The 65655-nt window shown below is 52.4% G+C and overlaps 10 protein-coding genes across 10 annotated transcripts; 2 read left to right on the top strand and 8 right to left on the bottom strand.

The window, feature by feature from the left end:
* Window positions 1-705: 705 nt before the first annotated feature.
* On the top strand, window positions 706-3331 carry LOC34621511. Its single transcript, XM_026337315.1, has 3 exons — window positions 706-878; window positions 1220-1477; window positions 2461-3331. The coding sequence occupies exons 1-3, from the start codon at window positions 706-708 to the stop codon at window positions 3329-3331; spliced, it is 1302 nt and encodes a 433-aa protein (XP_026193100.1).
* A 653-nt stretch (window positions 3332-3984) lies between these two features.
* LOC34621512 lies at window positions 3985-4980 on the bottom strand. Its single transcript, XM_022734721.2, has 2 exons — window positions 4714-4980; window positions 3985-4494 (listed from the first exon to the last, which is right to left on the bottom strand). The coding sequence occupies exons 1-2, from the start codon at window positions 4978-4980 to the stop codon at window positions 3985-3987; spliced, it is 777 nt and encodes a 258-aa protein (XP_022586363.2).
* A 2033-nt stretch (window positions 4981-7013) lies between these two features.
* Window positions 7014-10528, bottom strand: LOC34621513 (putative nucleoside-triphosphatase). The gene is made up of 5 exons (XM_026337314.1): window positions 10374-10528; window positions 10206-10313; window positions 9733-9925; window positions 9314-9608; window positions 7014-8866 (listed from the first exon to the last, which is right to left on the bottom strand). The coding sequence occupies exons 1-5, from the start codon at window positions 10526-10528 to the stop codon at window positions 7014-7016; spliced, it is 2604 nt and encodes an 867-aa protein (XP_026193099.1).
* A 2436-nt stretch (window positions 10529-12964) lies between these two features.
* On the bottom strand, window positions 12965-15513 carry LOC34621514 (CTP synthase 1). The gene is made up of 5 exons (XM_026337313.1): window positions 15444-15513; window positions 14576-15102; window positions 14340-14453; window positions 14160-14243; window positions 12965-13900 (listed from the first exon to the last, which is right to left on the bottom strand). The coding sequence occupies exons 1-5, from the start codon at window positions 15511-15513 to the stop codon at window positions 12965-12967; spliced, it is 1731 nt and encodes a 576-aa protein (XP_026193098.1).
* Window positions 15514-25253: 9740 nt separating this feature from the next.
* Window positions 25254-30978, bottom strand: LOC113147281 (microtubule-associated protein futsch-like). Its single transcript, XM_026337312.1, has 7 exons — window positions 29227-30978; window positions 28719-29133; window positions 28177-28631; window positions 27577-28122; window positions 27337-27444; window positions 25797-27258; window positions 25254-25402 (listed from the first exon to the last, which is right to left on the bottom strand). Exons 1-7 carry the CDS (start codon window positions 30976-30978, stop codon window positions 25254-25256), a joined length of 4887 nt encoding a protein of 1628 aa, XP_026193097.1.
* A 120-nt stretch (window positions 30979-31098) lies between these two features.
* On the bottom strand, window positions 31099-34584 carry LOC34618381. The gene is made up of 6 exons (XM_026337311.1): window positions 34326-34584; window positions 33118-33521; window positions 32228-32440; window positions 31734-31984; window positions 31396-31675; window positions 31099-31254 (listed from the first exon to the last, which is right to left on the bottom strand). The coding sequence occupies exons 1-6, from the start codon at window positions 34582-34584 to the stop codon at window positions 31099-31101; spliced, it is 1563 nt and encodes a 520-aa protein (XP_026193096.1).
* A 3220-nt stretch (window positions 34585-37804) lies between these two features.
* LOC113147280 lies at window positions 37805-40676 on the bottom strand. Its single transcript, XM_026337310.1, has 4 exons — window positions 40491-40676; window positions 38849-39440; window positions 38356-38593; window positions 37805-37970 (listed from the first exon to the last, which is right to left on the bottom strand). Exons 1-4 carry the CDS (start codon window positions 40674-40676, stop codon window positions 37805-37807), a joined length of 1182 nt encoding a protein of 393 aa, XP_026193095.1.
* Window positions 40677-50797, bottom strand: LOC113147279. The gene is made up of 17 exons (XM_026337309.1): window positions 50679-50797; window positions 50309-50427; window positions 50033-50160; window positions 49484-49523; window positions 47713-48815; window positions 47307-47417; window positions 46962-47040; window positions 46181-46318; window positions 45802-45906; window positions 45482-45534; window positions 45074-45332; window positions 44671-44826; window positions 43628-44499; window positions 43286-43411; window positions 42519-42833; window positions 41884-42152; window positions 40677-40917 (listed from the first exon to the last, which is right to left on the bottom strand). The coding sequence occupies exons 1-17, from the start codon at window positions 50795-50797 to the stop codon at window positions 40677-40679; spliced, it is 4233 nt and encodes a 1410-aa protein (XP_026193094.1).
* A 1150-nt stretch (window positions 50798-51947) lies between these two features.
* On the top strand, window positions 51948-55085 carry LOC34620027 (methionine aminopeptidase 2B). Its single transcript, XM_026337307.1, has 8 exons — window positions 51948-52007; window positions 52172-52496; window positions 52617-52729; window positions 53075-53330; window positions 53598-53707; window positions 53927-54104; window positions 54233-54450; window positions 54873-55085. Exons 1-8 carry the CDS (start codon window positions 51948-51950, stop codon window positions 55083-55085), a joined length of 1473 nt encoding a protein of 490 aa, XP_026193092.1.
* Window positions 55086-56174: 1089 nt separating this feature from the next.
* LOC34620028 (serine/threonine-protein phosphatase BSL2 homolog) lies at window positions 56175-63782 on the bottom strand. Its single transcript, XM_026337308.1, has 19 exons — window positions 63589-63782; window positions 62946-63268; window positions 62262-62446; window positions 61547-61686; window positions 61267-61387; window positions 60742-60913; window positions 60479-60542; window positions 60237-60303; window positions 60010-60118; window positions 59639-59733; window positions 59230-59298; window positions 58865-59095; window positions 58641-58698; window positions 58144-58370; window positions 57537-57830; window positions 57154-57323; window positions 56889-56956; window positions 56637-56754; window positions 56175-56259 (listed from the first exon to the last, which is right to left on the bottom strand). Exons 1-19 carry the CDS (start codon window positions 63780-63782, stop codon window positions 56175-56177), a joined length of 2790 nt encoding a protein of 929 aa, XP_026193093.1.
* Window positions 63783-65655: the final 1873 nt, after the last annotated feature.

Genomic DNA, 65655 nt, shown 5'->3' with positions numbered 1-65655 from the left:
TGGGTAAGAATTACAGCTCACTATGCTTCCTTAAAATGAATGTGAACAGTAGTTGCGGGAAGGTACAATATATTTTTGTCATTGAGATCACTACGCACAGCTCTACTTTCCCAAGTATTCAAGCCTGACGGGGAGAGGCCATATCTTCAGGAAAAGATAAGGGCAATATTAAAGACACAGATGCTAGCCATATCACGCCCTCAATAAGCCAGCCCGTGACTACTTACGCAATCTAGTGGCTGATTATCACACAACAGAGAATAGCACTGCGTAAGGATCGCGGGCTGGTGATATTGTTCGAGCTTAGTCGTTTCTTCTTGATGCCCCTCAGGGACAGTTTGGCAGGGTACTACGTATTGCATGCTTTTGCGTTGTTTTCCCGTAACAAATATTTCGCGTTTTGAATCATCGTAGGGCGCAAGTTTTCTTGGTTACAACGTTTACTATTGCTTTTAGTCAATTATGTTCCCAGGATTGAAGCCGCGGATCTCGTCAACGCAATTTCCAGTTGGGGTGTCGATTTTGTCAAGGTGGGCTTTCCAACTCAGTTAGATTTCTCTGCCTCTGGCCTGCCCTCTGGCTTCTTGTCTGCCCGTTTAAAAGTGCTGGCATATGTAATCGTCAATGCGAGCCCACGCTGCCCTCTACTTCTTAGTTAAAGAGCTCCTTGGGTAGTGTCATAAGGTCTTTTTAGTGGAGTGGGCCATGGTTAATGCTTGGGGAGCAACTAAAAAACTAGATACGGTTTGTTATGCAGAGTCAGTGCATTGGACTGCCCGAGCTTCCTACACTAGTGTCTTGTTTCAATCGGCACGTTGCTCTGAAGTCCCACAAGGCTTCTCTCTGTCATTAGATCTTCAAGTTGATTTTGTTTTCGCGCTTTCTGTCTTCGTTTAGCTCAACGCGTGCGGCCATAACACTGCACAGACGGTCGCTGACTTTAGGAGGTGGAGCGAACTGGTCAGAACTTCAAGCAGACCGCTATTACTGCTATGCACGTGGACTCATTCATATCAACACCTATCCGGCGACAATGAGTGAGTCTTTAAAGAGGCTTTTGTACGCCTTAACTTCAGGCTGCTGCGGGCTTGGGATGTTTAAAAGCTGGTGGCAGTGGTGTTTCTGCCAGCTAGCTGCGCATCACCTGCAAGGCAGCGCCGAGCTCAACCGGTCCCTTGAGGTTCCCTTGCCACATTGATTTTCCGCTGTCGCTGTGCAGGTATCAAAAAGCATTGGAGCTTCTCGACTTGTGTGATGAGTGGACATCCCCTGAGCACAGAGTTGCTGGGGGCACCGAGCTTGAGGCAGAGTTAAATGGCTGGCTGCATTCCCAAGGAAGGAGGGCTTTTACTCTCGGTGGTGCGGCTCCCCGATTCCAGGTGCCTCATGCTTCACCCGTCGTCGATGAGGAGATGCAGACCCTACTGGCTCTGGCAGTGAGTCACACGAGCGGGAAAGCGAACGACCAATTCAGAAGGCAACATGATTAATATATGAGCAGACGGGTTGTTGGACTAAATTAGTGCCTTTGCCTAACGCTTCTCATCGTAGTGCAGTTAGGCACTTGAAACAACACCAAACTCACTGTTGTGGGGTCTCAGGCAGTGCTCGGTTCTCAAGTGGCTGTGACCTCATCAACGGCGTCCGACTTCAGCCAGCAGGGTAAGATTTCATGGGTGCATAGGATGTTCTTAGAGTTTGCCACATCGAAACAGCTCACAATAAGTAGAGTAGCTCCCAGTATAGAATCTATGATGCTGCTGGTGCACACGAAGAGCGCTTACCGTCTACGCGACTTTATGTATGATTCGGCGTTCTATTCTGTGTGGCAGCTAAGCTGCTAGAAGACAACGTTCTTTTGACTGCAGCGACGGACCAGGTGAACACAAGTGGTAAGGAGTCTGTGTACACTTCACAACAGCGGGAGCCAGATATCAGAAGATGAGCATGCGAGCAAAGCAACATATGAAATCTGCCACACGATAGTTTCACATTAATGATACGATGCTCAAACAAGAATTCTCCAGCAGGAAACGCGACAGTCAGTGTCTGAGTAGGCTTTCAGCGCGGGCACTGCATGCGCCAATCCGCTATTGACTTACTGAAGTAGCATTCAGTGTGTGGAATACCTGCAGTGAATCGTATCCAAGGCACTGGGCCCGTGGATGTGCTGTACAGACAGCTGGCCGATGGCGACTACATACTGGCTCTATTTAACTGGAGAACTGAGGCTTTATCAGTGGATGTGTCGCACGCTGAAGTGCAGCGATGGTGCGGACTGCATAGGCCCGTACCCCTTCAGATATCCCAGGCTTGGACAAAAAAGAGGTGGCGCCTGAATAGCGGAGACAGGCAGTCTCTGACGTTCAACATAAGTGCCTTAGGAGTAGTTCTGCTGCAGGTGGAACTTTTGGACGACCTGTAAGCATTCGCGGACTCTTGGAAGCAGTCTGTAGGAAGGTGCTACACTCTTCAGAGCCACGACCATGCACAAGTGCATAGTGTTCACGTGAACGGTGCTGTCCTTTGTGCTTGCTGGCATATTTGCTTTGTTTGCTTGAACACTTATGGTTGGCCATTTGCTTGCAGGGCTGAGAGCGACCATGCAATTTTAGCGTCTGAACAGCATACATCTCTTGGGCTCAGCCAAGGCAGTTTTATGGTGCCCGTGGTAGATGTATACCATAGGCCAGGGTCAGCTCCTGTCTTCACTGCGAACAGCCGTGTAGTGCATAGAGGGCGCTCTGGTGAGCTTTCAAGTCCTAAACTGAGGCGTGGCTCTACGCAGGCAGCGCAAGGGGGCGCGTCCCCAGGAAGCCCGGCGGATTCATTCTTTACAGCTATCTTCGGGCTACTGCTACCGGTAATATTGGCGTCTGCGCTCAACGACACCACAAACTCTACCAAGAACGACCACAGCCACAAGCACCACAACAAATACCACAGGCGCCACCACCACCATGAACACCAGAAACACGAGCACCATCATAATGACAAGCGTCGGCGAGAGCAACAGGAGTCAAGCAGCCACACCCACGTTGGCTCAATTCTCCACCGCTCTACCGTTGGGTCGGCCAACACCGCGGCCCCCAACGAGGCGGTTGGAAGAGTCCTGGGCAACAACTTGCTAGCTGGGATCTCTGAAGCAACAGATGAATCCTCCAGCAGCTACAGAAGCGGTGCCGGGTGGGTCATCTTGACAGGCTTGGCAGTGCTTGGGTGCATGGCCACAGTAGCAGCCTGGCGCGCCCTCTTACTTAAAAGGCTGAGGACCAAAAACGCCTGGAAGGCTGAAGACACTCAGCTCATGACAAGACCCCACGCTCAGTGACTATAAATGCTCCTATGGCACTATTCAGCTGCCCACAATCCTCAGTCATTTTCTGACGGAGGCTCTCGGAACACCCATATTTGCCCCTTGCTGAACTCTAAAGTCAAAACTGCATAGGGCGCAGCTGCGTTCTAAAATGTTCAAACCCTAGAAATTGGGGCAGAGGCGTGCTACAGATGCATTGGCTGGGTCGTTCAACAGGGTGTCTGCGACAATTTTTCTCCCCCTCACCTCTTGGCTATCGTATTCACCTAAGTAGACTCCCCAATTAAAGAAGCTGGGCTAACAATGCTCGCTTGGCAAACAATTCAAATTGATATCGAGTCAGACGTCCAAATCATGTCTAACAGCTGCATGTTAGTTCCAAAGGATGCTGATGAAACCTGGGGAGATGCAAGAAGCGCGCGTTTGGAACAACCCAATTTGCGCCACCAGTTGCAGATTAGAGCGTTAGAACGAAAAGAAATATTATTGTGCAGTGCATTGCCACCCCCTAGGATAACTTCCTTTCAGGAGTTTTAAATGTGTGGGGATAATCTGCAGGTCATAGGGGGCAGGGGGCCCTTATTTGACAAGTCACAGACGCTAGACATAACGCCACCTACCCCTTTAAGACTACCATGCACTCCATTCGCGGAATGTGGTCAACAAAATTACAACTTAACAGCGGTTTTACTCTCCAGGATCCTTCTAACCTCTTGGTCAATAGACTTGACAAAGGGCGAATCCATCAAAGTCTTTGCTTTCAGGCCTCCGTACTCAACTGGTAGGAATGACGCGCCAACGTGATCCTGTAGCAAGACCTCCCATTTCTTTCTGCTGCTCACGGACACGAGCTGCACTTTTGGATGTACCAGGCCAGAAAGAAGGCTGATGAGGGGGGAGAGATACGCGGGAGAGTTGAGAAGGAAGACATGGCCTGGCCTCTCACCCACATACTGAACGGTGGACTCGAGGCCTGAAACCAGCGCATCGAGGACCGCCTTGACGCTCCCGTTCAACACTTTGCGTAGTGTAAATCCATTAGTATCCACAACAACTGTGAGGGCACTGTTTGCCCGCTTGTCGACATTGACCCAGAAGAACAACGCCAAGTACTTAACGTAGTCAACAAGGTCATGTGATTTTTTGCTGCTCACCACCTCCCAGTTAATTGATCTGCCCTGCAGAGGCATGAAGGCACTCATGCACACCGAATCGTACTGCAAGCCCCTTCCCGCAGGCATGCGCCTCACAAACTATACATTCCGGTGCAAAATACCCCCGTTGCCTTCATGGCGCCGGCTACTACACGCACTTGTAACTCAGAGCAAGGGCCCACACACCCCTCCTACGAACTACGAAGACAAAGACTATCTGAAGGGCTGCATTTAAGGACTTACTTCGAGGAAAATTACATGGTTTCCGTGTTTGTCTACCCCGTATATGCTGAATGGCACAGCACTTATCAACTCAGGGAAGCATGCCGGCGGGCTGGCAAGAATTTCAGCAACCTCACTCTCCTTGCCCTTTACTATTGGCCCATTGGTATTTGCAGAAGCCAAATCATTAGGCGTGTCATCTTTTACGCCTGTGGAGCAATAGGCTGGGGGGAGTGCCACGAGAGCTAGTGCGAACAACCACAGCAGGCGTCTCCCGCTGTCTTTCATGGCTGCTGGATTCTGAGCCCGATTTTGTGTGGTGCGAGGAAAGATGATTGTACTGCAACCTCTATATCCTAAATGGCCGAGCTGATCATACCAGACGCGCTTGCCAATGGCATCCCAATCCTGAAAAAGCCTTGTGCTGTTCGCCTGTATGCCGCCGTGAAGTTCCGCATAAGAAATAGGTATTTTAAATAATAACAACGCACTGGAACGGAAGTGATCGGAGATGAGGATTACAAACTGAATATTACTTCCCAGTGGGGTTGGCAAGTACCCCGCTACCAAGCGAGAGCTGTCATGGAAACCCTATGCTAAATATGCACAACTTCGTTCACCCAAAGCTATTAAGACTAGAATATCTTTCTCAAATTTCTATGGATGAGGGTTTCATGGAGTGGGTCACATCATGGGCAATCGCATCGCTCATTCGATGGGGGAGCGACTGGAGCACCCAGCCCTCAACCATCCTGAGCTACTTTGTAGTCAATGAGATCCACTGTCTTGCACTGCAGTTTGGAAAAAATTCATCAAAGAAAAAACGCGAATTGCGTGATATCCCAGAATCTCTTTCTTGTGGGTTTATCGATGGTTATTGCAGGCTCTTGCCATTTATTCAAATGGATGAGGCCCTGTGTAGCACCGAAAGAACAAACAACACCAGCCCCAATCAGGTAGCTCTGTGATATTTTGCCAAGGAAAGGATATGACCAAGTTTAATAGTTTGCGAGCTTTCCAGAGAGTTTGGCTACATCGGATGCAAGTAACTGCATGTTTTACTGCACTGGCTGCGTTCGACCAAAACTTATTGAGGCGTTGGCTGCACTCGTCAGCAGTTCTTTTATTCGATTCTTCACACAGCAGCCTTGATCCAACAGGGAAAGGCTGTGGGCCTATGCACCAAGTTGTTGTGTGCAGCTTGGTGCGTGCTCAGTATCCCAAGAGATTTTCAAAGTGCAGCCCACCTACCGTTTCTCCCCCGTGATCTAAGCACTGTGGTATGCGAAAGTCCTTTAAAAGAGGCTTAAGTCTTGGTAATCGACCCCCTTAGGGTCTTGACATAACAATTTTATTCAATGCACGTGGAGAGACACTGAGCTCCAGACTAAATGCAAAGTTGATATCAACCTTGATTCCGAAATGTTTCCCCTCTTCTTCCGCCACTCGTAAATCAGAGTTCCCGACACGATAGAAGAGAGACAGGCAGTATGCGCAGAGCTGCAATGTTTAAACACTCTGAGCAGTCTCAGCTTGTTGCGCATTTCATGCAGCGTACAACATTACGTCTTACTGTAGCGAGCTAGCAGCATTCTATACTATGAGTGATATACAGACCACCCAACCAAATAGAAAATCTTCAACTAATACTTCATTGAATATTTATTGCTTGTATACCGAAAAGTTCCTAGGTGTGGCTCTGCCAGCTACACCAGTGCGGCGAAATGCCCAGGAAAAAGTTGCACCCTAAGGACTCTTGAGCACAAATATTTTCTCAAAAACGGAATTCAAGCCGACGGCTCACCCGATGTACTCATCCCTCGGCCCCCGCCGTTTGAAATGTAGCATACTTTAGTTGTATCTTTATGCTACTTACTTTTACCCGGGCCCACGACCTAGCGCGTTGCTGTGCGGGCTGGATCATAGTACGCCATCCGTAAAAACGCATTGCACGGTGGTATTCCTGGTCTGCATTACCGAGATGCTGGAAGCCGTCTTCAGTGTAACGGCCTTCGGAAGTCTGCCTCCATACCTTGGATAGTGAAGAAGCCAAGTAGACGACGCCAACGTAGGAACCAGGTGGTGACCACGCGCGGACCACACCGCATTGCCGTGGAAGTACATTCCTATCCAATCTAATCGCGCATGAGGTCTTGTTGCTCATTTCTGATACAGCTCCTTGCGTAAGCATAACGAAATATTCGGTGGAATATGTGGTAACTGGTCTTTATTTCACTCGATTTCACGTGCTGCCTGTCTGCGTGATCGAGTGAAGGTACTTCCGCTGGTGTCTAAATTGTTGCCAGCACGAAACGCACTCCTTATGACTTTGTGGGCTCCGTGGCCTGGTCATTGTTTGCATGCAATGCATTCCACCTATCGCGGACTGTGTGGTTTTTGCCAAGTTCATAGGCATAAGTGGCCCAGGTTCGAACGTTGAGAACCTCCCTAAGAATAGCTCCGGGAGGCCACCCGTACTCTCCAACCTTCTGTCCAGTCTTGGGGTCTTCTATGTCTAGGGCGAAGGTGATTTTAGAGGGGTGCACTTTGTTTTTGTTGAGGAGAGTGAGTAATCCATGACTTAATCCGAGCTTGAAGCAGTTTTCTACATTTAAGCTTGTCACGTCCACCTCCTGAATGCTGTCCCCTACTGTCACCTGGCGCACAAGGCTCCCAGAACTCGCCTTAACAACAGGGGCTGCACAGTATTGAACAGCTGCTTTGCTTAATTCGCAGGGATTTCCTTTGAAGTTTTTCCCCAGGAGGCCTACCGCTTGCAAATCTCTCACAGGAAACACCAGAGCCCTCCCGGTAACCACGACTGGTGACTCTGTGGACATAAAATCAAAGATCTGGGCCAAAGTGTCGAACCCTGTGTAAGAAGCCTCTTGATTGGCGGGCAGGGGCAGAGGAGGGTCTAAGAGGATGCTATTGACAGCTGCAGCGCAAGCTTCAAAGTCTCCGGTGCCTTCCATGCGCATGCAATTCTGAATGCTCAGCCGTTCCTCAAGGGGTTGTTCAGGGTCGATACCCGCTGCGAGACACGAGAGGCGGTTAAGAGCCTTCTTGGCTATCTCGTCATTGGATGATGTGCAATAGTACGCTGCTGGTTTGACGCGCTGATTCTGCACGCCTTTCGCTACAGAGACCTCTCCCGTTGAAGAAATGGTAACGTCACCAGTAGAACAATCCTGGATATATCCCTTAGGTAGGCAGGGATTCAGACATACGTTTTCGTTGAGGTTGGCTGGGTTGCTACAAAAGGACTTGTAGAAGACTCCAGTAGCGCTGGTGGCTCCAAGTTGCATATAGGAGGTTGACATAATATCCAGACTGGGGTAATCGTCGCTTAGATAACCAGCTCCAGTGAGGTTTGTGGTATTCACAAAAGAGGGGCTGCTGCCCACAGCGTACACTGGAAAGACAACTTGAGCCGAAGCTCCTCCCACTTCGATGATGCTAGTGAGGCTTTGCCTCATGTCCCTCTCTAGTACCTTCCTTTCGTCGACTGTTTTCGCTTTTTCCATAGCTTGCTTAAGGTCCTTTGCTATGGAAAAATTCCCCAGAAGCTGATTGGTAGCGATAAAGGCCAGCATACCCTCCTCCAGCCCTGGAATGGGACGCGTCCAGTCCTCGTTAGTAAAGAAGACGATCTCGTGCTCCCCGCTAAAACTGTTGATTGCCTCCATGAACGCAGCGAAGAGACCTCGCCTGTACCAGTCGTGAGTGTCTCTAACCCCAGCAGTGCTGAAAAAGAGGACTGGGACCCCAACAGTCTTCGCCTCCTCTTGTTCATAAGGTGTTAGGTGCTTGTGAATTAGGTCTACTGCATTGTTTAGGATCTGATGCACAAGGGTTTTCCCTGCTTCTAGCATGCTGGGGTACTTTGACAGTAAGGCTTTCGCGTCGTAAGGTTTGGAGGCCCAGTCCGGCCCCGCGTTCTCATCCAACCATTTTTCCATAAGCTGACGCAAGCCAATGAATTTAGTTCCTTCTTCTAAAAAGGTAATACTATCAGGCAACACCTTCCTGCCAAGACGAGGACAGCTTTCTGCCTCTACCCTAACCAGGGTCCCCCTCGTGCCGGTGCTGCCCCCATCAATTACAAGAACTGGGTTACGCGAGTTCCGGCACTGACGACCTGCCGTCATCAGTTCCGTTAACTCGGATGGCTCTGCTGGAAACAAACACACGGACACACACCTACTCAGCCACGAAAATGAAGTCGGCAGGACTCGCACTTAGAAAACGGCGCCGAGAAGCTGGGGATGCAACTATGAGCAGATGGCAGAAGTTAGATGCATTAAAACTTTGAGGATATACGGGGGAACAGTAATAAACGGTACTCAAGCATGCCCAAACTAAGATATTGGCGCTGTGTAGAGACACGTCTTTGCACCAGTGGCCTTGGGCCAACTAACTGATCCGCGAAGCTTGGAAAATGGAGAGTTTTGCCAAATAGCCGCCCGAATCTGCTGAACAACACTAGCTAGTAGGTGTGCACCTACTTTCTCTGCTATGCTGGGGATGCCTAATCCGCGCATGAGAGTGAAATACGCGAAGCACCAAAAGAGATGGGGAGGGAATCGAGACTAACGGGTCAAGGTAACGGTATGCTTACCTTCGGATTTGGGGCTATTGCACACCTGCATAGATCTGCTGTGATGGTGGCTGCTGAGTGCCGATGCAAGCGCAAGGACGTTCCGAGTGTCCGCAGATGCATGTGGGTCTTGGGGGTTTAGTGTTAAGGCATTCAACGCCTGAGAACCTTGAAGAGGAGGATTTTGGGCGGAACTTGATATACCCTCGGCATTTGTCTGTTCCTCGTTGGCTTCCGCTGTTGCATGTCTTGGGCTCTTGTTTAACAAGCCAGCATCGGGGGACAGTTGACTCTTTGGTGGGGCATCTTGTGCCCTCTGGAGGGACCCCTCCGTTCCCCACTGGTGCTGCGATGTCAACCGTAGACTCTCAGCCACGTCGGGCCACAAAGATGTCAGTGCAACGAAGAAAACCAAGTTGAAGGCCAGACGATGGGGCCACTTTCTCCTCACACGGGTCCGCATTGTCAGCAGTTTGGGCAGTTGTTAATGATGAGAATAAGCTTAAGCTAATAGGAACCAAAAAGCAGCAAATAAAAAGATACACAAGCTGCAAAATCCCAGGCTTTAAACACGCTACGCGATATGGAGAGGCGCACGAAGGACTAAGAGCCTTGGGTAGTTCAGTTAGAATGCTGAGGAAAAGTAAACACAAAAGAGTAAGGGATACAAGCGGTAAGATAGAGTCACCCAAGTCTGAAGCTTACTGCCTCTGGCAACGGGAGTTCGGTGTAGAAGGGAAGGGCCTTTTAAGCGCATTTAGCTATCATGGTCCAGTGAGCAGGGCAACTGCCTTCCTTCTGCCTTCCCCAACAGATAAGCCCGTACTAATTTTAGGGGCAGAATGACACTATTTATGTTCTCTTCAAAAATAAAATAATACGGTGGGCGGGTTCAACACTGGGTGAGGCGTACTAGGGGACCTTCCCAGCGGTCTGCGCACCTCCATCCGTCAGTCCAACGCCGACGGCGGGCAAACCGACAATAGTGAATATACTGGTCACAGTTTTACGGATACTCCTCCTGCATATATCCGGAATCACATATTTTTCCTGTTATATTTCACTCAATACCTCCCATAGCAGCACTTCGTCTGGTCTGCGTCCACCCGAGGAGACAGCCCTTGCTTGAGATGCTGCATTGCAGTCTCTTACAGTCAAGCAAGATTGATCGATTGTACATGCTTGCATCGCCTCAGAATGTGCCAAAAATTTACGTCTCCCTTGAGTTTTTGGCATGTTCAGCAAATTTCATGTAGATTCGTTTCGTTCTGGGCAAAACATGGAAGAGAACCAGACGGGCCCATGCCGGAATCGAGCCGCTCCCCGTGTCTACCGAAGTAGCACTGGCAGATTCAACCCTATATTTAGAATCTACCTGAATTTTAATCTACCGTCTGTAGGAGTCAGCGGCTCTCAGAGCCCACTTGTTGTTGACTGAGGCCATCAAAGCTAAACGATGAGAATGTATGTGTAGCTATATGCGATGTCTGTGTGTGCGGATGCAAGGTGGAGCTTATATAAGGTACACAAGATGTTCGCAGCTGTGTTCGCCTTTCCTTCATTAGTCTGGATTCCTGTGGAGTGAGGGGCAAAGGTAGAGAGAAGGAGATGACATTATAGTCTGCTCTTGTTTGAATGTTCTTGGGGGCTAGGCGTCTCGTTATAACGCCTGTCGAAAGGCGCTCTCTCTGCTTACTATTTCTCATTTTCCCTTGTATATGACTTCTATTATGCAAGCGAGGTCAAGCTTGTCTAACATATAGCTGCAGGAGCCACGCTGCTAAGACTTGCTAGGACATGCAGCAGATGTAAAGGGCCAAGCTAGAAAAACTTTGCTTCGCTAATGATGCTCAATATATACCCATTAGGGAAGTGAATATGCGGACTGGGTGGTTTTGTTTTTATGTCACAGAAAAGAACGCCGCGTGGCTATGTGCAACGGGGTGTGAAGCTTTGGGAAGCTCAGAGGGGTGAAACGACTATGCAATCTGGCTGTTCCTCACCATCGAGGAAGAAATCGTGCTAATAGAGGGCAGGAGGCAGAAAGCTAGCCACGTTGGAGATACACTAATTAAGAATGGTAGTTTGGATGTATTTTGGGTACAGGGTCTCGATATGGAGTCAACACATTGATCATTCAAGGAGGAACTATTTTTGCGAACAGGTGTAATGTGGAGAATCAGTTTGACACACGGAGCAGCAGGAATAGAAATGAGCATGCTTCTAGCAAGCCGAGATACCGCAAAAGAAAAGTCGGAGTACTGGAATATTGTAGCCCAGTTTTACGGCGTCCGTAATACGGGGCTTCAGCCCAAAACCCACAGCAAAAGCTAGTAGAGGTATCTACAGTACCTTCCAGGAGCGTTCTCCCCTTTCCTTCCCCTGAATCCGAGGCAGTGCCTAATGACAGATAAGCCAGCTGGGGTGCCAGTGGCTGCTTCCTGTGAGCACTCGAGCAATCGCACATACTGTCACGCAGTATAGTGGTACACAGTTACGCAGAGCAACGTATAGAGAATACGAATAGACGAGCTGAAGATCCAGCCCCGAACTAATTCTTCGTTCGATACAGTGCAGCGTAAAGTGCTATAGCGCAGCTTGGCCCTCTGCGGACTTATAAATATACACCCGCACACATTGCAGAAACGCCCAGAAAGGTAGAAAGCTGTAGGGGCTAAACATCTGGCACCTCCACATAGAATTTTACTTTCGCGTGACAGACCAGCAGGCGTAACGTTTGCCCAGACTGACAAGCAGCCACCACAGAGGCTTATAGCGTGCCCTCTAGAGAAGTTCCTTGCATCCGCTACTGGCGCGCCACGCACCAGGTTGCTTCAAGGAAGAAAGCAGTTAAGCGAAGAATGCATTCACTCATTCATGGAACGACTAGTCAAATAGATTTCTTTGCGAAAGAAATGAGGTCTCGGTGAATCTAGCTTAGAGCTGCACGCGCCCTTTGGATAGGGCAAAAGTGCCTATTTCAGCTTAGGGCTCCGCTAGAAGATGTATTGCCTGTTGCTCAGTTGTACGACGACCGGGGCTACACGGAAAAGAGGTGATAGTCCTCTAGGAAGAGCGTTACGAAAGCTTAATTCACAGCGTGAATTACGGCAGGAAATTCATGGCTGCTAAAGTTCCGTCTGAGTGCCTGATCCAGCATCTGCGTCCTGCTAGCTTTATGAGTCCAATAGAAGTGAGAGTCAGGTAGCATGACATGAAGATTTGGAGCGCGTGCACTTGTTACAGTGTCGCGAGCAATACAAATATTGCCAATAGGGTGCTCTCCTCAGAGGGTAGCCGCCAGTGCTGCTGAATCCGTAGTTATATGCGAAAGCAAAAGCAAGACCTGGCTGCGCCAGCCCAAGTTGCACCAGTTCTTGGTTGGAGAGCGATGACTTAAGGGACATCACTCCCTCTCTAACCCGCGCCAGCCTCCCAGTTTTGCTCAAATGAACCCCTGCCACCTAATTATTCCCTATCTACGAGTGCCGCCGAGACAATACAGGGCCTGGCTGGTGCGTGGCACCACAGTCTGTTTGCCATCTTCGCTACAGGGCTGCTGTTCCTGCTGAGTTGAAAGCTACCGCCGTCAGCTCTGGAGGGCGCGTGTTGAGAAAAATGTGGGTTCTATGATCACAATTGGAAGAACCCCATGCGGTTTTCCTGCAATATTTAGCTGTGCATATGCTCGGCATAGGCACTCCCTGGCCTGAGGAATCCCCCGTTCTGCTTGAGGCGATCCTGTAGTGTTCCCGCAGCGGCTAGAATGAGGCCCAGGAATACAGGTGACGGTCTAAGAGGGCGAGAGGTGAATTCCGGGTGGAACTGTGTACATATGAAGAAGGGATGATCCTGGAGCTCGGCAATCTCCATGCGCTGCCCCCTCTCGTCTTGCCCCACAAATTTAAGGCCCTTGGCCTCAATCTGCTGCACATACTGTGGGTTTACCTCATACCTGTGTCGGTGCCGCTCATCTACAACTGGCTCTCCACCATACAACCTGGCAGTGAGCGAGTGTTTGTCCCTGATGATGGTGGCCCGCTTGCCCAGCCTCATGCTGCTCCCCTTGTTACCCGTTGTGTGCTCTGGCATGGAGACGACGACGGGGTGAGGGGTGTTCGGGTTAAACTCCTCTGAGTCCGCCTCGCGCAGCCCCAAGAGTGAGCGCGCTATCTCAATGACCGCCGTTTGCATGCCAAGGCAAATGCCAAGGTACGGCTTGGCAGTTTCTCTGCAATGCTGCGCGCTGAGTGCCTTGCCCCAGATTCCTCGATCTCCGAATCCTCCGGGGCAGACCACTCCGTCTACACTCTTAAGCGCCTTCCAGGCATCGGCGTAGCCCTCCCCCTTCTCGTCCTCCAGACTGCTACTTTCTATCCATTTAAGTGCTAAACCCAAACCCGCCTCCATGGCCGCGTGCTCTAGGGCTTTCAGTACGGACAAATAAGAATCCGTCAGCCCCGTGTACTTGCCCACAATGCCAATGCACACCGACTTGGGGGAACCTGGGGAGGCCATAAGCAGACGTTCGGCCATCATCCTCCACCCGCCAAGGGAAACAGCTGAAGACGAACGGCTTTGCAGCTCCTTGGAGTCGAGGCCCAAGCGCTGCGGCGCGGGAAGCAAGACAAAAAAGAACGTCGAAAATAACGCAGGACACCAAAGCATGCAAAGAGTGGTCTTCCTTCGTGAGAAAATAAGGAGGCAGCAAGGGAATTCGAGACAGAGGCTCTGATGCACAGAGCGGTAGGCGGGAGGGTCAAGGGATGCACGCAGTCACAGATATACAGCGAGACATGCAGCACACCGATAATGAGAGCTATCCACCATATTGATCCCACGGGCTAAGCGGGGGCCTAGCACCCACCTGGATGAGTCGTGTAGAGAGCTCCTGATCTTCCAGGAGGAGTGGCACTTTGTAGATGTTCTCGCAGTTGTGCACCGAGAAAACCTAACACAGACACAGCTCAGCACGCATAGCGGGGGTAAGAAGCGGATATATTATGGGGCGAGTGGCAGATCGTAAAAAGGGGGACCTAAGACTCACGTGCTCTGGCTGCACTTGCGCAAAAAGCGAGATCTTTTGTTTTGCGGCCTCCGTCAGGGGCTGTTCACTCCGGCAGAAAAGAAAGTCGGGGGCAAGCCCTGCGCCGCGTAACTCCTGCAGCATCAGCACCAACAGCATGACGCAACCGCAACATTACCACAGCCCACGACCTCTAAAGGCAGCCTTTTCAGGAATGGCAGTGCAGCTGGAAGGTCGACAGAGGGTCTCAGATTCACCTTGACTCCATGCTGCGTCGGCTTGGTCTTCTGCTCCCCGATGAAAGGAACATAAGAGACGTGCGCCAAACAAAAGTTCTGCAACCCAACTTTGCGGCTTAGCTGCTGGATGGCCTCCAGGTACACTGCGCTCTCAATGTCTCCAACAGTTCCCCCCACTTCTATGAGGCAAACGTCTGGGGGCATCCTGCTGTCATCCACGGGTCGGGAGGCCACCTTGAGAATCCAACGCTGCACCGCGTCTGTCACGTGTGGCACCATCTGCACAGTCTTCCCCAAGTAGACGCCTTCCCTCTCTCCCCCAATAACTTGCTGGTACACCTTGCCGCTCGTTACATTGTGCTCCCCACAGAGAGACACACCCAAGAACCGCTCATAGTTGCCCAAGTCTAAGTCAACTTCTGCTCCATCGTCTAAGACGTAGCACTCCCCATGCTCATACGGGCTCATGGTCCCGGCGTCCACGTTGAGGTATGGGTCAATTTTAATCGCAGAAATACGCACTCCGTGAGCCCGCAGTACGACACCTGAAAAAAGCCACACAAATGCGCGCACTCGGAAGAAAAAAGCTGCTGCTGCTTGACAGCATACTCTCTCTGTATTGTGGAACGAAGGAAAACTTGGTGGGGAGATGCTGATCAATTGCAGGTTCTGTAGGGGGCCCCTCGAAGGCCGTCTGCGTCGCTATTCGTCAGGAGGAGCACGCGCCCATTCTACGGGTAGAAGGGTTTCTCATGTCTCCGCCTTTTATGTTCCCTGCGAGGTCAACTCGGAGGGAGCGTCGGGGGGGGGAGGGGGGAAGGCAATGGGGTGGAAGGGGCAAATAGGGGCTTCACTCTTGTTGATAAGGGTGATACAGACGTCCTACCAATGCTGCTTATTGTAGTACCCTTGCCTAATCCGCTCATAGTTCCCCCTGTAACCACGAGGAACTTCATCCCTAAACTCGCGGCCTCGAAGGGGGTCGAGCCTACGGGCTCTATGGTCGTAGGCGTCCTCTGTCCGGATTGCGACATCAGAGCAGAATATTGGCACAGTGGGCTAAACCCTCAAAGAGGGTGCTCTAAAAGCAAAGGGAAAAGCGGAAGAAGACAAGCACTCCTGCGAGTCCCTTCTATGGAGTGAGGGCCCCCTGGGACGCCTCCGCCAATACTGCAGAAACGACGACAGGGCCTCTTATTCCTAGACCACAAACCCTGAAACTCAGGGAACAATAGACCACTGAGGAGAGAATCACGGCAACATGAAGCATAACAGCTCTCTCCCCTCAGCTGTGGGGCGAACCAACAGAGTGGGAGACTGCCACGGCGGGGCTGGTCGACTCGTAGCACTGCAACCTCAACACAAAGCCCTAAGCTTCAAAGCCTTAACCTTTCCTCCCCCAACGAAGCATTCCCATATCTTCCGCAGTGACCTATTTCGTCCACACGTCCTTTGTAACCATACAACTGTCTTTGCTAGGCATAGCTTTGCTACAACCATTGCATTGCTCAGACAAAGTGTAGCATCCACTTGAGCTTTAGAGGTTCTTCATCATGACTCACGACGGATATGTAAGCTCCAAAGGCTGACACTATGAGGTCCACTTGCCATTGTGAAGCCACCGTCTGAGGGGTGACAGAACAGTTGTAAAACGTGGAAGGGCGGGCAATAGTCTGCGCTCATCCGGCTGGCGCATTCGCGTGACATACCATGCTCAAGCTGTTAAGGCAGCACTAGACATTTGTGGATAACCAATGCTGCCTTAGTCGACTGTTGTGAGTTAGTTCTTGCCTCAAGCCCACTTTGGCGGGCTCAGCTACACTTGACCGCTTTCTACTTCACCGGTTATATTTAGCAGAGACTTAGTAAGCAATTGACCAATCGGCTTGTCTGCTCGTATATCTTGTTTGCTGCAGAGAAGTCTTAGCATGATACGATAAGATGCAATATCGTGTGCCCGTGCGCTGGATGCTACACGCAACAAGCTGCGAACCCCCGGGGAGCTTAAAAACATGGCTACGCGCATTCTCGCCGTCCTTTTTCTCTCACGTCGGGAGCTCTAGGTGGGGAGGGCAGGGTAAGCCGAGAGCTCTTTTGGGAACACACAATAACTTCGAATGAAATTTGTATCGAATCTGGAATTAAATGTCTCCCGGATGTCACGATATCTCGGTGTCTCAAGTGAATGCAAGTTCCACAGGCTCTAATGTATCTTGGTAACGGGTTCCTGCATCAACTAGGTAAGTAGATGGAAGCAAGATAGAAGCCGCAATAAAGAACGAGGGAACGCAACCATGCTTTACTGTAGCCAAAAGCACTTGCTAATTGTTCTTCCATTGGTTGTAGGCGCAGGAGGACATTAGTTCCCCTGAAATGGTTGTCTGATTTCGATTAAAGCATTTCCCGATCCAATAGTTGGTTTTAGCTGGCAACAGGCTCAAAAATTTATAAGGCGATGAGAGCTGCCTGCGCCACGATGCTGGCGGCCGAGTCTGGCCTGCAAGCTGATGTTAATGCAGGAACTCCGCAGCGGGTGGGAAGGCATGATCTCTCAGCCACCCAGATGCTGATGGCTGTGCACATCACGTTATGCCTACCAGATAAGCGTGGTGGTCTTAAAGATGGGCAAAACCTCGAATACTCAAAAATCCGGTTGATATGCACCTCCTGTTGTACCCCCGAGATGAAGGAATGGGTGCTGCTTGCGGCCTGTCAATTGGAGTAAGAAATACTTCAGTCACAAATATGTTCATGTGCACTAGATCGTCTGGTTTCAGATATCACTCCATTTCAAGGCTTGATTCACGCCCTGCTGTGGCTATGCCGAAATAAGCACGCTAGCAAGCTTTGGGCGAAGTGAGAAAGCTAAAACAAGGGGCTTTATCGAGAGATATCTATTTCGCGAAACGGGAAGTTTTGATTTGTCAAAGATACAACGTAGGCAAGAGGTGCGTGGCAGTGGTTTTCTCAGGTCTAGCTGAAGTATCACGTCACGTGGCCGCAGGGTAAGCAGCGACTCATCGATAAAGCAGCCGTCCTGTGGGGCTTCCGGAAACGGTGAGTAAACAAGGGTTCATGAGCAAGAAAGCGAGTTTCCCTTGTCTTCTCTGAAAGGAAAGCAACAAAGAGGTATTTAAAATCTGTGGATGTCGGGGCGGTGTCAATTGGCCATAGGCTATAGTCTAGGGGGTCGCTTAAAAGGAAACCAGCAGGAACCTGCGCTCCTAAGCGGCTCCAGCCAGCCTCCAGAGACAAACTTGTCTCATTATGGGGGACTGGGTAATACAATCCGAGGCTTCAAACGCAAGTAAGAGTCAGAGAGCACGAACAGCGTTACTGGGCGCAGCGGAAGGACGCTGCTGGAATGGCCAGAAACGCACAGCGGAGACGGGAAGCCCCTCACAAGCGCTGCGACAGGGTAAAGGGTGCTGCAGAGGATATAGTAGACACTGGAGACCCATTACGCGTCATTTTTGCGCTCATACTAGTTCACATTAGCAGTCGAGAGGTGCTAGATTTACTTGACAGGGGATGCAGAGTGGATCTGTCATATAAGGAAACGTAGCAGAAGTGCAATCCTTATGTACTGACTGAGGCAGCCCCTTTCACTCGGACTTATTCACGGCTGGCAGGACGCGAATATTGGCAAGCCTGCGCCAGTTAGATGTCACTTTGCCTTGGATTTAGGATCTGTCAGCATGATCCGAGACTTCTGTGCTGTCCCCGTGCTGCAAACGTCAACCTAGGTCTAGCGTAGGTGTCCCAACCAAAGGCGCGCATGCGGCCACTACTGCAGGCTTTGGAGGCTATCGAGCCAGACAGTGCTAGGACGACGGGCCTTGTGATCTCTTCCACAATGCTTCTATCATCTCTGATGAGCGGAGTAGAGTCGGTAGCTCAACAATGTGAGGAAGACTAACCATGCAGCCGGTTCAGCAGCGAAGTAAGAAAAGACGGTTCTGGGAGCGCATCCCGCCTAGACTGTAGCTGGTTTCTGATAAGGGGATAGAGCCTAAACTTCTGCTGAGAAAGGGAAGATGCGATAAAATAATAAGGGGCGTTTCGCGAATATGTTGTCTCATGACGACCTGCCAGCAGACTGGCCAACTGCTGACAGTCCGGCGCTCCGCATTTACCTAATCTTCGGCTCAGCCCCAGGCTATGTTCCGCAATATCAGAGCTATCCATAGCAACAAGACTTGCTTGACTGACAGAAGAATGGTTTGCTGGAAAGGTTGAAGTCCAGGGGGCCACGACCCGGTGTTTGTGCTGAGAAAGGACGGTAGTTGGGGAATGTGCGCTGGCTTTAAGCTTCTGGACAGCAATCCATTGACACTAAAGCTTCAAATGCCGCATTTCCCCAGATAGTTAGACAAAATACACGGATCTACAGTCTACCACTACTACGTGAAGGAGACGTTTCCACAAATCCACATCCATCCTGTTGTTGAGGCGAATGAAACGGCGTTGCCTATTCGTACTCGCAATCGAGTAAACCTGTATGCCATTTGGGTTTGTTAAAGCGCCAGCTGAGCTACATACTTAAATGATATAGGGAGCTTAGTGAGCTTATAGAGGAGGGGTAGATAGTAGTAAACGTGGACGACGTCGCAGTTGTTAGCCAAGTTATTTAAGAGCACCTACGGCGCCTAAGGCATGCGCGTCGGCTGCTGCTAGACACCAAGTGGTAAATGAGGGGAAACAAGTGTTTGATTCAATAATGAGACCAATCGTGCTTCTGGTATTTTGTGTTTTGGTTGCAGCAATTGAGCTCGGTATGGCTGAAATCCAAGCAATCAAAGTGTGGTCTTTACGTTTAAGCACTCCTTACGATGTTGAAAAATCAAAAAATTCTACGGGCTTGCATTCTATAGCCAGAATTTTGTTTTTGGATTTGTTTGGAGTGCTGCTCTTTTGGCTGAACTAAGTAGGAAACGGGAGTATCTGTAATCTGGACAGCGGAGGCTGATACCGCGACAGGACCACTTGTGGGCTACCTTCCAAATCCTCTGTTGTGCTAACCTAGTATGAGCGCCAATTCTTCCTAGCAGCCGATTCTAGTGACGTAACCGGCGGGGAGCTATTTTCTCTCAACAGGTTACAAGGTCTCCAAAAACACCAAATTATTGCTGACTATTCTCGTCGCTTCACTAAAATCGAGCAGGGGTGTCGAATGCAGGAAAATGAGCTATACGCGGTGTACTGGGCAATAAGAACGACGGCACTAGTTATATGGGCGTCGTTTTACTCTACAGATTGACCATCAATTTTTAGAATACCTTACTAAGAGTCTTCAGGGTCCCAAGGTTATATCGCGCTTTGACGCCCCCTGCAGTACGACTTCCGCAGTAAAGCTTGCCAAGGGCATCACCTGGATGGTCACCGACGCTTCTTCGCAACACCCCATCGATTTATTATTGTGCAGCACGATTTCTTTCGAAAAGCGCGTGTGTCTGGTGCTTTTAACACCCACAAATTCGCAAAACCCAAAATCTACTGGCAAAGGCGTGAAACACTATCACCTCTAGAAAAGCGTGCTCTGGCTCAAAGCAAAGCAGAACACTCATTGCTTTTATATATGCTGCTCCGCGCAAAGCACGCATTCATGTTCTTATGAGCCACCGTGGGGTTCCCACTGCAACACACAATCTCTCACGGTCCTTCTGGTGGCCAGGGATGCGTCTCGCTGCAAAGCAGAAAGCACTGTCGTGGCCAAATTGTCGGCAGGCCAAATCGTGAAGGCGTTCTTAAACGAAACTTTGCAAAGCCTTACGGTTTCTGGAATTGGATTGATCTGACTACGAACTTTGCTGTTCGATTTTTGGGGGTCAAGGTGCAGCATATCATCCACGTCTTTGTTGGCAGGCTCAGCATATGTGCATGTGTGACCCCTTGCTGCAGCTCTGCCACAGGGAGAATGCTTCATGAATTGCCCAGGAGTATCATCACGCATAGGGACTTGAGGTTTCGCAGATGCGTTTTGGTGTGCCTTTATCACCCGCCTACACGTTGCCCTCAACCTGACGTTACGAGTCACCCCGAGGCAGATGGGTTGGCGGAGCTCCCCGATCACCCTATCCTGCACAGCCTAAGCCTTTGTGCTAACAAAAATGCTTGTTTGGAGTCTCTTCATTGTGCTGAATGAAAACATAACACGACAATACACTCGCCTACCCGTTGCTCTTTACAATCCCTGTTCTCCGCTGAGAAACTCCTCTCCGATCCGGCCCTGTATCTGCTGGCCTAGGGTTCGCAGCCACCTATAGAAGAGGAGGTATTTGGAAAGCAGCTGGCTGGTGCATGCGAATGACTGAGCGAACGCCAAGATAGGCAATTGAGTAAATGTGATAATTCGTGATCAGCTATATGCTTCGAGTCTGGCGAATTGAGTCTAGTGGCTCGGCAGGCTTCATAAGGTGCACCAGAAAGTGACTGCACGAAGGAGTGTGCTAAAAGAAGGTCAGGGCCATGAGCCATTCTCTCAGAAATCAATGTTCTTTCATACTCTACGAATTCCCCTCATGCTGTATGTGCAACAAAGCTACCATTGTTGATTTCCTATAGCTTTCGACGCTCCCCGACTTTTTTGCAGAATTTTTTTGCGCAGTTAAGCGATCCATGTAAGGGCGTAGCATTCACAGGGAGCCACAGAAATGCTCAAGTTTAGGGACTTTTGAGTGCTGCGAACACACTAGGAGGGAGCTTCTGGTGAAACCGGGGTCGGCAATGCCAAACTGGTCGGTTGAAGGAGCAGCAGTTGCTAGCTTTGTTCCCTGCGAAAGAAGTATCGGTTCCGTTCGAGTATCAATGGCAGTGACCATGAACGGTACTTCGTACATTCCTTGGTAATTTTCTCCTTTCAACGACTGCCCTGCCTGCCGTAGCCTTTTTCATCTATAAACGTTGCTTGAAAAGTTGTCGGTGAGTACTGTTAGGGTTCGTCCGCATTCAGATTTATGCGCAGGCATTTTCAGGTAGCTGTCCCTTTATTTTTACTGATGCCTCTTTCGGGGCCTAGAAGTGCTACATGCACCAACTGTATCGGCATGCAGGAATTACTCTCTAAAGCGCGCAGGAACTGTTGAACTTATGATCATTTCCACTCGCTTTCCACATGTTGCTTATTCTCCGGTTTATCGTAGCAAAAGGATCACACGTGCTAGCACTACAAAGATGGCGAGCCATCGCACTGCCGCCGTGGAGTTGGTTTGGGCTGCAGTTCATTGTTCACCAGTGTATACGTGTGTGCATGTGTGTATGCTTTAATATATGCCTACCTTCCCGAAGATTTCACTGCAGCCGCTGATTCACCTATCTTTTTTCTCATTTGCAATGTTTTGAATTTTTCTTTGAGGGGGAAGTAGCGGAAGGGCAAAGACTCTTTCGCTGTCGTGCATGCCGTTGGTCCCGACGTACAGGTAAGATTTAGGAGGGCGTGTGTCATGAAACAGGGGGTCGAAATGTAATGGGCAACGACACACTAATACACCTATTCCACTCCTCAGAGAACAGAAAGGAATTGACTTTGTGATTTGCCTCTTCGTATATCTTGTTTATTGCAGAGCACTATCAGCTTGATGCAAAAATGATGCAGTTTTACGCGCTGTGTGATACGTGCAATGCGCAACTAGCTTTGAATGGTTGGGGTGCTAAGGGGCTGCGGTATAGCATAATCGAGCTGCCCCTTTTCCCTTTTCTGGGTAGGCTTCCTCCTGGGGGCAGCAGATACAAAGAGACCTATCGAAAAAATGTTCGCCATGACATGCACGTTTGTCTTCGCAGCTGGAATGAAATGAGAAGAGCTCAAGACGTTTAGTAAACTTAGGGCCATAGTTATGCCTTCAAAACAACGCATATGGCTGCACGGGGCCTGAAACCCCAAATTGCAGGCCAAGACAGTGATCTTTTGTCTCAAGTTTGGCTTTCGTTTGGTGCTAAGATCCATGAACACCTCACTGACGAAATTCCTGAGACCCCTGCTACTCGCTTTTCCCGTAAGGAGCTGGTACTTTATGATGCTTTGGAAGAGGTTCCTTTATGAAGAGGTCACAAAGGCAGCCATCTAGTGCGTCCAAAAAGTTCCAGTATGACGACGGACCACACAAACGTCGGATCCAACTTAACACCACTGGAGACTCATGAGCTGAATGGATCGCGAAGGGTAAAGGTACGGGATTCGGCGTTCTTCCGCGTTGCGCCACTATGTTTTGCCATTGCGTCCACGAAGGAAATAGATTCGCAAAGAACAAAATCGGGGCATGCAAGGTGGCAAGTCGTAAAAGCTGGTATGTACAAGATATGCACACTTCGACACCATCGAGAGATTACATTGCTATGGGGCATGATATTGGGACTGAGGTAATGGAGGCTAGTAATGAGTCGAGGATCCATAAAGGTAGGCCCCAGCTTTTGCCTGAGATACCAAAAAAACACCCTATTTTGAATTGAGCCGACTGAAAGATATTAACACCACTCGCTCAGTCCAGCTAGCAACTTTCTCCTGATATTTCGTGGCCTGTGCCGTTTTTGATTCCCCCCTGGTTGCACCAAACGAAAGCCGCAGGTCGATGCTGTGGTGCCACATGAGAGCGGTGCAGATGCCTTTTGCCCCATTGGTTAATGCGGGGCCTTTTGAGTCATGACTCTCTTCGGCTTGCTGAGTTCCCAATTTAGGCATCTAATCAAAGATGCCGAATGATGAATGCCTCTCGAATAATCTCTTAGCTTCAGAACATTCTTCTATAGTTTAACACAGACACACGAGTATTTCGTGTGCCGCGACTGCGTCTGAACAAAACCAGGGCTTTGGGAGACTCGAGCTGAGCGTGGCCCCTAGAGGTGCATTGTGGATATACCAGACCCTGGCTCAGGTTGAACTTCAAATTGTCAACATGTTTCACGTGTACTGTTGAAATGCTCGAGTAACGACTACTGCACCTAAGGCGATTCTTTTGGTTCACGCACCGATTGCCTTCTATTCGTGGTCACGGAAGAAACGCAAATCAGGGACATACGGTACCTAGATGGAGATCCACAGCAGTGGACATCCAGTGAAGGACAGGGGTGCATAGGGTTTGCCAAAAGGCAAGCTCCGCAAGCGCACAATACTGTCAGAGTCTTATTCATTCCCCGGGGGGTAATAAATCGATCTTCTCTTGGAGGCAGGGATCCGGCTGCAGGAATCCTATTGAATGAGGGTCCCCACGGCGGGGTTTCTGTATACGTCATCATCTTTGAGATGCCCCGCGACTTTCAAACTCCAATGGAGGCTTGGGACGAATCAGCGGTACCTTTGGAGGGCACTCACGGGGGGCTGCCAGTGCAGCCAACAACCTGGGGCTCAGGGGGGACAATGAAGGGGAGGGCCTTATGATTCTTATGGCGGATACGGGCCCTTCGCATTGCTCCTGTTGTTTGTGCTCGAAAAGTTGGGGACTCTGGGTTTGGCGAGGCCTTTGAAGCTGCTGCTGGCCAAAGGCAGCCGCTGCAGCCACACCAGCAACTGCTGCTGCTTCTACAGCGGCTGCAACTGCTGCTGTCGCTGCTGCCCTGGCTTGATTCCGTTCTTCTCGAACAGAGGCACTGCAGCTGCTTCTACTAGACTCTCTCCATTGGGATCTCTGACCTGCATCTGGTGCTCTCTTACCGACCGCTGTCGCCGCCGAGGTAAGCTTCCTGTTTGTTTTTTCAGCACTCGTTTCTTCATCATGTTCATCGGGGACAGAATAGGAGTCGGAAGTTGCGTCTCTCTGGCTTTCCTGTGGCGGTGTGGCTGTCACAGCTGCTGCAGCTGTGTGCTTGTGACCCCACACAGCTGGAGTAGGCGTTGCATGTTTCACAGGAAGAGAATGTGCTAAAGAAGATGCTCCTTGTTGCACTTCAGGAGCCTGTTGGTCCCGTCTCTCAGCAGTGTGCAAGGAGATGCGCCCTTCCTCGTTTCCTGCCGCGCCTTCCCCATGACGGTGCTGTGCTGCGGGAGATTTTTCGCTCTCAGAATTCCAGCATGGTCTCGTCATTAGGGCTCGCCTCAGCAGCGGAAGCACCATGGCCATAGAGAGCTCTTCTGGATCGTCTGCTGTGAACAGAAACAGCAGTACTAGCACAGTTGTGGACCAACAGAAGCAGAAGAAACACCATGCCATGCGGGGCAGCAGTACAGCGACACAAATAGAGGACACCGCATTGGCAGCTGCACAAGCAGCAGCATCGCTTTTAGCTCTTAGGGCCACCGTAGGTAGTGCTGTCGTACTGAAATCTCTCTGAGCACTGTGTTTCCTCGCAGTTGGCGAGGTAGCAGCAGCAAATTCCCCTTGAGATTGCGACGTGCCCTCTGCCTGTGGCTGCCGCGCACTGTTGTTGAGGCTGTCCCTGTTGCACGCGGTACAGCACCGTGCCCTCGGTGCTTTGGACGCTGCAGCATGCGGTAGACTCTGGCCACCCCTGGGGGCTTTGTACGCCTCTGTGGAGCGAAGCAGCGATTTCACCGTCCTCTGCAACAAACCACCCCAAACCGTGTGCCCCCGATCGCCTGCTCTGAAGCCTTGTGCCATTGTTAATTCCAATGCACTGGTCTCTTCCTCGAGTTCCGAAGATGGAACTCGTGGAGGCAACATGGTCCGAAACCATTGTCCCTACCTTTAGAGCGGCGACTTCGTTTGTGTTGGCATCCAGCCTTCTAGACACTTGGGCCGAAGCCTCAACAAGTGCCGCCTGCTGCCTCTGCAACTGCAGCGGCACCGAGAAAAACAACTTGCTGCCAGACACTAAAAGATCCTAGGTCTGCACTATGCTTTGATGACATTCTAGGGTCCGCAAGGTGGCCTCCTGTGATGTAGGGGCAGATTTCTAGAGGGAGGCCAGATGATGTGCGCATTGCCTACTTTTGACTGGACGAGAAGATTTGTCCGTTGCTCATGACGTCTTCGCCTTTCTCCTGCAAGCACCGCCTCTAAAGACGCACGCAGCCGCTGATCCTCAGTCACTTCCCAAGAAGGTGTCCTGGAGTCCTTATGACCTCTCTGAGGGGAACTCCTCAACTCAGGGGTTTCATTTTGTTGCCTTCCCAATGGCTGCCGGTAAAGGTTGAGAGGCTTTGGGAAAACTGGGGTCGTCCGTTCCCGCTGATGTTGTCTCTGGTGTACTGGGGACCCCCAGTTTCGCCATTGAGGATGGGCGCGTTGCTGCTCACTGCTGCTGTCTTCTTCGCTGCGACCTCTTTTGTGCTGATATATCCGCTTACTGCAGCTGCTTGAGCTTTCTAAGCTTAAGACGCTGCTAGATTCGACCCGAAGCGCCGAAGCAGCAGTAACAGCAGGGCTAACGGTAGAACGACTAGGCTCCATTACAGGAGCCATTATACCCTTCGTATGTGTCGTCTGAGGCTGCCGAACCCTCGCAATGACCACACCTCGAGTTGCCTGCTTGTTATTTTCGCTGCTCCTAGTACTGCTGTTGTTGTTGCTTCTGCTCTCCGTATTTTTGATAACGCTGGTATGGGACCGCTGAGAGATATCTATTGCAGAGTCTCCCGCTGTACAGGTGCTGCCAGAAGGTTCGGCAGGTAGAGCAGGAAGGCGCGTCCAGCATGAGGGCCTGCTGCCGCTGCTTTTCGCTGCGACCACTTCATTCGACGTACCAGGAGCGCCAGGACGCTTAGCGGAATGATTCAGCTTTTGCTGCCTGCCTTCAACTCCCTTCGACGCACTCCTAATCTCCACCACAACACCGGCTCCATCTGGAGGTATCAGATGCGGTTTCTTGCCGGAGGCCCCAATAGTGAGCTTGCCAGTGCTGACTCCTGCTGCATTTGGGTTGGCCGTCGCAGTCGAGGCGCCCTCTCTATGGGAGAGGATGAGGGAGACCTTCTGCGAGATATGTGACGTGGCAACAACAACCATGCCAAGCTGCTCGGCGGCTACGCGCTCGGCTCTCACTGCGGTGTCTGCTGCCTTTAAAGACGCTACTGCCCCGCGAGTCGCAGTCTTGCTAGCTTCTTGACTGCTTGCGGCTTGCGCGGCAGCAATGGCAGCCGCTGCCTTGGCGGCTGAGGCGCTCTCTGCTGCTGTCACCGCTGCTTCTGCTGCGGCTTTTGCAGGGTCTGCAAACTCGCCTGCCTCCTGGACTGACTCCACAGCCAACCTGATTTGCTCAGCGGCCTGCAACGATGCATCAGCCGCAGATGCCGCTGCTGCTGCCCCTCTCGTCGCCATCAGTTCAGCTGCTTGGGTGGCCCCCACAGCAGCCGTGGCAGCTGCAGCTGCCTCTTTTGCTTCTGCTGCCGCTGCAAGCGCTTGGTTTCTTGCCACACTCAGGCTCTTCCGGTGTTGAAGCACCTCCGTTGTCGCTTCTTCTGTTGCAGCGCAGAGGGCCTCTACGTGCTTCTGGGAGCGAGCTGCCGCGGTTACCACAGCCTGGAAGGCTTCCTTTAGCATCAACCGGTCTGATGCTGCTCCTGCTGCAGCTTTATCAGCGAGACAGCGCAACTGAGTTTCAATCTCAACGCAACGCAACGCCGATGCTTCCGCTGCAGCGGCACTTCCCTCTGCCGCTTGCATGTGCTGCTGTGCTACTGTCGCTGCGCACTTAGCTGCCTCATCCTGCAGATGAGTACCTGATGCGTTTTCTGTCGGTTTGCTAACTCCACACTTGGGAACCCATTCTTCGTGCTCGGAACGCGCTCCATCTGAGGCTGTTGAAGCTTGCTGAAGCACCTGCTTTATATGAGTCGCATGCGGGTGCCTGGGGCCTTCTGGGGACAGAGAAGCAGCTTTGCCAGCTGCATGCGTAGCCAAGGCAGCAGACTGTGGCTCACCGGATGCTTGCGAAAGCTGCTTCGGGGACCGCTCTGCTGCAATTGTGGCAGCAAAAGCTGCAGCCGATGTGACTTTCTCTCGGTTTTCCACACGAGTTTCAGCCTGCCTCCATTCTTCTATCTCTTCTGTTGCTGCCGCTCCTGTCTTCCCGTGCTGCTGCAGTTCAGCAGCTTCCCTTGAAGTGGTTAACCTGGAGTGCTGCATTGCCGCAGCAGCTGCCGTAGCTGCTTCCTTGTGTTGCGGGCTTTTTGAATGGCCTCCAGCACCGCGGCCTTTCTGTTTTTGAGCGTCGTGTGGTCCTTCTATGATAGCAGTAGCAGCAGCTTGCTTCTGCTGTAAGCCTGCCACAATGCCAGCCGCAACGTCAGAAGCTTCCTGCGCTGCGGCAGCAGCAGCTCTGGCCAGGTTCCCTGAATCTTTTACGTGCTGCAACTGGTCTGCGGCAGTGGTGGCAGCTGTTGTGACAGCAATTGCATGCTCTTGCACCTGCTTTGCATCTGTAGCAGCATCTAGCAGGTGTTGCTCCACACCAGCGCAGTGCATTGCTGCAACCTCCCAGTGGTTTCGGGTCCTCGCAGCATTTGTAGCGGCTTCTTCTTTGTGCATATGAAGCTCCGCGGCAGCAGCATTAGCTGCTGCTGCTGCCTGCAATGCACGCCGAGCTGCTTCTTCACACGCTCTATGGTGTTTCTCGGCTGCTGAGACACATCCTGAAGCAGCTTCTGCCGCTTCTTGCACAACGCGCACAGTAGCCTGCACCACTACTTCGGAGTCCTCAACCCTGTGCTGCTTCTGTGCGGCAGCAGCTGCAGCTGCAGCAGCTGCCTCCACGTGCAGCCTGCTCTCGGCAACATGCACTGTGGCAGTCTCCCTCTGTGCCTGCAATTCAGCAGCTATTACTGCGGCTGCCGACGATAATTCCTTTATCTTAGTCTCTTCTTGTTTCGATGCTGCTTTCAGTTCTCCGTAGGCAACCTCAGCTTCTGTTTGAGCTCGTTGAAGCGTAGCAAAAGCAGTAGCAGCTTGCTGTTCGATCTCTGCTACTATGCCATACGCAATATTCGCTGCTTCTTGTGCTGCTAACGCAGCACTTTTGGCAGCCCCTTTATAAGCGTCTGCTTCTTGGTCTTGTTTTTCAGCATCGGCAGCAGCATCAGCAGCATGTGCTGATGCTGCTTCAGCCGCGCTTCTGCTGCAAGCAGCAGCTTGCTCCGAGGCGCGTGCAGCAGTGACCAGAGCCTGGAGTCGCTGTTCTGCTGCGGCTACCAGCATCAAGAGAGAAGCGACGTCATGCGCTGTTGCAGTGGATCGCTCAGCTGCAGCTTCTGCCACCTCCGCAGCAGCCACACAGCGAAACTCTGCGTCAGTGCACTTTTGAGCACTTGCTACTGCCTCGAGTGCCTTGCTGGCAGCTGCATCAGCAAATGCGGTAGCATCTGCTGTGGCCTCAGATGCCTGACGCCGGCCTGCAATTGCTGCTGCTGCCGCTGAAGCAAGGAGCTGACTTGCTTCTACTGCTTTCTTTGCTGATACATATGCCTTCATTGACGCCGATGCGCCTGCTGTCGAATCTGTGGCTACTCTTTCTCCTATTGCTGCTGCCGTTGCTGCGGGTCTTTCTGGTACACCTGCGACGCTGCTGGTATGTGCGCCTTTTGATTCTGCCTCCCTCTTTGTTTTTTCAGGCACTGTAGCCGGTGTGGCTGCTTCTGACGCCGTATCCTCTGCTGCTGCGTTGTTCGCTGCCGCGGCTTCTGCTACTGCTGCTGTGCCAATAGCATTCGGTGTTGTGGCCTTGGCCATCGCAGCAACTGTCGATACTGCGGCTGCTTCTACTACTGATACTAATGCAGCTACTCGAGGAGCTAGACGCGGGACGGTTACTGCGTTCGCTACAACTGCCTTCTTCATAGACTCTGACTCTGCGGCAGTAGCAACTGCTGCTCCTGCAGCCGGGGTGGCGTCCGTTGTTGCTCTTAGCATTGCGCTTGACGCTGCCACTGTGTCAACTACCCTTTCCTTAGCTTGTTGTGCGCACCCTGCTGCTGCTGCCGCGGCTTTTGCTTCGACAACGGCTGATTCAGCTGAATTAGCTCTTGCTGCTTCAGCAGCAGTCGGGTCCCCTCCTATCGCTATGTCTTCAAAGGGTAGTGCATGTACTGCTGAGCGGATCGATGATGTTCCGATGTGTGTCGTATAACCTTTTGCACCTGCCCTCTCCGTTGTATCTGGTGCATCTGCCAGAAAAACTTCTGGTAATTTCAGTGCAGGTGGTGCTGCACATACGTTTTGTGCTGCGTCGGTGTCCAATGCCTGTGCTGCTGACGTTCCACCTGCAGGCATCGCCGCTGCGTTTGAACCTTGTGACACTGCACCACTAGATGGTTCAAGGTGCCCGGCGTGCGTCTTTTCTGTTCCTGCTGATATTACGCTTCTTGGTAGAGCTTGCGTTGGTGGTGGCCGCACTGCTTTTGCTGCTGCAGAGGCTTGTCCAGTGATCCTCTCGGCTGTTGCATGGGTATGCATGCCCTCGAGCTCTGCATTCTGAGTTGAAGCCCAAGTTTTTCTTTCTGCTTTGCGCACCAATTTGCCAGCTTCAGCAAAGGCGTCTGATGGCTTTGCTGCTAATGCCACACTGCCGGCACGAATAGAGACGGCATTCCCTTCTGGATCCCCCACACCAGCGTCTTGATTGGAGTCTGCGCCGACGTGCCGATGTTGCTGCCCCTGCTGTTGCTCACGCTGTTCTAGAAACAGTGTAAAAGTATCGTGGAGCTGCGCCTCTGAGTGCAGTAGGCTGGAAGTTTCTTTGTATCCTGTTACCTTCACGAGGGGCTCCACCTCCGATGCCACGGCGGCCTGAGATCCCTCCTGGTTACCTTCTACAAAATCTTCGAAGAACGAGTCCCCATCCAAGGATGAGGAGAGGGAGCAAAATGCCGAAGAATTCCTAGGAGACAACAGGCCTGCCTCATGTACATGCGGCTCTTGTGGCACTGCAGGCAGGAAAAGGGTCTGGTCCGCATGCGGTGCAGTTGTGAAGGGGGAGCCGTCTAAGGGCGTACAGCCTCCCTGGATAGACAAAGGCTTTGCGCTCGAAGCCGGTCTTTGAAGGTCGCCTAATGCCATGCGGCACTCGTTGTTGGCCTTTTGAAAAGATGCCTCTTCTGCAAGCTTAGGGAAGGGGACAGACTTTGCTGCTTGTGCAAACTCGTCGCGTGCGAGAAAGGCCTCTTGGCCTCTAGAGGGCTCGTTGAGAGAAGAGGCTAAGGTGTTATCAGAGTCAGTGTCTGCGTCCCTACTGCTATGACTGTTGCCGCTGCGCTCAGCACGTAGGGAAGGGGAGGACTCCAGTTGATGCTCAGTTAGAGCCTTGGGTAGGCCCTCAGGGGGATACTGTGTATCAATCGATCCTCGGGTGGGTGTTGCCGACGAGCTTGACATGCAGGATTTCGCTCCATCAGAGGCCCCTCTCTCCGGTGTGAGTTTCGCAGCATCCTGCAGGTGGCCAGGAGGGATTTCACGCAGTTGAGGGGGGGCAACTGACTCTGGGGCCTCTGCGCAGGCCAGGAGACCTTCTAAGCTGACTGGAGATAAAGGTGTCTGCATGCAAATACTCAACGCAGCCAGACAGCTACAGCAGTGACGACAAGGGCATTGCGCTACCTGCAGCGTGAGTGGCTCCACTTCCGAACTACTACAAAGCGTCCTCGAGAAAGCAAGGCTCATCTAGCCGACAGGCAGACAACGCGGCCTCACAGTCGCAGCATGTAGATACTGCAGCATCCGCGCAGCGATAGTGGCTTGGATGTCGCTCAAAGGCACTTGAGCATCTGCTGATTGAGAGCTGCAGTGCTCTGAGAGCTCTTTTTGGGGGGAACGCTCCTCTATAGGGGAGTTCTCCATTGCATGTTGCCGATCGTGCGATCCTCGCGCACTCTTTTGTTGTTGTTGCTGCTGCTCAGAAGTGTGGGTTTGCTGCTCTTGTTGGGTGTCAGGGTGTCCTTTGCAAGCTGCAGTAAATACTTGCATGAATGCCTCTAAATATTGTGGGGTTTGATTCTGAGACTCCAGAAATGACAGCAGGAGTCCTACTACCGTTGTCGGACTCCCAGGGTGGAAATCAGTTTGCTGCTGATGTTCAAAAAGTGCGGGGGTTTGGTGTTCCTTTTCTTGCTGATGCCGGTAGCCGTAGCACTGTTGCTGTGTGCTCAAGGTGTCTTTTTTATCGTGTGCTGCTGCTGTAGCTGCATCATGAAACTCGAAAAGCGTCTCAGCTAGACGGTACAGAGCCTCAGAAAAGTATCTGAACGGGTTAAAACGACGCAAACGGATCCCCTCAATGCCATTCAATTCCGTCTAACGCAGGTTCACTGCACCAAATTGATACTTCTTTACGTCTGACATAATTCTCACAAGGTGAATGTCCTTCAGAACAGGTTTTGTGACGGAGTTTCAAGCTAGAAGAGGGCTTTGATGGTGCCAAGAGCTCACAAGGTTTGCTCGATACTCCATGTCGTGAGGTGGCGCGGAGGAGATCCCACAGTAACGCGCACCACCTAAGGTAGGACAGAGTAATAAAGAAGATTGCAACTGCATATGGCTTTTTGTCGGACTTCACCCTACTGGGAAGGGGTGGAATAACCCCAAAGGAGTCGAAAAGGCTTAGGCTGGTGGCGCTTCAAGGAAAATGGGAAGGCGACCTAAGGAGAGGGCTCCTTCGCAGGACCCTTTAGAAAACACGGAAGGCTGTTATTCTCCTACTCGTGCTGGCTCGTTTACCCAGGTGCACTGCTACACGGTAAAACAGCAGGGTGAGTTGGGGTAGAAAACTCCTCATCCACTCGGCCTCCCTTACCAGTGCTTCACTTGGACCTCGGCAGAGTTCGCCCCCTTTTACGTCTTCAGAGCATTCCTTTGAAAGGTGCCTCGAGATCAGCGTCGGTACAAAGGCTATGTGGTGCTGGCCTTGCGGCCGGTGCTTGTTGGTTGCCTCCGCAATGCTCTGAAGGAGGTCGGCTGTCTGGGAACAGAGCAGAGAAAGGCCTTGAAGCTGTAGCAGCTGCTCGCGCTGCAGAGGGTGCCCTGTCTCTGCGGCAGAGGAGGATGACACAAGCACCGGAAACTGCAGAAAAAGGCGGAGAACAAGCGCCGTGAGGGCGAACAGGCAGGGAGAACAAGGGTGGGAAGAACAAGAGAGGGAGAAACAGCGGAAGGGTAAACACGTGGGTGGGCAAAGAGAGGAGTCAGTGACAACAGCTAGCGAGACAGAAAGCGAAACTATCAAACTGACGGAAGAGAGACAGGTGGCTGAAGGGTCTCGCCAGTCGGATGGCTAGGGCTTTCTCAGAGCGCAGGCTCTGTCGCAAAAAATCCTGGAGCAGCTGTGGGTGCAATGGAAATCGACGGAGAAAGGCCCTCTGCGGGAAACAACGCAGAAAAGGAGGCAACCAGCAGAACGTCTGCATGCGGCCCCGCAAGTCTGTAAGGGCAGGCGCAGGGGTATGCACATAGAAAGGGATTGATAAGGTGGTTTTCACGGCGGGGAGTGAAGGGGGATTCGAGCAAGCAGAACATATCCACACAGAGTAACATACACCCACAGAAAGAGTTCGGCACCGGCTGTGCGTAGACGAACGGACAGGTGGGAGTAGATGAAATAAAAAATGCGAGGATGAGGACTCTGGCGTGATCAGGCAGGAAAAAGGATAAGCAGACAGAAGGAGGTTCGATTTTCCAAGGCAATACCATCAGGGAAGTATACATGATCGCTCTACGCTGTGATCGCGTGAGCCCTCGTGCTGCGGCCGCTGCGATGTCTCTTTCTTCTTTGCTTTTCTCGAACAAACGGATAACCAGGACATGAGGCCGGAGCAGCAACACAAGCGCCTCCCCATGCAGCAAGTCAACAGACTCCCAGCATTGTAGACAACGCAACATCCAACCCTCAGGTCCCCAGAGACTGCTTTCACCCAGTTCTTCACAGGCATTCTCGAGCGCCTCGGCACATTTTTTTCCAGGAGCGTCTAGCGCTTTAACCTTCTCCTTCGACAGCGGCTGCAGCTGCTGCTGCGTGTCTTGCGGAACGCATCTTGCAGACGCCCTTCGTGCTTGCTCGGCGTTCACGCTTAGCTCCTTGCGAGGACCTCCAGCTTCGGGTGTGAATGGCGAAGCCACCAAAACACCGAAACGAGGGGGCCCTAAGGTTGCCTCTGCTGCTGCTGCTGCTGTGGCTGCAGTTACAGCGCTCTCTACGCCCGCAGCCGCAGCAGCAGCAACTCCAGCAGGTGCTGCGACACCACCAAAGAGGCAAGTGGCTGTGACTGAGGGCTGCGGATGCGCCTTGGTACCGTGTCTGTGAGCGTGAAGCGACAGCAAGATGACGGGGAGGCCTGGGCTTTTAACCCCTATCTGACAAAAGTCCTTCTCTGCCCCCACAAACATGTGCGACTGATGCGAAACCTCAAAGTGGACAGGGGGATCTCTGGAGCCTCTTCTGCCAACGGGCACGCGCAGACTCTTCACGGCCGTGGGAATGCAATAGAAGATAGAGGGGCTTCCCAGCTGTAGCAGTAACAAGAGCCAGAACAGGACCTTACAGGTCTCCACTTTCTCGACACATGATAGGAATGGAGGCGCAGGCGTGCAACCGATGACACGTAAAAACACCAGATTCGCTGCACAGAGTTCGAGGATGATTGCCGCAGCCTCCAGGCATTAGCATGGCTTGCACCAGTCTCTGTACCCCCCTGGGGGTTTTTGTGCCGAGTGTGTGCAAGCACTGAAGCATACCCCGCTAATGACTTCAAGATGGAAGTTAGGTTTTTGAAACGTCAGTTTGCGGCCTCCTGAGGGTCCAGCAAAGACGTCTGCAGGACAGCTAGTTCTCCTGCTTGCTACCGTGTCATTGCTGCAGCAGAGGTTGCCTTTGCTGCAGGCATATCGGGATTGGCTACTGCCTTCAGGCTTCTCGCCAAAGGAATACTGCCCTGGAGGCGCCGCAAGGTCGAGGCCTTTTAGGGCCTGAAATAAACGTCTCAAAGCCGCTGTTCTGCCTGCAGCTGATGGGGCTATCAAGAAAGCAGCGCATCTAGACAGCTGCAGCAGCTGATTCACGGCATCGAGGGGTGCTGCTAGGCCTTCTAAGATGCCTTTGCAGCTGTTTTCGTGGTTCTGGTCTTGCTGCTCTACAGAGGGAGTTTCGAGTGGTTCCATTGTATTTTCTGGCTCTGCAGAGTTCCTCTGTGGGGGCGTTGCCAAGGGGCTTTTAGACAGCCGAGAACATGAGGGGTTGCCTCCAGAACAGCTTCTGGTCAGCAAGAGCAACGAGGAGATGGACAGTGGGGAGGCCATGGCAGAGGCCGCCCGCAGTCTCTGCAAGGCCTCCGGCTGCAAGTAATACGTAGGCCTTAAGCCAAATAATATAATCTTGAGCTTGAAAATCTGCGGTTTAAAGGGATTTTATCATGAGGGAAGGCACCGCATGCCCCCGTAAACACAAACCCTAAACTTGAGGCTCTAAGAAATAGCGACTGCGCGGCAATCAAGCCTCTACACGCTGAGCCTTTGGAGTTATTTCTCTGTATTGGCCTAGAGCCCACGTGCCTGCCGCTTGCACTTTAGCGCCCCGTGAGCAAACCGAACTCACGTGCAATGCATCTTGTTGCTCTTTGCTCTGGATTCGTTGCTGTATGAAGGCCTCGGTGACAAGAAGACCTACTGCTTGAGCAACGCTCCGGTGGTGCGTTGAAGGCTGCTCAGTCCTTAGAGAAACGCACACCTAGACACAGCAGAGACCTCGTTTTTCTTCCGAATCCCTCATCATACAGACCGTTGAGCCGCCAAGGATGAGGCAGCTTTCCTGGCAGCGGCTAAAAGCCTCTTTGGGGACTGATCGAGGGCAGGGAATGAGCTTACAACTTGCGAGTAAAACAACGGAGCTCCTCTGCAGCCTGCAACGAAAGGAAAGAATCTTCCAGGCTATCCGGGGAGTTGATTCCAGTAACTATCTGCGGCGCATCAGCAGGAGTAGCACGCATACTTCGTGGTACTCTGTGTAGAGCCCAGTGTGCATCCTTCCGGTAATTCCAAGCCATCACCTGCCGTTGCTGGCACCTGAGGCCAAGGATTTGAATCTGGGAGTTTGGGGTATGCGGACTATGGTGTGGGTGGCGAGCTCGAGAAGCATGCGGAGAAGCCATCCGAGTTTGCTCCCGCCGCAAGTTGTTTTCGCTGCAGTTTGCCCTGGTCCTGCAGCACCTGGAAGCTGCATCGACGGCAGCGTCTAAAGTAACGCACAAAACGCAAATGCTTCCAAGATTCAGGATTCTAGCGTCGTAGTGTGAGGCTTTGTGGGGGCTGTGCAAGCTGAAGGGGCAAGGGAGCCCGTACGTCGAGCCAGGACGCGCAAAACGGTGCGGTGTCTCCTGTGGGGTAACCACCCTCCTGGGAGTCTCTTTCCCGCTGCATGGCGCTCGGGAGTAAAGGCATGTGCAGCGCTGTGGGGGGGGCCAAAAGGCAGTAGTAGATGTCGTTATAAGCAACAGCGCCGTTGCTCAGCAGCTGCAGAGAAAGCAGAAGCCCACCCAGCACGGTGCTGCTGCCTGATGCTTTCCTTGCTATGCACTGGGGAGATCTTGCCAACGGTGCAATGCCTTCAGCGAGCAGTCAGGACTTACACGGGCGATGCGCAGAAAATATACATAGTGCGCCCCTTCATGCATTCCGGGGGATCCAAGGGGGCCTCCTGACCCCTCAACACCCCGTAAGTAGCTAAGGTAGTCCAGCAGCGAGCGTGCCTCTTCGAGTGACGCCACCTTGACCTGGAGCGCAGCCCAACAAAGTGCTGAAGTCTCTCTCAGCATCGAGGCATTAGAGGTCTTAGCAGCGCTTGCAAATGCAGGAGTACCTCCAGAGAAAACCACCGGATCAACGCAGGTAATGGAAGGCCGTCAGGGCACAAACCGCTACAGCGGGAGCACCAATTGCGGCACCAAGAGCAGGAAAGCAGTGGAAAGGCCAAGCTTGCCATGTCATGCGGCAGCAGTAAGCCAAGAGTTGGATGCATTAGCAGCTGCATATTGTTGTCGTGCTCGGTTACTCCCACAGCAGCGAAACTGTTCAGGGCAGCGGCAGCACTGCGAAGGCGGCAGCACGCCTTCGCGTTGCAGGGAGTTTTGCGTGAAAAGCATCGAAAGACGGCAAAACAGCACTGGCAGCAACCTCGGGGTTCGTGGTATGCGCTTTCCCAAGGTAGGCTGCTAAAACTCGGCCCCTCAGATATGAGGCTGCAAGCCTCCGCAGCGCATCCCTCGAGAGCAGTCTCTTCCTCCCTCGAGACTGAATCCTCATAAAGAGCTCCCAGGGCATCGGAAGAAGCGTTTCTGGGTGCTGGAGACGCTGCCACAGTGTCAGTATTTTGCTGCTGCTGGTGAAGCAAAGCTTGTTCGTGGGCTTGTTGGTTTTGTTGTTGCCACATCGTTGGAAGGGCGAGGAGGTTCCTGGAAAACACCCACACGAAAATTCCAGATTTCGAAGCTCAAGCATGCGTCCTAGACGCACTCAGAACGCGCAGTAACATGCGGAATAGGAGATACTCAAGTGCTTAGTTCCAGTGCGCAAGGTGTAGGGTCTGAGGACACCTGATTTTCTTGTTGTAGATCTTTAAACTGCCGATCGAGACTCCTAGAAGGTGGTAGTCCTCCTCCAAAGCCTTCAAGCCACTGGGGGTTGCTCGCGGAAGCTCCTGTCCTTCCTCATGGTTCCTAGGGCTCTCGAGGCCTTTGGGAGGTACCTCTACGTCTTTAGCTGCTAGACCGCGCACCGCTTCCTCAGAGCTAACGTTGCTATCTTTGCCGACGCCACTGTTGCTTTTATCGCCACTGCTGATTTTCCAGTCCGTGCTTTTGCGGATGCCACTGCGACAGGAGAGGGCTTTCGACTTGGGGGGCAGGATTTCGGCGAGGCAAGCCAGCAGGGCGGCATGCGCAGGTGCTTCCTCTGAGGCACATCAGCAGACACAGGCTTGCTATAGCAACGAGTGCTGCGTTTGATGCTATAGAAGACATGCGGACCCAATTGATACGAAGAGAGGGCAAGCCTGCATCAGCAAGCGCTAGAAGTGTTAGACTCCTGCTGACATCGGCGGACGACGCCATCATGCCGGCTTTCCCAAAGCTAAGCACGCCAACAACAGCAGCAGCAGCAGGAGGATTACTGCTGTTGGAGCACACCTCCGCCCCCGTCGAGGAGTGTTCCTTCCGTCAGCGCAGCAGCAGACATAAATTCCACGACACAAAGAGACCCTGAAGCCTTCTTCACGTGAGACTGCAGGGCCGCATGCAGCGCAGACGCTACAGGCAGCTGAGAAGGCGTGCTGCTTTTGCCGTCCTCGTTGTGGCTGCCCTTGTTCTTGCCAATGGCTGCGCTGCATAGATTAGGGGCGTCCTCGTCGTTGCTGCTTTCTTGCCTTTGCGGGGGCTGATGGGCACACCGCTGCCACCCCTCTGGCTGTTGCTCTCGAGGGGACTTTGGAGGGGCTTCCAAGTGCGGTGATGGATGCGCAGACACAATGCGCAGCCACTGGGGAACCAGCTGCAAAACTAGCCGGCGTAAGAAGCCTTCGGAGGAGGCAAACGGTTCCTTTTCTTCGGGGGTGACGGCAGACATCAATGGAAGGCATCCGGCTACACGGAATTAGAGCAGCACATGCAGCAACATGCATGTGCACTTGAGATGGTGTCTTTTTACACGCGCAGCAAGTGCACGGAGGGGAGTTTCACCGACAGAGACAGGCAGAACGCTATAGCACACAGCCACACAACGTTTTTCATTACATCAAAAGGAAAAGCAGCACGCAAATGAGAAAAATTAAAAGTCTGAGTGCTGGGAACGCAAATACGTCGTCGGAACAGGTAGAGCAGCAGCTTACGCTGGCAAAAAAGTTTATCTACCGAGAAAGTAAGATGCAACCTGCGCTGTGTTTGCTGCTCCCAAGCCTCGTGTGCTTTTCCTGCTGGTGCTTCTAGTGCAGCTGCTGCTGGTGAGGATACTGCCAGGGGTTTGGCTGTCTCGACGACGAAGCAGAGACTCGAGACTCCTGTAAAAAAGAGAGATACAACGCGATCTGACGCAGCAGCGGCTGCTTTTGCAGCTGCAGCACACTGATCATCAAGGGCCTCAACGGGGTGCTCCGTCCTGCGGTTGTAGTCTGCTGCTGCTCTCGCTGCCGCTGCTGCATGAGAAATGAGCAGCGGCAGCCACTGAGCGGTTATAAGATCTGCTGACTGAGGGGCAAAGTGCGGGGCATGAAATGCACGGGCAGCAGGATCTGCCCCCCGTGCTGAATGCTGAGTTCTGGAAGACGCAGCAGCGCCAGGCGTTTGTAGTTGCTGTTGTTCTTGCGGTTGCTGATGCAGTTCGTGCCGTGGCCGGAACTGTTGTTGCATCTTTTTTGGCATGACAGTCGCTCCTCCCTCACGCCTGCGGACGCTCCCCGAGGCAGCGATTCCTCCGAAAGCGGTAGGCCCTCCATCTAGGAAATGCAGCACCCTGGAGTGTTGCTGTTGTCGGAAGAATGATTTCACACGTTCGGCAAATGTGGTCTGCAAGGCCCTTTGCAGCGCCCCTGGATGACTGGGGTGTTTAGGGGCCCCTAAAGGGCCGACGTGTTGTTGTTGAGTGCCTGCTGTGGTGCCTGCGGGTGGGTGTCCTGCACTGGTTGTTTCGGCCGTCGCTGTGGTTGAATGGGAGATTGCCGCTGTTGGTTTCCCCCCAGTCATCCGTGATATTGACTCTGCTGAGCTAAAGGAGGACTGCTGTGCTGTTGTTTCGCCAGGGTGATCTCTTGAGCTCCCCATGTGCTGCTGTGGCGGTTTCACTGCTGTAACGTGCGGGCCATGCTGGCTTGTTTCAGTCTCCAGCTGGCCCATGAACTTGGGGCTTCCCAAGGCATCCAAGGTGCGAAGCGCACCATCGAAAACCCTCAGAAGAATGACAGAGGCGACAGCTTGTGCGACTTGTCGTCTTTCGGCCTTGGAACCTCCACAGAGACTTACAGGAGGTTGTCGTGCCTGCGCAGGTGGCTGCCGAATCTGAGCAGGAAGAAGCACCGACCAAGTTTGGATGCCGTGATGTTGCGCATAATGTGTGCCTTAAACAGTGCACCTCTTATCATGAGCCCTAGCTCGCCAACTCTGAAATCATTAGGCAAATGCAGCGCGCGGGATACGCGAGCTGCCTCCTACTACAAAGTTCACAGCACGTAGCAACAAGGCCATCCAGCTTACCCAGACCCAGAGTTCGCAGGACGGATTGGCCATTTTCAGAGATTGCCGCGTTGCAATCCATAAAGCGGAGCCACTAACGTGTCGTATTGGGATCTGGACAGACCATCATTCATGCGCCGAAACACCCGATATCCAAAGCGTCAGGGGAAATAAGCCTGTTCTTCGATATCAATTCCCCGATAATATGTGCAGCGTTTACTGTTTGCAGCTTTTGCAAGTCCATGGCTCTGGTCTCACGGCCTCGGGAAAATTGCATAAGGCGCACAGTCGCGCAGTCGATCCCAGGCCGAAAACTGCTTCATGGTCTTATCGACCTAACACTCTAGGCTTTACGCTCTACGCCCTAAGCTTTAGCCCCTCTGAATGCTCTCCTCAAGCCACTGTGCGTCTCTTTGTGTCAAACGGAATGACTAAAAGGCAGCAAGTTTCAAAGAAGAACCCGATGGGCTCCCCGGAGTGCAGCAGGTGACCTCGGTGGCTCATGCCGTCAACAGCAAACCAACATGCCAAAACTCTGTTTACTGCGTCACTAATCATCTGAGCCTGAATTCTAACTGCGCGTAGGATCCTTTAAAGACAGGCCTTTGCCAATATGCGCTACCCCCCAGCAGCCGGCGTCGGCGGGGCCCCCCGTCAGAGCAGCTACAAGATACCGCTGTTGAGCTTATTGTAGAGGCAAATTCCAATGAAGCTAAAATCATAGAGCAACTCCAATAACGCAAGTCTCAGCTGAATAATCAAGCGCCGCGTAAAGCATGTTCGACTTGATTTCGAATATGCTAAGTACCGGCGGTTGTCTAAATCCTGAACCCCCTCAAAGCCGATATGCCATACCTTGTACCGTGGCCACTTAGTCTCTAACATAGAACTCGAAGGCAATAATTGGCTTTCGAAAGAAGTTGACGACACGAAAAGGCTAGGTAGAGGATTGGCGTAGGCGGTTTGGACTTCGTGCTTGGCTGTAGGGTTAGGCGGGCAGTGCACCAAATGTAGCGCGATGACGATATCTTCTCCAGGCATTCACCCACAGTCTTCTGATGCTTCCTCTCCTGCCGGCTCCATCAGTCTCTTCCTGTTCTTGCTCTGTTTCAGCGTGGTTCCTGCCCCCGTTCCTCTAGAGCCTATGGGCAATTCTCCTCCCTCCCCGCCAGTTCCCTCTAAAATACACGCTCTCCCTACAGTTTCAGCTCTCCCTATTCGCCCTACTCTAATGCATGTGCCTCTACCGTAAGAGCCGCCGCCGCTGCTTCCCTTCCCCTCCCTTCCCAGTTATATGGCGAAGTCGCATGGACTCCCCAGGCCCTCCTGCCTCTTGCCCACTCTTCCTGTTTCTCTCCTACGTTCCTCACCTCCTCGGGCTGCCCTCCGTATCTGCACTTCTCCTCCCCTACGAACCTGACACCCCTTTCCATTCCCCCCTACCTCTTCCTCTGCGTCCCCCTGCCTCCTAAACTACCCCCGTCTGCTGCTCGGCCTGCCATGTCACGGGAAGTCCAAACAAAGCATGGCCACCAGGGGATGCCTTCATAAGGCCCCAAATAGAAACACCAGAACCAGAACACGTCGCGAGCAACTCCTACGCAGGAATTGCGGGTACTATGGCTTGTTGTACTACCGCTAACGCCTGTTGCGCAGCAGCATAGACTTAGGGCGTACAGCAGCGATTTACGGCTGCTCACAGAATCTGCATGACAACAGAAGCAGCAGCAAAAGCGACGAGGGCCACGAGTAGAGCCCTAGAGAACTCGATGTGGTGTTTTCTGAGCCACGGATTTCGAAACACCTGAACCTGTGGCAGGCGAGGCGCCCCTCCTGGGAACTCCTCCTCCACTGGCGATGGCTCAGCATACGTCACCTGCAGCAGAAGTAGGCAGGCGATAATTGAAGCACATGCATGAGGAGGTCAGTAGTTCTCACAGTAAGGCAGCTCGTCTCTGCTGCCGAAATGCATACCTAGAGAGCGAGCTTCTAGACTGCACGATATATATATATATACATATATACATATGTATCTGCACATGCCCATCGCGTCTCGTTCCCTCTTCTCTGTTCCTCCTCTCTGTCTGCCGCAGTCCACCACATGGGGCCCAATGAGCCTCTTTACGGGTGCGGTGTCTGTTTCGCGTGCTGTACTTCTTGCTAGCAAGTGTGGCTAGCCACGAGGACGGCCCGGCTAGCCCCTTTGGGTGTGCGTTGCAGCTAGCGTTTTTGTGAGCGGGTGGTATACGCGGCTAGCCAACCCTCCTCTCTGGAAGGGCAGTTCCTACCTACCTGGATAGTGGGGAGGGCTTCCATCGGGTGAGAGTCTCCGTGGTCAATGTCTCTGTACGCGAATGCGGCTTCTGCCGAATCTCCTGGCTCGGGTGATGCTGCCGCTGGTGCTGGCGCAGCTGGGGGGCAGGATGCTCCTGGTTGGCCTTTCTTCGGGAGGTATGCGGCTGTCTTGAGCTTGCGTCTTCCATGAGCAAGGCGGCCATTCTGATGGCGCTGCCTCTGCTGCGGATCCGTGACACTGCTGCTGCTGTTGCGGGGAGAGAAAGGAGAAAGAGAGGGGGGCTTCTTGAAGCGGTGCTGCGGCAGCTTCTGCTCTGCAGCGACAGGAGTTGCTGGGGGTGAGGAAGATGCAGACACGGCGGCTCTACTCAGCTCGTTCCACGCCACTTGGCCTGGAGCGGCAGGCGCACGCGTGTGCGAGAGCAGCAGTTCTGCTGCTTTTGTAATGGTTGTTGGCGAGTCGGGAACGCGATGAGCAGCACTTCTTTCTTCTGACTGGCGGGCAGTAGGGGCGGCCTCCTTCCAACCAGTCCTCGAACCCAAGACTGGCAGCAGGTGTTCTTCTGCTGTCTCCTGCTGCTGCTCGGCATCTTCTTGTATCTCCTGAAAATGAATGACGGGGGAGGCGTTGGGCGTGCCGCTCTCTGAGACAGCGGAAGGACTCAAGACTCCATTGCAGGGGTTGCTCAGACAAGTGCTGTGCGCCAGCTTCTCGGCCGGAGTACTACTCGCTCGCAAGTCTTCTACCTTCGGCGATGATTGGGCTTTTTCAAAGCAGCTGTGTCGCCGTGCTCGCTGCTGCTCTTGCGCCTGCTGGTGAGCGAAACTCGGCAGTACACCCCATGAAGGACTTGTAGTCGTCTCGATTCCGGCAGGCGCTGCAGCAACAACAACAACGAGGCCCTACGTCTTCATTGTCTCTGCCGTGTGGGAATAGGGCTGTCGAGCTTCCGCATGCATGGGTTGAGAGAGAGAGAGAAGAAAGAGAGAGAAGAAAGAGAGAGAAGAAAGAGAGAGAAGAAAGAGAGAGAAGAAAGAGAGAGAGAAGAAAGAGAGAGAGAAGAAAGAGAGAGAGAAGAAAGAGAGAGAAGAAAGAGAGAGAAGAAAGAGAGAGAGAAGAAAGAGAGAGAAGAAAGAGAGAGAAGAAAGAGAGAGGAAGAGAAGGACGGATAAGAGGGAGAGAGAAAGAGAGAGAGAGACAGACAGACAGACAGAGACAATGAGGGGAAAGAGAGGGGGAAAACGGGAGAGCGAAAGAGGAAGAAGAGAGGCAGTGGGTATATATACACTTTATATATATATATATGTATGCGGAAGGCATGCCTTAGTACCCCAAGCCCCTTGGGAAATGTCGCGCTTTGCCCCATAATATGACGAGGCTCACAAGTGGAAAGCCGGCTAAGCGGATGCAGCATGAAGCTGCCGATGTTTCTCAGCGTCTCGGAATGTCGTAAGCGAGGCAGCAGCCCTTCCGGCAGGTGCTGCATCACAAAACACGTTCCCCGCAACCATCGGGAGCCTTGAAATGAAAGTGCTAAGAAAGGGGGAAGAATTGAATCGAGGGGCAAGCGTTCAAAAAAACTCACGAGATAACTCCATGAATTTCCTCTCTCCAGGGGCTGTCTGAGGCCTTTGCTGCTTCTGGTGGCAGCAGCAGCTGCTTTCGCTGCTTGCTGCAGCAGCAGATACACCTGCACGTCATTTCCGACATGCTGTGCCTCTTTGATCTGCCGCAGCAGCAGCGTGGCTGCTTCGACTTCGTCCACAGCAGCAGCGGCTCCTCTCTCTGCAGAGGTTGCATCTGCATTCAAACTGCTGTTGCTGCGCATCCGTCGGACTAAGTCGGTGCCTCTCCTGCCTAGCCCAAGAGACAGTTCACTCGAATCGACTTCCAGCAGTTTTCTCCCTTTGTGGAGGTGCCCACCAAGAGAAGGCCCCACAGATCCCCCGGCAGGCGCAGACAGTCGGGGGAAGAACTGCGAACTGCTGCTGCTGCTGCTGCGGGGATATGTATTAGAATGCATCCAGAAACTGTCAAAGGGAATACTCCCGCTGCGGAGCATGCCGCTACTACTGCTACTACTGCTACTACTACTGCTGCTGCGCTGAAGAAGGTCCTTAGTCAAGGTGCCATCCTCGCCGCCATCATCGGCGGCGTTGCTTGCAGACACGTCTCTCACGTGCACGCCTTCAACCGACTTATAAAAAGGATGCGCTCTGCTGATTTCCTCGGCCGTCGAAGAACGCAAACTTCTCGCTTCGACGCTGAGAGGATCCCCCCTCAGCGGAAACTCAGCGCCGTTGGCTGCTGCATGTTCTTCTCCCCGCTCAAGGGGGCCTGTCATAGGCTTGGGATGGCGCAGACGCCGCGATTCTGGGGGAGGCGAAGTGCTGAGAAGGGAGGGGAGATCCGCGAGCCAGACATTTCGATCAATCTTATCCGCTTGCCGCAGCAGCAAATCTGGCAAATGTTTCTGGACTGCGAGCGAAGCGGCAACATCGTCTAAATCTGTGGTAAGATCGGCAACTTCGGACTCGTTGACGGTGTCTTCGTCGCTTTTCTCAGGTTCTACAATGCGCCAAAGCGGCGGCTCATGAGAGGGCTCGCGCAGATGCTCTGGCTGCTGCTGTTTCCAGTGCTGAAAGTGTTGCAGCGGAGACAAGGGAGGCGAGGGGAAACAAGCCGACGGAAAAAAGTCCCCTGCAGCCGAGCCGCTACGCAGCAGGCCTAGGCTGTCACTATGCAGAAGGCGGTGCTGCAAAGAACTACCAGCGGATACATCGCCAGCTGCTGCTGCGGCTCCCAACTCGGCTGCCAAGAGTGTCTGTTGCTCCGGAGTGTGCAGTGTGGAGTCCGCATGGTACGACTGCTTTCTTCCGAGTATTCGACTGAAGGCTGAAACACCACCACAGAGCCGGAAGAAACAGACATACCACGAGACAGACAGACAAACAGACATACCACGAGACAAAACACATGCACATGCAGTTGTGCCTCCTTTTCCACGCGCACTCATTTCCCGGAGCGTAAGCAAGCAACAAAAAGCAAGCATCCACCCCTCCAAAAGCGGCATGCTCGGGAACAGAACCAGCGGCTGCGAGACATTTTTACTGCACCAGAGCAATAACAACAACAACCCCACTTTTGCTAAGGCCTGGCTCCTGGAGCTGCAAGGCAGCCGCAGCGATGGCCGTTGTCGCTGCTTCCTGCTGCGTAAGTTTCTGCCGCTGCTCGCTTGCAGGCGTGCTGTACGTGTGGTGCTCCGCAGCTGCTGCCGCCGAGGGTTGCAGCAACAAATGCAGCAACTGCGGATCAGCCTCCCGTGCAACACTTTCGTCCTTAAACTTGGCTTGCAGCCACTGCAGTAGAGACAGCCGGACTGCGTCGGGGTCTCGCAATTCCTGACCGCATGCACCGTCAGACATGCGCAAACGTTAATCTTACGCAAAACACACCCCTGTAGTCGAGCGCCAGCCTCCCTTGAGCAGCGCAACTCCTTCGAAAAAGCCACTTTGCAAAAACAACATCGCACTGCCAAAGCCGGCCTTACTCCTTGCACGTTATGCCGGATATTCGGGCTGAAGATAACCACTTGCTTCTCCCCTGCTGCAGCTGCATGCATTCAAACAGCAGCAGCAGCAGCACCATCACCCCCTCCTTCTCGCCTGCAGCCCTATATGCATATATGTTCACATTTATATATTCATGCGACCCCTATGCAGTCCTAGCTTCTTGTGCTTCGTGACCACTGGGCACTAATTCTTCTAAAGCCCCTAGCGACTCCTGCCTCTTACGTCAACGCCTACAGAGCGTGAGGCTCAGCTGCGTGAAAAAAAGCGAAAATGCTGGAAAACAAAATTTTAAGCCTACCGGGATCCTCGCATGGGAGCTTCTGACACGCTCGCAGATAAATGGCAAACGGCGCGACAAAATTGCAAACCAACGAGAAGAATAAGGAAGTCCATGTTAGAACACCTGCGTGATGGCAGCAGTGAAAGACGCCGCTTCTCGTCAATGAAAAGCACCTCAAGAACGAACTTATCTTCGAAGCGACACCCCGCAAGAACCAGCCAACCCCTTGACATGCGTATTTCAAGGAAGCGCCAGAACTACGGAAGTGCGTGGCCAAAAAACGACTCCACACACATGCTGCGCTCTAGAGGAGGACGTGTCAAGTGCTGTGCGACGCCGCATTCTTCGAAACATCTCATAGAGGGGGGGCGGGAGGGGGGCAAGTTGCGCTCCCTACCTGCGGTGGACTGCGCATTCATTAGAGTCCACGACGAAAGAAATGGCGCAACAGCTCCAATCCAGAAGGCCTGACGCTTCCCACAAACTCCGCTGTTCACTAAATTGTACCGCGTTGCAATGCAGTACACCAAAATTCCTACGTTGCATGCACAGGAAGACAAGAACCACAGACTTTCCTTCAACTGGGGGACTCATCATTCTTGGGTTGAACCCCACCATGCATGCCCTGCCGCCTATGATGACGAGGCGGCAGCTCTCAACGCGCAAACAAACACAAACACAAACAAACAAACACAAACATACACAAATATACAGACACAAACATACAGACACAAACACACACACAAACACAAACAAACACACACACAAACACGAACAAACACAAACATACAAACACACACATACGAACACAAACACACAAACACAAACACAAACACACAAACACACACATACACACACAAAAACATACACACAAACAAACACAAACAGACACAGACACAAACAAACAAACACACACATGCAAACACAAACAGACACAAACAAACAAACACACACATACAAACACATACACACACAAAAACATACACACAAACAAACACACAAACACAAACAAACACACAAACACATACAAACACACGAACACACACATACATACACATACAAACACACGCATATGCACACAAACACATACACACACACAAACACGAACAAACACACAGATACAAACACATACACACATACAGACACATGCATGCAAGTCTCAGAAAACCCAGGCTTACCAGGAAGGATGGTGAAGAGATCAAAGGCGAAAATCGCTATCTGAGCGAAGAGGGGAGTGTCGCTTGAAAGAAGCATCTCCTGAGTGCAAAGAGGGGTCCCCCGACCACACCGGGGCACACATACACACACACACACAATCCACTGTACCTTCACGGCTCAAATCTTTTACTGAGACAAAAGCACATCTTAAGAACCTTCCTCTCTTGCTCTCTCTCGCTATCTCTTTGTATGTATTGTGTCGCATACCGCGCATCCGCGCTTGCACAAACAACTGCAGTGTGGCTTTTTGCGTCTGCTGCAGCGTGGTCTTTAGCTCTTAGAAAAGCCTGGAAAAAGCTACTCACCTGCAGAATATTATCCGACGCTACAGCGGGGTATGCGGCGGCTAGAACAAGCCCGAATAAGAAGTAGGTAACGCCACAGAAGGTTGTGCTTGTCCATACAGCCCTTTCAATCTGCGCGAAAGCCGTCCACACCAGCCTTGAGATCTCCTAGAGAGAAGCACCTTCCACAACACCCCAGCCCCTGAAGCTTAGCTCCTCCGTCGTGAATGCGTCATCGGAAAGATGCAGCATGGCCAAGACTTGAAAAAGATACTCTGAGCACAAGATATGCTCCGCTGTCTGCACATTACGGGTTGCTTGGAGGGGGGAAAGGGGTGGGCAAAGCAGCGAAATCGCGAAACAGTGTGCTGGATGGGTATGAAGCCTTAGGATGCCTGCGGGGTGTGAAGTCGCAGTTTGTTCGAACCTGCACATCGAGCTTCATTTCGTTTGCCCAGCAAGGAATAACAGTCACATAGGAGTAGCTAGCGATGAAGGTGGAGAGGACCTGCACAAGATTTTGTGTTCCCCACAAGGAGGGCAAAGAAGGAGGCGCTGATTGCAGGCCTTCTTGATACTCCTCTCTGCCCGTCTCCTGTGAGCTGTTGGTTCTCGAATGGTTCTCCATTGACGCGTCTTCTTTATCTGTGTCACGAGGAAGCAGCTTCCTCTGGCTGCCTTCGCTGTCGTGCTTGCTGCGCATGCCATGCTCGTTCCCCTCGCTCCCGACGCTGCTACTGCCGTTGGCGCGGCTGCTCTCTCGCGTACTGCTTTTGCTACGACTTGCTGCAAAGCCACCCTTCCGTAAAAGCGGGTGCAGCACGCCTGCCTGGCTGTTGTTTGGAACGCTTGACACCATCTCTTGTTGCGACAGAAACGCCTTGGTGTCTTGGTATACGAGAGACTCCACAACATCATCCCATGGCTTGGCAAAAGAGGCAGCTGTGCTCGATGCCTCTGCTGCTGCTGCCTCTGCTGCTGCTGCCTCTGCTGCTGCTGCCTCTGCTGCTTCTGCAGAGGGGTGTCTGTACAGCGCACTTGGCAGAGTCGACGCAATCGCTGAGACTGCTGCACCGGCAGCGAGGCCGTGCGGGAGAATTCCAGGAGCTGCAGAAGCTGTCAATTTAACGGCCTGCTGCATCCACCCAACACTGTCTTCTAAAGGAGGTGCAGCAGCAGCAGCAGCAGCAGCAGCAGCAGTGGCAGCAGCAGCAGGGGCGTCTGCCGCATAGGCGATGATCCTGTAACCAGCTGCCGCTGTCATCACGGCAATCGACAGCATGAGGAAGAAAAAAGATGCATATTGGATCGTCATATTCTCTTCCATGCTGCTGCTCGACAGAGGAATGCAGCAGGCAGCACACAGCAAATATCCACAAGTTATGCTGATCTCTGCAGACGCTAAGACTTCTGCTGCTGTCTCGACAGGGCCCCCGCCGGTGCCACACCACGGAAGAGACAATCCAGAAAATGCCGCATATTCGGCCACGTCATAAAATCGTATACGGAACTGAGGATACACTTCAAAGCCTACACACAAATACACATACACAAATACATACACATACACACAAATACACATACACACACACATACGCACATACACATACACACAAATACACATACACACACACATACGCACATACACATACACACAAATACACATACAAAAACACATACATCCTATGCCCCAAAAAACCACAACGCGCCTCAAACAAATGTCACAAACACACGGACACACACAAACAGCCTCTCTCTCTCTCTCGCAGAAGAACCCAAAGATGCCTCTAAACGATTAGGAAATTATACCAGCAGTTTTTCCAAATGTGAAGAGCAACAGCTGGTCGGAAGCTTGGCTAACTACGACAATTGAAATTGCACACATTCCCTGCATAGCGATGTACAGACACAACTGAAGGCACACACACACATACACACACAAGAACACACGGATAAAAAGACGAGATGTATACAGATAGCTTTACCTTTATTTCCTGTTCATTTTTTTCTGAGTTGTCCCTCAAGAACTCGCGTGATTTGGGGGGCTGCTCGTGACGTTTAAGGCGTGTATGAAGGTGGCAGTCTCATTATTTTATGAACACATATGCCGCTGTGCATGCGATAGGATGTCCACTAGAGAGTTTAAGGGTGTACCTGGACAAGGCCAGCCTTGTGCTTTCCCAGGAAATACGATACACATGCCGCGTATTCAATTCGTTTTTGAAAGCAGCTGTTTCCCTGTAGCGCAAAAGCCCTTAAAGACCTGCTGCAAGCATTCATGCGCCTCGCTTGCCACGACAGGGTCTGCCTCGTCTACCAACATTTCACTCTTGGCGTGTGTATGTTGAGGGGGGTGTCAAGCGTCTCTGAGCTGCTTGCAGCACCGGAGGGGGGAGGAAGGGGGCTTCAGAGTGTTGAGGGCACAGAAGAAAACATGTGTGTGCATCTATCTATCAATATGTATATATATATATGAATGTGTATATGTATGCATGTGTGTGTGTATATATACATGAATGTGTACATATATGAATGTGTATATATATGTATATATATATGTATATGAATGTGTATATATATGTATATATATATGTATATGAATGTGTATATATATGTATATATATATGTATATGAATGTGTATATACATGTATATATATATGTATATGAAGATATATATATATATATGTGTATTCGCGTATTTATGGGGTGAGCGGCGAAGCCTTGGGGCTTGCGACTAGGGACCTACGTGGACTAGCTGCATGCATCTTAGCAGCATGAGAGAGGCAATAGCGCTGCTGCAGCAGACGAATATATTTGCTGCTGTAGCTGGCAGCAAGCCGGCGCTCTTGAAAACCAAGGGGACAGCCACAAGGCCTGCAGCGAGCGAAGACGAGAATAGCGCGAAACTTTAGAGTTGCCATGCGTACAGCCCAAACTGTTTCGCGTGTCTTCCCAGCGAGAGAGGGGGTCAGACAAACAGCCAGACAGCGCATGCGTGCGACTGCTGCGTCGCTAGACTTACTTGCTCCGAAAATCTGATTTACAAGGTATACGAATGATCCAAACTCGCCCAAATTCCTCTGACCAAAGAATGAGGGAGGGCGCGAGCGACGTCTGGCCTCTGCGGAGTGAAAATCTCGCCTAAGAACACGCGGCATCCGTTTCACAGCAAGTTGTGGTGGATGGAAAAAATCTTGAATTTAAAGCGCTGGCTTCCACGCCGCCACGTTTTGCACGGAGAGAGAACATTTAAACTCCGCTTTGCTCGTTTTAGGGGAAGCGGGAAGGGCATGAAAGACGAAAAAACGACAGCGTGCAACACCCTGACCTCCCCTCCAAACTACGTCAGGAGCCACATCCCCTCCCAAAGTGTCTGTACAAGGCCTGCTTACCGAACAACAACTAGCGGCTCCTCATCATTTCCAGCGGCTGATGGTGCCCCTGCCTTGCTGCTGCTGCTGTTACTGCAGCCGCGGGCAGAAGCAGGAGCCAAGGGATACACTGAGCTCATTCCCCTGCTGCGGATGCTGCAGCCTGTGTGATGGACCGCAATCCATGTAGCATGAAAAGGGGAGTTCCCCTTGCTTTTGCCGTTCTTCCTGTGCAGCGGACTTGGGTGTTTCTGTGTGTGTGGGTGGGTGGCAGAGAACGTGATACTTCTACCATATCAGCCCCTCTCACTGGCCTCCGTTCATACTCCACGCCTGAGGAGGAGCTTGATCAATTGATGCTGACTGTACACCGAAGGCTGCCTCCGGAGGCTGCTCGCAGCGCTGCCTCGGCAGCTGCTCCCCGAGACGCCGACTACCAGGCAGTTGAGCTTTCCTTAGAATCTTTAGGAGCAGCAGCAGGACTGCTGCATGCGACGACGAGCGCTCGCTTGTTGCGCTTCCGCTTCTACAGTTGCAACTAGGGGTGTTGCTTGCCGGCGCCTACGGCTTTGTTACTGTTGGTCAGGCTCGTTTGGACACGTTTCCTCTGGCCCGTGCTGAGGCTGCCACTGTGTCTGATGAGCAGGTAAAGCCTCCCTTGCACTCTCAGGGAATATGGAAGCGTCCTTTACAGGGGAGAGCCACCAGCCGCGGGCAGCGGCGAAGGTGTGCACATCTGCAGCCTCTAAACCGCGATTGAGTGTTGTGCATGCAGCCTCAATGCTGCTGTTGGTGCTCCTTTTGCCACTGGTTGGTGGCTCCGCCTACGGTGATGGCCGTTGGCGCCGCCGTTACTGCAGACTAGCTGCTGGAAACGCGAAGACAGGATATTCCAACACGCAGGCCAAGGATCAGAAAAGGCAGCGAAATACAGCGTAATCTCTCCTAAGCAGCACCTAGAAGCCTTCTCCTTTGGGCTGGTGCAAATGCGGCGGCTGCTGTGGGGCTTTCAAGCATCGATCAACTTTGGACAGGGAGAGAGAGAGCAGGAAGTGGCTGCAGGAGTCGCACATCCGTTTGGATCTTTCGGTTATTTCCAGGAAATCAATAATAACTAACTGATTTGCACGCACAGACAGCTTTTCAGTGGGAGCTGACACTGCGCCCTCCTGCTGCTGTCGCTGGTGTTGGTGTTGCTGCTGTTGCAGTTCCGCGTGGTCGCTCTCTAAGAATCGCCGCTTTCCCACAGTGCATCCCCGACTCCCACACCTTCTCCTGAAGCGTGGCAGGATGCCGGGGAGTTTGGTGCAGGAGGTCAAGCGCCTCGACGTGAAGGAGGAACCCCAAGAGGTCTGTGTTCGACTGCCCTTCCCATGGTGTATGCGGAGTACAACACTGCCCCCCCGTTATCTGCACAACTCCCACGGTTTTCCCCTTTTTTCGCGCGGAGTCGGGCTGCCTAGCAGGCTTTAGACTGGGGAATTGTGAAGGGTGTGTGTGTGCTGTGTCTGCAGATGGCTTGTAAAAGCGAGCCAGAGGAGTCCGATGATGAGACGGCGGCTGCAGCTGGGGACGGCGCGGAAACTGCGCCAGGAGGAGAAGAAGGAGCAGCAACAGCCGCAGGCAAGCAGAAGAAGAAAAAGAAGAAGAAGAAGAGCGCTACGAACGCCGTCGGGGGAGGAGGGGGGGGCACAGCTAGGGCTTTAGGGTTTGTTGCAACGCAAGACAACTCGGCTCTTAGACGCCTAGGCAACTGGCCAGAGGAGAAGCCTTCCATGCAGACTACACCCCCCACCAAGACAATGCAAGAGCTTTTCCCAAGTGGGAACTTTCCAAAAGGTGGGACCATGTTCGGCATTGGTTTTTTCGCGCGTAGGAACGGTGGTGAGCTGTGCAGCCTGTCAGTCACTTCACACGACCTTGCCATGGATATATATATATATTTCGGTGTCTCTTCAGGGGAGATTCAAATGTACTGCTCGTCCCCCGGCACTGCAGAGGCGCGCGAGGCAGAGCGATTCGCTGCCGTGGATATTGAGGCTTTGCGGGAAGCAGCCGAATGCCACAGACAAGTAAGTGCTCGTGGCGTGGCTCTATGCATGCGACAAAGGGGCAAACACAGAGGGCAGGAGGCGTGTGTTGTTTCTTTCTCCGCGGTTCTCGCTTGGTGTCTGTCCTATCGAAATCGGCATGCAATGGAAACACAGTCTTGAATCGAAATTAGCATGCAATGGAAAAACAGTCTTGGATCGAAATCGGCATGCAATGGAAACACAGTCTTGGATCGAAATCGGCATGCAATGGAAACACAGTCTTGGATCGAAATCGGCATGCAATGGAAACACAGTCTTGAATCGAAATCGGCATGCGATGGAGACTCAGTCTTGCATGCGCGTGTGTGTTGATACCACGTGCAGGTGCGTCGGTATGCCCAGAGTTTGCTGCAACCAGGGGTGTCTCTGACGTACTTGTGTCAGAAGCTTGAGGCAAAGACGGAAGCCCTTATAGGGGCGAAGGGCATTGAGAGGGGCAAGGGATTCCCTACGGGCTGCTCCCTCAACGAATGTGCAGCCCATTATACCCCGAATCCAGGAGAAGATCGCATTCTTGGACAGGGTGGGAAAGAGAGAAGGGAGGACAGGGGAGGGGGGCTTTGTTTGAGATGGTTTGAGGGTTAGATGTATGTTTTCGCGCTTGCTTTGGATGTCTTGGGCCGAAACGAGCAAGGAGAAGAGGGCAGATTCAGAGTGTAGAGGTTGGAGATGCTCTGCCGCTTGGGAAGGAGAGAGCTGTTTGGAACGTGAATTGAAAGTTGTGCATGTGAAGGTGGAATCGCTAGTAATCCCCGCTAAAGGAGGCGCAGACCAAGATTTACCTGGTTTTAGACATAATGTGCAAGTCGCGGGATGAAGGGGGTGGTGGGGTTGTGCTGTCTGCCAGGGGATATTTGCAAGTTGGACTTTGGAGTGCAAGTCCGGGGCCGCATCATTGACTGCGCGTTTTCTATTGCCTTCGATCCGAAATTCGATCCTCTTATCCAGGCAACGCAGGTTGGTGGCTAGGGGGCTTTGGCGTGATTTGCAGGGGGCTTTGCATGCGCCTGCTGGGGTGTCTTCGACGCAGAGCACTGGGGGTGTGGTGAGAGATCATCGTGCAGGCTGCCACGGTAGGGAAAGGTGACAGCGCCCGTCATCATGGCTGCAGCGCGTGAGCGATTCAAAGCTGAATGCATCGCTACGCCTTCGATGTTCGCCGTGTTGCATGCGCAGGAGGCCACCAACGTCGGGCTTCGTCTCGCCGGCGTGGATGCGAGGCTGTCTGAGATCGGATGCGCAATTGAAGAGACGATATCTTCCTTCGAGTGCTCCATGGACGGCTCCGTCTTCCCCGTGAAGCCTATTCGGAATCTTACGGGGCACTCTATTGCACCGTACAGGATTCATGCAGGTCCATATAGCGATTCGCGAAAGTGCTTTGCAAGCCCCAAAACGCGCGTGTGGAGTTGCGCTCTTCGTGGGTGGCCATTCAATTCGCCTCTCGCTGTGTTGCATGCGCTTGCCGTTGGGGCTTCGCAGGCAAATCTGTGCCCATTGTGAAGTCAGCGCAGCACAGTCAAGCCGCGTTCAACCGAATGGAGGAGGGCGAGTTGTACGCCATCGAGACTTTCGCCACAACGGGGAAAGGCTTTGTGCAAGATGACGGTGACTGCTCCCACTACATGAAAAACTTTGAATGCGGATTTGTCCCGCTCAGACTCAAGAGTGCTAGGGACCTTTTGAAGGTTATCGACGAGGTAAGACGGCATGATCTGGCAACGAACTCTTCGGGTGTATGGATGTATGCGCGCATGTGCACCCTGCGAGGAGAGTGCCTCTCTTTTTGCGTTTTTTGAGGATTCTCTAGACAGCGTAACTGCCAAGTGTATGTGTATGTATGTATGTGTGTGTATGCACGCTATTTGGACTTTACGTGCAAGAACATATAGGTTTCTAAGTGTCTGCCGAACTCTCCGTCGCATGTATCCCGCAGACAAGCCTTGCGCGCGTCTCTGTTTAGCCGTGTGTAGGGATTGTCAGTGTGCTCTGAGCCTAGGGTTTGCCCCGTCTGCAAAGTGCTGAGGGAAATGGGGGGGACTTCGCAGGATCGTGCAGTACACTTTGGTGCTCATGAGTGCATGGACTGTCTCGCCATCTGCCGCCTGTGCTTCCTCCGCAGCACTTTGGCACTCTGGCATTTTGCCGCCGTTGGCTAGACGCTGCGGGAGCACCGCAGCATCAAATGGCTTTGCAGCAGCTCGTCAAAACAGGGATTGTAGTTCCTTACCCTCCCTTGTCAGACGTCATGGGCTCCTTTACCTCCCAGATGGAGCACACAGTCTACATTGGCATGCACGGAAAGGAAGTGCTTTCTAGGGGCCCCGACTTTTAGGTTGGTGCCGCTATTTCTCAGGAAGTGGTAGGTAGGAAATAGCTTCGGGGGTGGTCGAGCTTCCTTTTTGTCGGTATTTCTAGGAAGGCTCGGCAGAGAAGCACAGGCTGTCTTCCCTCCTCTGTCCCCCCGGCTGCCACTCCGTCACTGTCCACGCCAGTCGTGCTCCAAGGGCTGTGGCTGTGTATGCAATGCAAAAGCCATACTACGACGCACCTATATCCATTACGTATGTGTACGTACACAGGAGGCACACTATATATATGTATATATACTTGCATACATGCGGATGTGCGGAGGGGCTCGTTTGGGTGGAGACCTACATTTTAGGAACGTGATTATTTCTACCCGTATTAACTTTTTTTCTGGTGGGAGTATACTTCGCATCTGAATATATCGATAGATGCCTAGGCACACATGGTTGTGCGTTCACATACGTGGCTTACGTACAAAGCACATTCCTCCAAGCCCTATTGCCTACAAACCCCTTCGTACAAAGGTTCTAAAAGGGCGGGGGTGTTGTAGGGGGCAAAAAACGGCACACAAAACATGCATGTGTACGAGGCCAGGTGTGTTAGCAATAAACGCACAGAGGCAGACAAAGTTCAGGACGCTTGGCCAGCCGTGCTGTGGACTCTTGTTTTCTGAAGCCCAAGGCCGCATCCCCTAAATTCTTGGCGATGTTATAGCTGCGCTCACTAGATGCGCGTTAAAGGGAGACCCCAGGAGTTCAGTGAGTCTTCATAAGCATACTTGTGAATGCATATGATGCTGCTATGCGGGTTCATAGATCCACGGACATGTGCCATTGTCACGGATTCATGCACTTGCATCTACTTCGGCACGTACTTAGACAAAATATGTCTACATATCCGTGCAGAGAAGTACGTGCAACTGTGGATTCCAGCACATGAATAGCGAGGAGCGAAGAAGGCGACAAGGGTTTGCACTACACGATTAGGTTAAAGGTGCACGTACTACACGCGCAAACACAGCCCGCTACTGTCTCTCTTGCACCGCAAATTCAGCGAAAGGTACTGCAGCGGTGCATAAAGTGCGAGAAGCATCTAGCTGAGGTGTACGTACACCTTATCCCTCGAAATCATGCTGCTCCCGCATGCGGGGTGGAGCACGGGGCGGCGTCGGAGGCCGCAGTTCCGTCATTCTTTCGTCCCTAGTGCAGCAAAAATACACAGAAATAAGCATACCGAAATGACGCTTCGACGTATTGTCAGATTCTCCATGCATGCGCATAGATGCAAACTCAGGAAACAGTATTTGAAAGGAGAAACACCAGGGGTCGGGGTGGGTTGTAGCACACGTCACGAACCGGGTGGCCATGTAAACATATGACAAACACACACTCACACACCTGCCCGCCAAAGCAAGGGCAAAACGCTTGCATGCACACTGGAAAGTGCAGCGGCGTTGCTTTTCTGCCTATTCGTGCAGTCTGGAGCGTATGATAGATACACCACGTAAAGAGGCCTTTAAATCATGCATTCTCAGACAGCAAGCATACATACGCGAGGCATCTGCAGCTGCGCTTACCAAGTTATGTACTGCGACATTGCGTTAGCAGGGTAAATGAGCTTGGGGATAATCGTTAGGTCCCTCCGAATATACAAAAGGGCACCCGCGTTTTGGTGGTGATTGCAGTAGTTCGTTGCTGCACACAATACACCCCGGACAGACGTTAATTAGCCCTCACCCCTATCTCTACGCTTTCTGCAGTATGCAAAGGGCCAACGCAGTGGCACACTGCACGGGTGAACGCGTAAGGCGTGCACGTTCCCGACATACCCGAAAAAAGCGTGATGAGCTTCCCGCCGGCGAAGCGCTCAAAGCCATCCATAACGCACTCATGGGCCCTAAGTGCAAAAGCACAAAATCGTAGATCCCTGTCTTGAATGCTGCTCCTTCGAAGTTGTTGTAATCAACCCTTAGCCCGAGTATGTCTCCCTGCAAGTGCGCCATGCGCGTATGCCATGGGCTTCAATCCCTGATTCTGCCTGATGTACAGCTTGGCAGATGCTTGCGCAATGCGGAGTCCATGCTTGAGGCCTACCTGATAATAAGCGAAAGCCTGTTGTCTGCTAAAAACTGGTGCACTCTATCAGGCCCAAACTTGCAGATCCTGCCTGAGCCATCTGGATCTCGAATCTCATTTTGCGCGACGCCTAAAACTGCATCACTGTCCGTTGGGTCAGACCATAGGAGGTCGGTGACTTGTTGCTCCTGCGGAAGAATCGAGACACACGAAATCCGGGAAACCTCAACTATAAATATATATATATACATATATATCTCACTAATAGCTCCTTTTCCTCTAGCTCAGCAACCGCGGTTACTGGTTAGCCAGCTAGCCAGCCAGCGGGGGAGCTGAGAGGTGCATTCGCAGCAACAAGCCACACAGCTCGCGGCAATGCTCTTCCAGTTTCCTCCGCCCACCTGCGGCGTTTGAGGGACTTGCGCGACTTTGAGGGGCCTTTCCAAAGCCTCCAACTGAGCCACCGAGTGTATCGACCCCCCAATGCCCCCATGCAGGCAGAGGACGCAGCCCTCCACAAGCGCAGCCACCGGAAGGACCTCAAAGGCAGCATTAAAGGCCCTCCAACAGGAAGCAGGATCGTTTGGATCCTCATGAAGACGCCGCCTGCACTCGTCTTGGAATCCGTACAAAGAGTTGATGGCGGGATCTTCGTGGTTCCCACGAATCAGATGGACTTGACGAGGATATTTCACCTGGTGAGGAGTCAGACATTGCAACCACGAGGAGGACCTGAGGATGGGTGGATGGATGCTATAGAGAGGGAGCAGCGGTGGTGCGCCCCCAGAAGAGAGGAGCATACAAGGGATGTAAGTACACGGTGACCTTACTGCGCCGTGTCAGCGCGTGTGAGCACGCCAGCTAGCCAGCCGACCGAACACACAGCCTGGCTAGAGGCGCGCGCTCATGGGGGACTTTATGGTGATACTGAGTTGGAAACATCTGCCATGTGCTCTGCCAAGCTGTAGCGCCTTTCGGCAGGAGACATCCACTGAACCTGTGCCACACCTTCAGCGCGAAGAGAAGGCAAATGGTTTCAAGGGAATGGCTGCCCCTGTCCACGTAGTCTCCTAAGAAGAGGTAATCGGTGGAGTCGAGATCTCCGCAAGGGGCGGCAGCCCGAGGGCCCCTGCTCCCTGATAAATATTCCTCCGTCTCTTCCTCTTCTACAGGCATTTTGTAAAGTTGGAAGAGACGCATAAGATCGTGATACTGCCCATGGATATCCCCGTACACTGCAACACGCACGGGAATGCATTCACACCACACACACACACAGAGGCGCCGAGCACACACACATGCACATGCATGCTGCCTAGAGGCGACGCCACGCCAGGAACTTTCAGAACTCCCTTCATGCAAATCTGCCTCTTTGGCCACAGGAAAAACCGAAAAATAAGTGCACATAAAACCCGGAATCAACAATTTGGGGCCTCCTTCACGGACAGCCATAGGATCCGTAACGGCTGGGCGCTTGCACTGCGTGTCCATACACCCCAACTTACCCTTGATGGGAGCGCGCAGATTCAGCACCATCTCCTCTTCCTTAAAAATGTCTGTCACCTGTACGCACAAAGGACCACAAATCCCACAAAAATCCAAGCCAGCACGCCAAAAAGATTAACCACCCCAAAATCTGCACCCAGAAAAAGTGTGGTGTATCCAGTAGCAATAGCACCATCACTCGCCACTACCGCAACAGCAGCGTCCACCCGCAAACTCGGCGCACCACACGACACAGCTCGTTGACATCAGCCCAGGGAATGCAGAAAGGCGCATCCGTTGCAAACAAATTCATAAGTTCATCCTGTGTGAGCAACGGCCGCAGCAGTATCCGGACGATCCTGTCCGCCAGTTCTACTGCTCTTGCTGCAGCAGGCGTCAGCGTCATCGATGCGGAGCTGCTACACCCTGCTTTGTTGATCTTCCGTCCTTCCTCCTCCAGTTTATCTATCGATATCTGCGCATGCATGCAGACATATACACGCAACACACAAACGCTGTTTATCAAACGGCAGCAGCACGGGGAGCAGCAGCATCACTACCACCACTACCACCCCCAGCAGCAGCCTCAATGGCGGCAGCATCGCATACCCGTCTGACGAGGGCTGAAAAGTCCCCCCTTTGTTCCTGCACCACTGAGGCGTGCGAAGCGAGTCGAATCTGCAGAAAAAGTCTTGTCGCACACCCTAGTGCATGCAGCCCTGCAAGTGCAGAGGTCAATGCAGCAGAAACGGCAATCGGAGCCGCACTTGCAGCAGCAACAACAACCCACATCAGCAGCACGACTTCCTTGCCGACTAAGGCCCGTAGATTGGCGAGCAAAGGTAAGGGAGCTCTGCATCTGATAAGGTATCTGTGGCTGCTGCTGTGTAGCGACAGCCCCTGCAACAGCAGGAATGGAGCTTGCCGCTGCAGGCTGCCCGCTGGTGAGGCGTCCTGCGAGTGCACGCTGTTGCATCGGCTGCTGCTGCTGCTGCTGCTGCTGTGGCTGTTGCGCTGAGACTGCTGCTGTGATGGCCAAGGCCTGCTGCCGCTGGCGAGTCGCCCTGCTCCTCTGTTCATCCCTCTCTACTTCGCTGTAAAAGTTGGGAATTTCTGAAGCCGCGTTTGCGGAAACGCCATTCACAACGCACCGCACAGCCGCGGGTAAAGAGTCCCCACACAAAAAAGCCTGCAATAAATACTTCAAGTGTCGATGGCGATACCAAGGGCTGCTTCTTCTTAGTTCGACGCCATTCCCCTTCCTCCCCCAAATGCATGCATGCATGCAAAAACGCAGACCCCCTTAATAAAGGAAGCGCGCTATTCCCTCCCTTGTCTCCCACCAACAACAACTCAGAAAGCAACAACCCATCGCCAGCTCCGGCTTACGAGAACAGTCCATGAACAGCAGCTCCGCTGTTGGATGCTGCTGTGTCGCATGACCAAAGCCACCAAATGTAAATACCGTATTTCTTAGCGCCCAGCTGCTGTGGCGGAACTGCAGCCGCAGCGCAATAGCAGACACGCATGCAGAAGACGCTTGCGTGTTTCAAAGAATGACACGTTGCTGCACTCAAAGGGCTTTCCCAGAATCGCGACTGCAGCATCAGACATACACGGCCCATAGTTGGCAGCAGCCTCCACTCGACTGTCTCGGTGTCATATACAGCCGTGGAAAGAGGCCTGCAGCGGATAGAAAACACCCCAAAAACAATCCAATAGCCAGTTCATGCCGCCCAAACATATTCCTGGTCATGGTACACAAACACTGTTTCTGCTGCTGTTTCTGCTGCTATTTCTGCTGCTGTTTCTGCTACTGTTTCTGCTGCTGCTTCCACTGCTTGCTGCATCTGCTTACTTGGAGCAGTCGCCATCAGTTCGCCCCCCAATGACGACCATCTTTGAATCCAAAAAGACAATTGCTGCAAAACCCCAAGAGCTCTGCCACAAATGGCCGCTGATTAAAGATGCATTCGATCGACCCTGCGCCTCCGCCCCCCTCTTTTTCCCGCCTCTCAACTGGCAGACAGACGTGTTGTGACATCGAAACGTCGCAGCTGCTGTTTCCAAGCCCCCATAAACAGCCCGAAGCCTAGCAAGAGACTCTCCTTTCGGACTCACAGTGCTGAAAACGCGCTTCAGGAAGCGTCTGTTTCTTGCAAGGGGCCTCTACCCAATCCCATCTCCCGTCCCTGTGCTGCCGAAGACCCCACGCATCCGCAAGACTTCGACTGTTGCTGTCTCTCCCCCCAAAAATCACCAGCATGCCGCTCGCTGGCCCCTCCCGGCAAACCTGCACAGAAAGAGAAAAAGATGAAGATGAGTTGCGCATGCAGGCAGGCGTAAGTGGAGGTGTAGCGGCCAGAAAAAAGGCCAGCGCGCCTTTTTTGGGAGAGGCAAGCCGAAACAGGGAGGAGAGCAAGCGATAGTACACTAGCTGCAAGAGGGAAAAGCCAAGAAAACAGAGCACTCATGGGATGCAAAAAAGGCTGCTGCACAGCGCTCGCAAGCTTCATCCCGAGGCCCCTAGAGGTGCTGCTGCTGCTACTACTGCACGGCTCCTAAAGAGGACATGCATGCACTTTGCGGCAGCCGCCTCCAAAAGAATTTCTGCGAAACACGGTGTGCGCAACCCCTGCAACTGACCTCGGCTGCATGATACACCCTTGGCAGAGGCCTCTTCATTTCGGATCCGAGTTGCACTTCTGTCCAGTGGAAAGGCGATGCCTCAACGTCCATGTGCCACACGTCGCTCAGCGGATGCTCTCTACATGCCACACAGACGTAGACACATCGAAAGAAAGAATGCCATAATGTCTCGCGACAACAACTGGCTTCTCCCGTGAGCTGCAGAGGCAGCGGGCTGCTGCCCTCGGGAGAACCCCTCGCGGCTGCTGCAGCTACACTCCATTTCCGAAGTTATTACCCGTCATTGCCTCCATGAACAATGATGTTCGGCTTGCAATACGCCATCACATGGCCGTAACGGCGGCCAGGGGTCCTCCCCTGGATCGGTACAGCAAGCCACTGCAGCTGCGGCTCCTTCCGAACATCCAACAAATATAGCTGCACACAAGATGCCCCCACCCCGAAGACACACATGAATGTACATGCGAATACTCGCACTTCAACACACACGCATACACACATGAACATACATAAGCACACATACATATACACATGCACACTTAGACACACACAAACACAGCTATACACACATCCATATACATAAATATACATACACACACAAACATAGCTACACACACATCCATATGCATAAATATACATACACACACAAACATAGCTACACACACATACACATACATACAAATACATAAGCACACATGCACACACTTAAACACACACAACCATAGCTGTACACCCATGTATATACATGAACACACATAAATACACACAAACATAGCTATACACACATACATATACATACAAATACATAAACACACATATGCGCACATAAATATACATACATACACACATTCACAGACACGCACAGACACATGAACACATACACATACATGCCAGTTGAGAGGGATACACTTAGGATCTTGATGGACATGCAGAAAGACACGTTTTCGACCCTCGAAGCTCTGCCCGCAAGGAGCCTGTATTCAAGGTGTTACCTCTTCTGGACTAAGGCTACCCCCTCCCGTCGCTCCTCCAAAAATGACAAGTTGGAGGGCATCCACGCAACAAGCGGCATGTGCAGCCCGCGGATTAGGAGGATTTTCTGCAAGAACGCGTCGCCAGGAGGCCGAGGCACCGTCAAAAAGATACGTCTCGTTTGTGATGCTGTAGCCTCCCGCAGCTGAAGTAGGATCCGCAGCAAGACGCAGATGCGACAATCGAGTTCAGAAAAAGGCCTTACGCAAGCAGATAAATCCGCGCTGATATCGGCAGCAGAGGCAAGGTGCAAACAGGCATTGCACAAGAGAGCCTAGAGCCTCATCAGGTGCACAGAGACGTCGAGAGAGACAGAGAGAGAAAAAACGACGAAGCAGAGGCAGAAGCAGCAAGACACACAAGGCATACATACGGAGGAGCCGTAACGATGGCGTGCAATCACAAAGACATTGTTTTTTAGACAGACACTGTACCGAGAGCACTAAAGTGCTAAGACGCTGAATTCACGGAGAGACAGACAGACAGACAGAGATAGAGAGAGAGACACACACACACACACAGAGAGAGAGAGAGGAAAAAAAGAAAGCTAGCTAGCTGTCTTTTCAGGGAAGCGAGATGAATCTCGGTAGAAGCATCAGAGGGGGGGATAGCAATGGCTGCATCCACAGAGGAGCTCCACTTACACCCGATAGCTCCACCAAATACAATGACTCGATTCATGCCGATGTAAGTTGAAGTATGCCCAAACCGCGGAGAAGGAACCTCTCCCGCTTGGTGTGCAGCTCGGGGAAATCCAGGTATCCCAGAGGCTGCTGTTGCTGCTGCTGTTGCTGCTGCTGTTGTTGCTGCTGTTGCTGCTGCTGAGGACGAGGATGCAGACCCCACCCCGCTGCCACTGCTGCCTGAGGATGATTTTGCAGCAGCAGCAGCTGGTGCTGCTGCTGCTGCTGCTGGAAAGCCTCCACTGCCAACTGTTAAGGTGCTCATCTTTGCTCTACTGCTGCTGCTGCAGGCCCAGAGCTGGCACAAGCACGCGGCTGCTGTCTACATAAGAACGAGCTTAGGCTGCTGCTGGTGCTGCGGCTGCTGCTAGCGACTTGCAAGCAAACTGGACTTTGTTTTCTGCGGCAGCAGCAGCGGCAGCCGCGGCTGCCGCTGCCGCTGCGGCTCCCGAGACGGACGCCTCTTGTGTAATTGCTAGGGATGGTCGCTTTGCAGCGCAGCGTCTGTTTTCTGTGTTGCCTATGCGAGGGTCCCTCCCCAGGTGCTCCTGCTCACGCTGCTGCCGCTTCTGGCTTGAAGGATGCACTGCAAGGCTCCTGTTACCCCCGGCAGCAGCGGCGCGAAGAATACAAGGACTCTGCTGCTGCCAGTGGCGCTAGGGGACCGCCTAGTGCCCGTAAGCCCCCAACGGAGTGCTGCATGCAGAACGCCAGCAGAGCTTTCGGAGCTGCTAGGCGCAAACTGCCGACAAACCCGTGGTCGTCCGCTGAAATTCCTGATGCCGCAGCTAAACCCATGAGATGGAGCACCCGTGAAGGCGTGGGAGCCGCGAGAAAATCTGCTGTCTTAGTATCGGTGGAGTCTGAGATCGTGCTGTTGTTACTGCTGCTGGGGCGGCAGCAGCAAAGCGAAATGCCCTATCACCGCTAGCCTGAAGACACTGCAACAGCAGAAGGAATAAAGCTGCAAGCAAAGAATAGAGTGCTTAAGAGAGCCCCTCAGGAGCATCGGCTCCTGCTGCTGTACAGACACCCGAGCAGCGGCCGCTGCGGCTCCTGCTGCTGCAGCCGCCGCTTACCACTGCAGCGGTGCCCACTGGCTTGGAGCTGCTGCTGCTGGCGCCGTGAAGTCTTAAATGAAAAAAAACACTGAAAAATGGATTCAATCAAGGCAGCGTAAATCCTGGGCTGAACGTCAGCGGGAGTTGCATCGCCCAGAGCCTCCCCGACAAGGGCCCATGTCTAATGACAAAGTCGTAAACTCTGCAGCGGCCTTTTCCGTATCAAAATCGCATAATTCTGAGCCAGACCACCCAAACGCGCAATTTTGAAGCCTAAGGGCATGCCCTATCCGTGGCGAAGAAGCTTCTAGTCCATTGCTGCGCATTGAAGTGTACGTACCCCCAGTCGACTTCTTTGAATTAGAGCCTAGATCCTGATTCTTTCTCTCATACATGGCCGAAAGTGAGGAAAGCTCACTGCTGTTCTGATTTTTCGGCAAGCAGCAGCGTCTGAATAGCAGCAGCAGCAGCAGGGGCAGTCAGTTCAACACCTGCACTAGCTATCAGCGAAGGCTCGGCAGCAGCCCCCAATGCAGCTGCTGCCCCCGCAGCTGCCGGCCTTAACGCCACGCTGCAGCAGCAGCAATCTGCCGCTGCTGCGGCGAGCAGCAGCAGCGAGCTCTACCCCGAGGTTCTGTGAATCTGCTCCTCGCAAGAGCACCCCCAGTGTGTCTTGTCAATGCCGCTAACCACTTCGAGGCCTTCAGAAAGCGGGGGGGGGCCCCTAGGGGCCTCCACGGGCCGTTCGGGATCCCGTAGGCTCTTCGTTGGATGCTTCATCCCCCCAGGAACCTTTTCATTGCTAGTCGCGATGCTCCTATTCAGCGTGCAACAATTTATGCTCATATATCTCCTGTTCATAAAGATACGCGAATGGCTCGTCCTTTTGTTTCTCTGCTGGGATCTACCGCTATGTACGTGAGACCGATGCTGCTGCCGCGCATCCCGCCTGCATTTTGACTTCTGCCGAAACGCTGTCCTCACTCGCTTTTCTTGCATCGCTTGAGCGTGATATACTCTCACCCCTTCTGCCCTTTCCTCCCCCGCCCCCCCTCCCCCGACAGCCGCTACTCAGGCAGCTTTCTTTTCCTTCCTGCTTCTCCTGCCTACACTCCACGCGACTGACTCACAACCAGCTCGTATGCATGCACATGCTTCCCTGTGCCTCTGTGTGTGTGCCTGTTAGTGCTTTTCATGGCATCGACGCTGTCGCCGAGAGTCATATCCTCCCCAGACATCTCCTCCGTCCGATGCGCTGTACAGTGGATGGCGTATATCTTTACCCTCAGTACGACACACGTAATTCCTCTATCAATGCCACATCTGATTCGGTTCCTTTCCCCATATATATATATATATATATATATATATATATATATATATATATATATATATATATATATATATATGCCCGCCTCTGAAGTCGTGTATATATATATATGGGGAAAGGAACCGTGCTTCACTCTTTAGCCGCTGCCCAGCAGGCTGTGTGCGTTGATGTATGGCTAGATGTATCTTTTGCTGTGCTCTTCAATATGCCGATATATGCATGCATCTCTATACATTCTACACTCCTCTGCGCTCTTCTGTGTCTCTCGCGGGGCTTTCCC

Source organism: Cyclospora cayetanensis, unplaced genomic scaffold (assembly GCF_002999335.1).
Source record: "Cyclospora cayetanensis isolate NF1_C8 unplaced genomic scaffold, CcayRef3 CcayRef3_contig_176, whole genome shotgun sequence".
NCBI lineage: Eukaryota > Apicomplexa > Conoidasida > Eucoccidiorida > Eimeriidae > Cyclospora > Cyclospora cayetanensis.
This window is presented reverse-complemented; position numbering and strand designations above follow the sequence as displayed.

What these genes read in the sequence shown, in the direction of transcription:
- LOC34621511 (XM_026337315.1), top strand. Translation starts at nt 706, where the DNA reads ATGGTTAATGCTTGGGGAGCAACTAAAAAACTAGATACGGTTTGTTAT. An exon ending in CAAGTTGATTTTGTTTTCGC is followed by an intron (nt 879 to 1,219) that starts GCTTTCTGTCTT and finishes GTCGCTGTGCAG; the next exon opens with GTATCAAAAAGCATTGGAGC. An exon ending in GCGAACGACCAATTCAGAAG is followed by an intron (nt 1,478 to 2,460) that starts GCAACATGATTA and finishes GTCTGTAGGAAG; the next exon opens with GTGCTACACTCTTCAGAGCC.
- LOC34621512 (XM_022734721.2), bottom strand. Translation starts at nt 4,980, where the DNA reads ATGAAAGACAGCGGGAGACGCCTGCTGTGGTTGTTCGCACTAGCTCTC. An exon ending in ACCATGTAATTTTCCTCGAA is followed by an intron (nt 4,495 to 4,713) that starts GTAAGTCCTTAA and finishes ATGCCTCTGCAG; the next exon opens with GGCAGATCAATTAACTGGGA.
- LOC34621513 (XM_026337314.1), bottom strand. Translation starts at nt 10,528, where the DNA reads ATGCCAAAAACTCAAGGGAGACGTAAATTTTTGGCACATTCTGAGGCG. An exon ending in ACCGCTGGGAAGGTCCCCTA is followed by an intron (nt 9,926 to 10,205) that starts GTACGCCTCACC and finishes ACTTTTCCTCAG; the next exon opens with CATTCTAACTGAACTACCCA. An exon ending in CAATAGCCCCAAATCCGAAG is followed by an intron (nt 8,867 to 9,313) that starts GTAAGCATACCG and finishes TGTTTCCAGCAG; the next exon opens with AGCCATCCGAGTTAACGGAA.
- LOC34621514 (XM_026337313.1), bottom strand. Translation starts at nt 15,513, where the DNA reads ATGAAGTTCCTCGTGGTTACAGGGGGAACTATGAGCGGATTAGGCAAG. An exon ending in TACTACAATAAGCAGCATTG is followed by an intron (nt 15,103 to 15,443) that starts GTAGGACGTCTG and finishes GGCTTTTTTCAG; the next exon opens with GTGTCGTACTGCGGGCTCAC. An exon ending in TCTCTACACGACTCATCCAG is followed by an intron (nt 13,901 to 14,159) that starts GTGGGTGCTAGG and finishes CCCGCGCCGCAG; the next exon opens with CGCTTGGGCCTCGACTCCAA.
- LOC113147281 (XM_026337312.1), bottom strand. Translation starts at nt 30,978, where the DNA reads ATGCAGACACCTTTATCTCCAGTCAGCTTAGAAGGTCTCCTGGCCTGC. An exon ending in AGGCAGCTGCTGCAGCTGCA is followed by an intron (nt 28,123 to 28,176) that starts GCTGCTGCCGCA and finishes GTAGTGGTGCAG; the next exon opens with GCTACTGTGCGCGTTGTGCA. An exon ending in AGAAAGCTCAAGCAGCTGCA is followed by an intron (nt 25,403 to 25,796) that starts GTAAGCGGATAT and finishes GCCTCCCTCTAG; the next exon opens with AAATCTGCCCCTACATCACA.
- LOC34618381 (XM_026337311.1), bottom strand. Translation starts at nt 34,584, where the DNA reads ATGGAACCACTCGAAACTCCCTCTGTAGAGCAGCAAGACCAGAACCAC. An exon ending in TCATGTATACTTCCCTGATG is followed by an intron (nt 32,441 to 33,117) that starts GTATTGCCTTGG and finishes CACCCTCTGCAG; the next exon opens with CGCGAGCAGCTGCTACAGCT. An exon ending in ATTTGGTGCAGTGAACCTGC is followed by an intron (nt 31,676 to 31,733) that starts GTTAGACGGAAT and finishes TAACCCGTTCAG; the next exon opens with ATACTTTTCTGAGGCTCTGT.
- LOC113147280 (XM_026337310.1), bottom strand. Translation starts at nt 40,676, where the DNA reads ATGCCTGGAGAAGATATCGTCATCGCGCTACATTTGGTGCACTGCCCG. An exon ending in CTAAGTGGCCACGGTACAAG is followed by an intron (nt 39,441 to 40,490) that starts GTATGGCATATC and finishes CCACCTGCGCAG; the next exon opens with GCACGACAACCTCCTGTAAG. An exon ending in CTCGGGGAGCGTCCGCAGGC is followed by an intron (nt 38,594 to 38,848) that starts GTGAGGGAGGAG and finishes CAGCAGCGGCAG; the next exon opens with CGAGAGCAGCAGCAGACTAC.
- LOC113147279 (XM_026337309.1), bottom strand. Translation starts at nt 50,797, where the DNA reads ATGAGCTCAGTGTATCCCTTGGCTCCTGCTTCTGCCCGCGGCTGCAGT. An exon ending in GAGCCGCTAGTTGTTGTTCG is followed by an intron (nt 50,428 to 50,678) that starts GTAAGCAGGCCT and finishes GCGTGTTCTTAG; the next exon opens with GCGAGATTTTCACTCCGCAG. An exon ending in GCAGCACCGCCTTCTGCATA is followed by an intron (nt 44,500 to 44,670) that starts GTGACAGCCTAG and finishes GGCGCATTGTAG; the next exon opens with AACCTGAGAAAAGCGACGAA.
- LOC34620027 (XM_026337307.1), top strand. Translation starts at nt 51,948, where the DNA reads ATGCCGGGGAGTTTGGTGCAGGAGGTCAAGCGCCTCGACGTGAAGGAG. An exon ending in TGAAGGAGGAACCCCAAGAG is followed by an intron (nt 52,008 to 52,171) that starts GTCTGTGTTCGA and finishes CTGTGTCTGCAG; the next exon opens with ATGGCTTGTAAAAGCGAGCC. An exon ending in ACCGTACAGGATTCATGCAG is followed by an intron (nt 54,105 to 54,232) that starts GTCCATATAGCG and finishes GGGGCTTCGCAG; the next exon opens with GCAAATCTGTGCCCATTGTG.
- LOC34620028 (XM_026337308.1), bottom strand. Translation starts at nt 63,782, where the DNA reads ATGGGTTTAGCTGCGGCATCAGGAATTTCAGCGGACGACCACGGGTTT. An exon ending in GTTCATGGAGGCAATGACGG is followed by an intron (nt 61,388 to 61,546) that starts GTAATAACTTCG and finishes TGTGGCATGTAG; the next exon opens with AGAGCATCCGCTGAGCGACG. An exon ending in GCCTTCTCTTCGCGCTGAAG is followed by an intron (nt 57,831 to 58,143) that starts GTGTGGCACAGG and finishes ACTCCTCACCAG; the next exon opens with GTGAAATATCCTCGTCAAGT.